Source organism: Triturus cristatus, chromosome 6, assembly GCF_964204655.1.
Source record: "Triturus cristatus chromosome 6, aTriCri1.1, whole genome shotgun sequence".
NCBI lineage: Eukaryota > Metazoa > Chordata > Amphibia > Caudata > Salamandridae > Triturus > Triturus cristatus.
The window spans coordinates 9,711,763-9,783,851 of NC_140589.1; positions in this window are offsets into that span (position 1 = coordinate 9,711,763).

Here is a 72,089-nt window from a genome sequence, read left to right on the forward strand (position 1 = left end):
CATCGTTGATATACAGGGAGAATAAAGTTGGTGCAAGTACACATCCCTGTCTGACCCCCTTCTGGATAGGAAACTGTTTAGTCACTTGACCGACACCACCCCATCGGATCTGTGCAAAATTGTCTACATGAAGTCTGGCAATTAGGGAGATTAAAACAGCAGGCATCCCCATCTTGTCTAGTGTGGTCCATAGGGATGCCCGGGGGACAAGATCAAAGGCTGCCCTGAGATCTATAAAGGCAGCATATAGGCTCCCTCCCCCTAAGTGGACTACTTTCCAATAGAGCATAGCAAAGTGTAGCACCTGATCAATGGTGCTTATTCTAGCTCTAAAACCAGCCTGTAGATGTGAAAGGATTGTATTCTCTAAAGCCCAGTCCAACACTTTATTTAGGATCAACCTGCCTAAGATCTTTTGTGTAGTGTCAATCAAACTGATTGGACGGTAATTGGCAGGGAGGGACTTATCTCCTTTCTTGAACACCGGGATGATTTCAGCACCTTTCCAAGAAGTGGGAATCGGGGCACCTCTAGCTATCAAGTTGGCTAAAATTAAAATATAATTTCCCCAAGATTTACAATTATCCAGAAAGATATCAGCAGGGACTCCATCCATCCCAGGGGCTTTTCCAGGAATCAGTGTCTTAAGGGCAATGTCAACATCACCTAAAGAAAATGCATCTTCCTTATAAAAAATAATTTGATAAGAAAAGGAGCGCAAATCATCTTCAGTAGCATATAAAGCCTCAAAATGTTTAACCCAAGCATCTTGCGAGACCCAATTTTGGGGTTTTTCAGGGTTACCCCCAGCACCCCATTTGAGAACAGACCAGAAACGTCTCATATCCTTCTGGGCACCTGCTTCCCTAAGTTCCTCCCATCTTAGAAAGTCCCACGCTTTCTTTGCTTTAAAGATAGCTTGTTTATAGTCGTATCTGGCGTTACGGACTTTCAAACTATCGCCAGATTTCAATGCAATTCCCAGATTATCACGGGCATCTCTGCACTCAGTAGAGTACCAACGTGTTGGGAGATCATGTTTGGGCTTAGGTTGTTTGGAGGGCTTTACAAAGATATTTTTAAGTTCAAGGAAGAAAAAATCGTGGATCGACATTTCAGGTATGGAATGTGGATCCAAAAGACACTGGTTGTAAACAACACCTAGATCTTGGGTAGCAAGCTCTAAACTATTTAAAATACGTGTTAAGCATTCTTGACTTTGGACAATCTTGGTCCACTTAACATGGCGCAAATCGGTAGTGACAACTACATCTTGTTGATACTGAGGAGGAGAATCACTATGGGCGGTGGTAGTCACCCAATACGAGATAGACAGGGAGAGAGGATTGTGGTCACTCTCCACTCTGTCTATAACCGTCATGTCCCTCAGGGTCTCCCACAGCTCTAGGGATAATAAAATATAGTCGATCCTGCTAGTACGGCCTCCACTCTTAAAGGTAACAGTCCCTAGCTTATCATGTGCAGCCCTGCCATTTGTTGCACGAAGCCCCATGTTCAAACAAAGGGCATTAATCTGGATTGCTATTTCAGTCCATCGGATAGCAGGTTCAAGGTCTAGACTAGGGACACCCCATAAGTCATCCTCTACCACTGATATACACCGATCAGCACCAAGAAGCGGTTCAAAGGTTGTGTTAAAATCACCAGCTAAAATAACATAAGAATGTTGAGAATATAAAAGCATAAGTTCATTCAATCGGCCTATGGTATCAGATTTCTTTCCGCCTGTGCTTCTAATGTAAACATTATAGATATCCAGACGCTTACCATCTTTAAACTTTAAATTAAGCAACTGGATATCTGGATGTGAGGTAGGAAGTTCCTTTACAATGGGACCAAGATCCTGCTTGATCCAAACAGTGAGACCACCAGAAGGGCGACCCTTTTTGCCCCTGATCGCTAAAACATTATAATTCAGGAAACCCATCAAAAACTGGGCCTCGAGTGACCAGGTCTCCTGGAATAAGCAGATATCATAAAGATTGATAAATGTTACCCAATTTGGATCATCCAATTTAGTTTTTAACCCTGCAATATTCCAGGACAAGAGCATCCCGAACTCTACATGTGATGCACTGACCGTCTTTTGGGACACCGGGGTAGTGCTCAATTGGTTTGCCCCAGCCGGATCTATGGAAAGGCCTTCTATTTCCACACAAGCCGAAGTGCCGGACTCAGTAATTGGGATTTTATCAGTCGGCAATGAGCAATCAGGATGGACTATTGAGCTGCAAACTTTATGCAGTCAATCATTTTGTTCAAGGCACGACTGGCCCATGGGCAAGGTAAAGGCTCGGTCTAGACATAAGGAGCCAATGGGAGTAGACCTCATTTGGATAGCAGAGTTGTCCGGGGAACAGCTTCTAAACTCAAGGTTAATTAGATTGTCTGCTATAGTGGGATCAGTAAAAGTGACCTCAATAGAATCCCTCCCACTGCCATCCTGGGGAATCCTACTTACTCTTGCTATATCTGCTCTAATTACAGAGCAGCAGCCCCTTACGTGTCTAATCCAATGGATAACCTTATTGGTCAGGGATTCATTGGTTTCGTAATCAGAGCCAGATGCCGGTCTCGGGACATTCACCATATAGATTTTCCGAGGGTGCGGAACGCGTGTTTGTAACCCAGAATTTTGTGGCAGAAAATGGGGGATACTCCTAGGGATGGTGCCTGAACTTACAACGTCACGTGGGGGACCTCTAGCATACGTAGAATTCTGACAGAAACCAGGGGGACCAGGGAGGATTCTAGTAGGAGCTGGAATATCAACTAGGTGAGTATCAGCCCTAGGTTGAGCTATTGAACGGGACTGGTTACTCGAGGGGCGAGAGACATGAGGCAAAGTCCTACTACATAAGTTAGATGACTTATGTAAACCATCTACGACTTCAGGAGGGGCTGTAAGCCGAACCCCTTCAACAGAGATGGAGTCGTGGTAGGTGCCTGAGCCCAAGTTAGATTTTTCCAGATTTTTAACAACTACCGTTAACAACTCGATCTTGTTTTGCATGGTTTCAATCAAGGAGCAAAGTTTTTTCACTGTCACCACTAGAGATTTCACATCCTGGTTGCTACCCTCAGGCCCCAAAAGAACCTCTGTTAAATTCATAGTAAGACTATCACCAGATGCAGAAGCACCCGGATTAGGGACCAAGGGTTCAATGGGAGGCGAAGCAAGGGTACTAGCAACAGTGTCAATTTCACTTAGTACAGAAAACCTATTGCTGCAAACAATAACAGATGGGTCAATAGAGGCATGAGGAGGCTTAGCGGAATGGTCTTGACCTTCAGACAGTACTGTTGTAGAGGTAGTAGAAGCCACTTCTTTAACCACTTCCACATTTGGTATATCTTCCCCTCCCTTTTTTGGGAGAAACATGTCCGGAACCGTGACAACACCACTGGTAATCTCCCTCCTCCCACCAGCTGTATTTTGAGGGGTAGGATTAAGAAGGACCTCACATTCATCAATAATGCCATCTATACGATCCATCACACAGTTACTCCCCGCATGGTGATAACCTTTCCTCGTTTTAGTCCTCCTCAGCTTAGATTTAGAGGCCAAAGATCTTGGTGGCTCAGACCCGCCTTCCGGGGTTTTTCTCTTACCCATGACTTGGACTTAGAACAAGGGCACATAGACCAGATAACAGTACCTTGAGATGCCGGATACGTGATGTCAAAGACTTGGCCGACCCGACCCTCGTCGACCCCGGACGGCCACAGACGGCCCGCCCTCTGCCCGGGCTCAGCCCGGCGACGCCCGCGCGCGTCCCGCGACGCGGAGGCAACGGCGCTCTTTTGAACGCCGAGTGGCGCGAACACAGCGTCAGCGGGTCCGGTGGTACACAGGATGCCGGGAAGTGTAGTCCACCCCTGACCCCTCACTGCGGCCGCTGATGGAGATGGCGGCGGCGGGGGATTTCAGCACACAAGGTAGGCGGCGCTGGCGTGGGCGCTGGCGTGGGCAGCAGGATAGCGCTTCAGGAGGTGGCCAGCCGGACACAGGAACCCGCTCCGTCGAGGCAACGCGCTCTTTTGAACGCCGAGTGGCGCGAACACAGCGTCAGCGGGTCCGGTGGTACACAGGATGCCGGGAAGTGTAGTCCACCCCTGACCCCTCACTGCGGCCGCTGATGGAGATGGCGGCGGCGGGGGATTTCAGCACACAAGGTAGGCGGCGCTGGCGTGGGCGCTGGCGTGGGCAGCAGGATAGCGCTTCAGGAGGTGGCCAGCCGGACACAGGAACCCCAATATAATAAGTATTTTCATGCAAGAATAGAGGAGGTATACAACATTTTGCACTACCTGCTCCATCAATCCCCCCTTTGGTGATTATATCACCACAATCCCTAAAATTTTGTAAATTTATTATAAAAGAAATTGAATTCATTTATTATTAGTGCACATTTCTGTTTCACCAATTTCTACTCCTCTTGCTTTTCTATACATACTATCTTTCATTTCTTCTAATTCTACTTCTTCGAATACTCTTTCTCGTCTTTTACTTTCTCTCTTTTTCAAAGTTTCTCTTTTTAAATTTTTCTGTATTTTCTTTCTTTTACAACATAAACATCCTAGTCTTAAAATTAATACTAGAAAAATCACAAAGGTTAATGGAAATAGGATCTTACCTATAAATGTAATACCTAATTTTAATAGGAAATCTTTAATAAAGGATAATTTCTTTCCAATCTATTCCCAAACACCTTCAACCTCCAGTGGTGCAATTTCTTCATGCAAATCAGTTATATTTTTAATGTATGTTTTTAGATCTTGACTTTTGTCAGGAATATAAGTACAACAATGTTGAACTTTCAGCATTCCACAGACTCCACCCTCTTTTGCCAAAATTATTTCAAGGGCAAGTAGATTTTGCATTACCATGGCAACCATCTCAGTATTCACCAATAAAAATCCTCCAGCGGTGCTTGTTGACAAGCGATCCACTACTGTTGATAATTTTCTAATTTTGTGTGCATTCAGAGATATTCCCACTGCTGGTATCAATGCTCCAAAAATGTCTCCCACAATTTCTGACCAAGATTCTCTTTTTCTACGTGTTAGTTGACTACCCATCTCATGTACACCATCTTTTCCTCTTCCCACATGGAATATCTTTGGGAAAACCAGGCCTACATAACATGTGCCATACCAATGATCTGGCAAACGATAATATGCTTTGTTCCCGCAGATAAAATATAACCCAGGAAAAACTGGATAATTTCCTCCTTTAAATCCCCATCCACCCATGATTCGATATGTATCATGGCACTCACTGTTACCTACAAAGTAATTATCATACGCAGTTTGATTCCTTCTAATGCACAACTTTCCTTTCTGGGGCCAATCTAAAGCCATTGTTGGACTAGCTTCTCCTTTCAATTGTTTTTCTTTTTCAACATCCCAGACTGTCTTTTCCACTTTATCCTCAGGTACTTTCTTTTGCATTTTCAATCTCCTTTCTTCAACCATATCCAAGAACACTTTCTCCTCCTTCTTTAAGCTGCAGGTTGAATTATTTCTAAATATGGACTCTAATGTTAGTTCTTTGGTTTCTAAGAAAAATTCACCTAACACCTTCGCAGGTTTTACTTTATTTAATTTGTTAATTACAGGTACTTGTGAAAATATGTTACCTATATCTGAAAAGTAATATTATAATTTCCCTATTTTGTAAAACAAACTTGCTATTATACTACATGTTATTCCAATACGTTACTGGGAGGAGATGATAGGTCACTCCCTCAGACACAGATGCAGGTAACTGCATGCAGACGTAGCAGTCCCTTACGTCCATCGTCTTTACATATTCATACAATAATTTTGAAAATACATTGTTAGAAAAATCATTTATAGACCTGTCTTTATGTAAATAATTTCTATCTATTTTAGTCTGGTATGCTTTCTGAATCTTTTCTACATTAGTTTTATTTTCACTACGTCCTTCTATTGTTTCTAATGTAACTTTAAATGAAATCAATAAAGCCAAAGCACTCCATAGAAGCATTAGTAATCCTGTACAACAACAACACATTTTAAACCATCTCCTAAGAAATACACATTTAGGTTTTCTACTTTCGGTGTTTGCCATTTCGATAGATGATCAGTGTCTTTTGACTTAGCCTCTCCTACTTCACAACTAGTTTTGTCTAACCCAAGGCTCTAAGCACCTACTTGGTTGTCTATCAGTTATGTCTTTTCCTGTAAATTATTGTCTTTCCATTGGAATCACTTTTGGTTTTTCAGTTTGGCATTTGATTTTCTTTTACTTTACTTTCATAATCTTTATACAGAATTTCCTGCATATCCGTTTCTTCTCCAATGTCGGACAAGATAACTCTCAGGATTTCCGATTCTTCGTCTTCCTCAACCACTTCTGGTACAGTCACCTCTGGATTTTCTTGGCTATCCGCCCCGTCTTTTATTTCAGGCAGCGCCACATATGACCATTCTGGCGACTTATACTTCTGGTAAGGCTTTCTCGTTCTCTTATTTTCCTCTGCTGTCGTTTTTCCCTCGTCTTTCAATTTTTCTTGACTAGATACTTCATTCACTTGTTCAGCTCTAGATGAATTCACTCGTGTCAATCGGTATCTCAATCTCTTTATTTTGTTTGGCCAAATTTCATCTCTTGCTGATCTTTTCAATTTATTTCCTTTATCATTTTTCTCAGCTCTCCATGCTCTCTTTCTCAGGACTCGACCTTCTGGTACTTCTTCATCACTGCTCTCCGATTCTGTTTCAACTTGACTTTTACTTTCGACTGTTTTTCTTTCCACCTCTTTTTGTATTTTCCCTATTTCTGTCCCTCCTCGTGTTTCTTCCACACAATCTTCCTGCTGACTAACCGTCCCTTCCTCTAACTGGATGTTTGAATTCCCTACAACTCCTGGGGGTCTTCCGCAAAAACCTTTCCCTCACTTTCTGTATCTGTCACCTGACCATCTGCTTTTGTTACTTCAGGTGGAATTTCTCTCAACTTTCCATCAGGAACTTCTTTATCGAAAACTTCTTTAATTGTCTCTTCACTGCTTTTCTCTTTTCCTGTATGCACCTGTGCTTGTTCAGTCTGAGTCTGAGCTGGTGTCATAAATCTGTAACTTCCTCCTCAAGGGAATGTTCTCCGGGGCAACGGTCAAATTTGGTTCTGACTCCCCCCCCCTTTCAGGATTTTGTCCTGTTCTGGTGTCCTCAGTATCAGATTCAGAGCTAGTTTCTGATTCTTCAAAATACTCTCCTTCCTTGTTATCCACTGGGTTTGGAATTCGCAAGGTATGACTAGCATGGATCCAGTTCTTTACTCCTGCACACTTCACAGCTGTTGTCGTAGTTAAAATCACTTGTCGTGGTTTTCCCCAACATGGGACCAAACAGTTCCTTCTTCTGTGTTCTTTAATTCTCACCCAGTCACCTGGGCTTAGATCATGGGCTGGCTTCTTTTCAAGGGTGGTGGCATCCGATCCAACCTGATGAAACACAGAATGTACGGAGTCAGCCAACCCCCTACAGTAATCTAACACCAAGTCATCAGAGATAGGCAATAACTTGTTGACTGGTATGAATACATGCCTCATTGCTCTTCCCATCACTATCTCGTGGGGACTCAAACCTGTGCTCCTATCTGGAATTTATCTAATAGTCATGAGTACCAGAGGCAAGACATCAGGCCATTTCAAACCTGTGGCTAAACACATTTTTCCTAATCTGTTTTTAATGGTGCCATTCATTTCCAGAAGCCTCTGGGCGACAGGCACAATGTAGTTTCTGTTGTACATTCAATGCCTCACAAATTAATTTCATGATTTCATTATGGAAAGGTTTTTCTCTATCTGACTCGATCGTGACTGGAAACCCAAATCTAGGGATGAACTCCCTCAAAAGCAGTTTTGCTACTGTAATTCAATCACTTCTTCTTGTGGGGTATGCTTCTACCCATCTAGAAAACAGGCAGACCATCACTAAAACATACCTCAACCTGTTACAGGGGGGCTTCTCAATGAAGTCGATTTGCATTCTGGTGAAAGGCCCTCCTTCTCGACCTATCGTTCCTAGACTTACCACTGTTTTCCTTCTAGGATTGAACTGTTGACATATAAGGCATCTTTGACAAAGGCTCCCAGCTACAAGTCTGAATTTTGTATTGTACCATGTCTGCTTAAACAATCTAAGCATTGCATCTCTCCCTACGTGTGCTTGTCCATGATACATCCGTGCCATGGCGGACACCATGCTATCAGGCATAACTGGTCTTCCATCCCGATAAACCCACACATGATCTGTTTCCCTTGGTGCACATCCTGCCTTTACCCACTGTCTCATTTCCTCATCTCCTGCTTCATCCTGTAACTGCCTCACTTATTCCCATGTATTCACAATATTAGTAAACAACAAGGGACATGAATTAATTTCCTTTTCTTTTGCCCGATTCACTGAATTCTGATTTCACGCACAATATTGAGCCATATAGTTTGCATACTGATTCCCTGCTGCAATGTAATCTCCAGTCTTCTAATGTGCGGCACACTTCACAACAGACAATTGCTTAGGCAGCTGTATTGCCTCAAGCAATTTCCCAACCACTTCAGCATTCCTTATAGGGGTTCCAAAAACCCTCTCTGTGACCATATTTGGCCAAAATCATGCACTACACCGAAGCCATATTGACTATCGGTTATCACAGTCACTCTTACATTCTTTCCCAACTTACATGCTCTGGTTAATGCAAAAAGTTCAGCAACCTGGGCTGATTTTACTCCCTTTAGGTAAGATGCTTCCATTACCGCTGCTACTGTTCATACTGCATATGCTGCACTCAGAATTCCTTCGTCTGTTCTCAAGCATGACCCGTCCACAAACATCACATAGTCACTTTCTGTCAAAGGTACATCTTTTATATCAGGCCGTGGTTTGGTAAAGAAATCAAGCACATCCAAGCAGTCATGATCCACATCATCTCTCACTTCCACATTCTCAGCATCTGGCAATAACGTTGGAGGATTCACATTCATACATCTTACAAGGCTCACATTTGTTGCACCTAATATGACTTTCTCATAGTTAGTCAGCAGACTATGCGTCATGAATTGAGTGTGGCTCCTTGTTAAAAGGATTGCCACATCATGAGGTACAAACACTCGCACAGGATATCCCATCACAATTCCTTCGCTCTGTTCCAGACTCTTAAAAGTGGCTGCTGCAGCTTTCAAACAACCAGGCAATGCTACAGCTACAGGATCGAGTATAGCTAAAAAATATGCAATTGGTCTTCTCGATTTTCCATGTTTCTGTATTAATACAGAGTGCACATCCATTACTTTCGCTGTAGTATAGTTCGAATTCCTTCTCATAATCAGGCATGCCAAGTGCTGGTGCCTCACACAAACTGTCTCTCAATTGTTTAAAGGCTGTTAATTGTTCCCTATTCAATTCGATGGGATCTTTTACATCACTTCTCGTCAGGGGTACCAAAGGTTTTGCAATCAGGGAAAAGTTACTTATCCACTGACGACAATATCCAACCATTCCAAGAAACATTCTCACTTCTCTTTGGGTCATTGGGGCTCTCATTCATTTTATTATCTTGATTCTCTCTGCAGTTTTTTTTCTCAGTCCTTTTTCAATTTTGTGGCCTAAATATTGTACTTCTTTCTCACAGAATTGCAATTTCGATGGGGAAACTTTAAGTCCTCCATCTGCCAGATGATTTAGCAATGCGATGGTATCCACTACACAAGCTTCTCGTGTTTTTGACGCCACAAGCAGATCGTCAATGTACTGTACCAGTACTGAGCTCTCGGACATCTCTAGATCTTCTAAGGACTTTTTCAATATCTGGTTAAATATTGAGGGGCTCTCAGTACACCCCTGTGGGATTCGGCACCATGCCAAAATACGTTCGCCAAACCGGAACGCAAAAATCAGCTGACTGTCTTGATGCAATGGGATGGAAAAGAAAGCATGACACAGGTCAATAAGTGTGTACCATTCTGCATCATGTGGAATCTGATACAAAATCACAGATGGATTTGGTACAATAGGACAACACGACACAACAATTTTGTTTATTTTTCTCAAGTCTTGCACTATTCTAAATGTTCCATTAGGCTTTTTCAGGCCCATAATTGATGAATTACATGGACTACTCATTATTTCTCTGAAAATACCTTGTTTTATCATTTTCTCTATTATAGGAGTAACTCCTTCAATTATTTCGGGTGTCAATTTATACTGATGAATATTTGGGTAACTTATTCCTTCCTTTACAGTCACTTTTACAGGATCTACATTTTTCATTAATCCCACATCTTCCCCCGTGAAATCCCAGACTTCTCCCTTCACTGTCTTTTTCAGTTCTTTTGGTAGTTCTTCAGGGTTAAATACAGCAAATGCCTCAGTAATCTCAGGTTCCATATTAACCATAGTCATTTTATACAGTACATCTTCATCAGGGGTCTCAAATGCTATACCATCGGGAGTGCAAAATATGGTGCAATTCATTTTGCACAGTAAATCTCTTCCTAACAAATTTACAGGGCTTGAATCACACACGACAAAGCGGTGCATTTCAGAAAATTTCCCTATTTTGACTTTAACTGGTTCAGTGAGATACGTTTTAATCTGTCTGTTGGATACTCCAACTACTTGGATTGTTTAATCCGAGAGAGGAAGGTTTTTAACATCAGCTGACCTAACAGTTGAACGAGTAGCACCAGTATCTTCAAGGAAAGTAATATTTTCATCATTTACCTTTCCGTCCACAAAAGGGCCTGTCTGGTCTACTTCTAGAATTGCGCCAAGTACGCACTCTTCTTCCTTCCCTCGACACCGTCAATAGCTTTCTTCTGACTCACTCTCATCGCGTTGTAGCCAATACTGCGAAACAGCACTAGCGCGCGGCAGCTTAGTTACCTGTTCTTCGTTGCACAATCCTGTCTCATTACTGTATTTCTGAGGATTTACGCTCTGTGGAAAAGGCGGTTTTGGCGCCTGATTCTGTTGGGCAACAACCTGCTGCTGTCGCTGTGGTTGACAACTCACCTCACTCTGCACCTGTGGATTCAATGATGCATTATTACTATTAGTACTCAGGGGAAATTTACACTCGGATTTCCAATGCCCTATTCTTCCGCAATTATGACATGGCCACTTCTTTTTGGCTTCTTCTATATTAAATTGTCCCTTTCCTTTTCCAACATTAAATTTAGGTTTCATACCTGCACCATTTGCCTGTTCAATCAATTGAGCTTCCTGTCTTTCTGCCACTTTTACCTGTGCCCACATAGCCTTTTCTTTTAATTTACGCTGTTTGGCTTCAATTTCATCACTAAAATATTTCGCATGTCTCAGTACTTCATCTATTTTCTTATTTTGCCAGTCCGCTGTATGCTGTTTAATCATTTCACTTATTTCTGGACGCAGCCCATATACAAATCGGTATACAAAGTGACTTAAATCTTTTTCACTCAAATTTTCATCACCACTAAACTGCTTAAAGGCGAGAATTAACCTCTCATAATAAGCGTGTACCGATTCCTTAGCTTCCTGATGAGTTCTGTCATTTTTTACCCAATCAGTCTCCTTGGGAGGTACTTTGTTTTTCAGAAAAGTAATTACTTGTTCATATTTTGTCATAACTTCAGGATCAGGGGCACCCGTTTTTGGGTCTCTGGGGTACTCTTGTGTAGGCCAGTTTATCATAATCTTGCATTCTGTCCATAAATCTGCTGGTACTATTATGTTAAATAGACTATTTAAATCAATCCATAAACTTTGGATAATTTTACGAACCTATCTACCTGCCTATACCACTCAACTGGCTTTTCGCGTAGTCGAGGGAAATCATTGATAAATGACAAAATATCTTGTCTAGTCCAAGGGACATGTACATATCCTCCTCCTGGAATTTCTCTCATGGGACATTTTGTTACTACCTTTTCCTTTTCTCTTACGGGGAAGGCTGCATACGTTTTGTCTGAGACATCATTTCGTTTTCGAAACCACCTACTGTTCCATTTATCTACATCTCCCCATTTTCTAAACAAAATGATTATGTCTTTAATCTGAGTTGTTCTTCCTGTGGTGTTCAGATTTTCAATATCCTTTTCAGAAAAATCTACTCGGTATGGTTTTTGTAAAGCTTTTACTCTTTCGAAGTCTATAACCATTTCATTTGCCACTTCTTCTAGTCTTTCGTGTAGATTCCTTGCTCTCCAGGTTATACTTCTACATAAAAATAGTCCTTCTTCATCCTCATAGGTTTTTAACTTCTCCGTGGGGATAGTTCCTACTATTAATTCTTCCAAAACAATCTTCAGCTTGGCTACATCTATAGACTGGGATTCTGTATTTTTCTGCTGTAAACTCCTCAGCCATTCACTTAATTCTTCTGAAGTAGGCCCTACACTATTTTTCTCAGTATTTTGTTGTGCTAAATTCTGCGGTGATCCTGGGACTGATTCTGTCGTCATTATTATTCTATCCACTTAACTTTGATTTACTGTCAAATTTTTAGGCGTACTTTGGGCCCCATTCACAGAATTAACTTAAGACAAAATCCTAAACTTACTACTTTTGGTATTCACAGAATGCACTTACTACTTTTGGTATTCACAGAATGGATTTACGATTACTAACTTTACGTCCGCACTCGGGCCGGAAATTCCGGCCCGGAGGTGGAGCTTCCGGGCCGGAGGCGGAGCTTCCAGCCCGGAGGCGGAGCTTCCGGCTCGGAGGTGGGGATTCCGGCCAGTGGCGGAGATTTAGCCATGGCCAAAATCTCAACCTCCGGGCCGGAAGCTCCGCCTCCGGGCCGGAAGCTCCGCCTCCAGGCTGGAATTTCCGGCGCACGTGCGGACGTAAAGTTAGTAGTCGTAAATCCATTCTGTGAATACCAAAAGTAGTAAGTGCATTCTGTGAATACCAAAAGCAGTAAGTGCATTCTGTGAATACCAAAATGGTAGTAAGTTTAGGATTTTGTCTTAAGTTAGTTCTGTGAATCGGGCCCTTTGTTCTGAAATACCTGCTGTTTGTCTCCATGGGTTCCCATCTGCAATTTTTTCTGGCCTCTCCGTCTGTTTATTACTGTTATAAGGAATCGTCAGACAATGCTCACTATCCTTCTGTTTATCAAAAATAGGCATTACAGGTCCTATACTTACAGGAACGGTTACGGCTTCCAAATTTATGGTTAATTCCCTAATCTTTTCAGTTAATTCTAAAGTGGTTTTCGCTAGTTTAGCTGAATTTTCATTACCCGTTTTACCATATTGTGTGTTCTCTATTTCTCTAAAAGGATTGTTTCTTCCTACTTCTTGTGGTACTGATTCAAATTCTAAATTTCGTGGAATCTCTCTTATTGGGGCACTTGGTGTCAATAATGTGGAATCTGATTGATATGGGGGTGGATTTTTATAAAACATGTCGTCAAGAACATAATCCTCCAATTCATGCACACCATACCCTCTTGAGTCGATATTATTTCTCTTTTCCATACATTTTCTATTGCTAATTTCTTCAGCATCTCTCACAGGAAACAAACCCTCAGTCATATTTGCGCTTCGCCATCTCCTCATTCTATCATCATGATTCTCCTGTCCATATGATCTACCAAATATATATTTGTACCTTCCGCCACTCCTCGTTCTCTGTCATGCATCTCATCTTCCCATTCTGTCAATGCTTCAAACTGTGTTGGTCTATGTCTCGGTTCTAGATTCATCATTCTCTCTCTCAAATTTCTCAAAACCGCTAAATTAAATGAACCATGTTCCGGAAATGCTTAGACTCCATCATTTTTTGTATATTTTGCCCAATTGTCCAACCAAATACAAGTATGATATCCGTTTTTCGCAACCATAAAGGATGCGGGCGATTTTGGTGGGGGAAGTAACTGCCCCTCTCTAGTCACAATCGGTGTGTCCTTTTTAAATAAGCTCTTTATTTTTCCAAACCAAGACTTTTTCTCTTTTTCTGGTGGATCGTAATACATCATTTTGTCTTCCGTATTTCGCTAGATTTTCCCTACGACTATTCTGTTGTTTTAACCAATCGTAGCGCGACTCACACTAACGCACCTATCCAGAGCGTTTATGTTCGTTCTGTTATTCTATTCTCCAATCCCAGCGCGACTTACACTAACGCAGCAATCCGGAGCGTCTACGTCACCCTGCAATTCTCCACTCTCAGCGCGGCATACACTAATGCTCCAAACAGGAGCGTCTACGTCTCTTACTGACTGGCCAATCCCAGCACGGTCTTTCTGACGTCAGCTTTTCTCACTACTCTGCTTCTGCTGACCCCTCCTTTACAAAATTTATCGGCAAACTTTCTTACATCCTTTCTGACTTACAAATCTGTTAGTAATGACATAAAAACGCCACCATTATCTGTTTCGCTAACAAAAGAAAAGTTAATGACCTTACTTACAAGAATTCCGTCTTTCCCGAGAGCAGCGTCTGTCTCCATTGATTCTCATTTGAGCTCTGTCTTGAATTTTCAATTTGTTTATTACTGTTATAAGGGACCATTAAACAATGTTCACTATCCTTCTGTTTGTCAAAAATAGGCATTACAGGGCCTATAGTCACTGGAACAGTTACAGCTTCTAAATTTTTAGTCAATTCTTATCTTTTCAGTTAATTCTAAAGTTGTTTTCGCTAACTCTGCTGAATTTTCACTACTCATTTTATCATTTGATTTCCTCCCACTGTTTTACTTTCCCTTATTTCTTGAGGTACTTGTTCTGTTTTAATGACTCGCAAAGTTTCTCTCATTGGGGCACTTGGTGTCAATATTTCAGATTCTGGTTGATACGGAGGTGGATTTTTATAAAACATATCATCTTCTAGTTCTCTCACTCCGTACCCTTTTGGTTCCAAATTATGTCTTTTTTCGGTACATTTTTTCCCTCCAACTCCTTCAATCATTCTTACAGGAAACAACCCTTCGGCCATACTCGCACTCCGCCACCTTCTCATTTTCTCATCATGAGTATCATGCCCATATCTGCCAAACATGTATTTATACCTTCCGCCACTCCTCTGTCTTTCTCTGTCATGCATCTCATTTTCCCATTCTGTCAATGCTTCAAACTGTGTTGGTCTAGGTCTTGGTTCTAGATTCATCATTCTTTCTCTCAATTTTCTCAAAATCGCCAAATTAAATGAACCATGCTCTGGAAATGCCAAAATTCCATCACTCTAAGTATACTTTGCCCAATTGTCTAACCAAATACAAGTGTGATATCCATATTTTGCAACCATAAAGGACGCAGGGGTTTTCGGTGGGGGAAGCAACCAATGTTCCCTCTAATTTCTTTGCTCTGTGTGCGGCAGTGGAGGGTCTCTGTGCGCTGCAACCATGGCTATGTGCGCCAGGAACCAGACCGCGCGTGTGCGCGGCGCCAAATGTCACTCAGAACGTTTACTTCAATAAGTGAAAAGATGGTGCATTTTCACACATACAGTGCCACAATAAGGGCTCCCTCCTATACATCCGCTCACTGTTTATTAACAATAGCAATTAACTGCATGTGAGCTCCGCAGCCAATTGTATTTGGGCTGTTTATTGTTTCTGAAAACGTGAATAATGATTTCTCATTTGAAATGCCAACTGCGATGCTATCTGGATAAAGCTCCTGGAACTAAAAAAAAAAAAGTAACATGCAATGCTAAATATCGAGCAACAAAATTTTGCTTTGGCACTAAGTATAGAGTGCCTATTTAAAAGGGATCTGGAAACATCACAATCATAATTTAATTGTAATTATGAAGCACGTTAATTGTTTGACATTCCATGGGAAATACAAGCTCTCCGTGTTTTTTAATGAACTGAAAAGAACAAATTGCTTGCATTATGCCCTCTTCAATGCTTACCTTTGTCAGACATATCTGAAGGTTAATTCATAAATACATGTTCCAGGCACTTCCGTAGGGCGGCAAATGAAAACAATAATTTTCAGGAAAAGTATAATTTGATTACTAGAACAATGACAGCCATTTAACGTTATATTACTCAGTTTCCTGCTGTAATGTGCACATTAAATAACTCCCACAATTATGAACCCTGAAATGTGCGATAGAATAGTCTGTCAATGTTATTACTTTAGTGCCCATAACGAAGCCAATTGAGCATATACACAGATAATTACCGAACCAGTGAAGCTATCTAATTCAAAATGAAAATAAATATTCAATGTTGACATAATTTTGTCTGAACGTGATTTCGGGAGTGTATAGAAAGATTACTTCTCCATTTTGACGACAGTAGCTGTGATGACACGGAAAGTTATTCTCGTGTAGCTTGCGTGCAGCTTGGTATGGATGTTTACATATATGGTATGTTAATTTATGGGAGTGGAAGAGAAGTAGCTGTGTTGAGTATGCAATGGCGGCTCCTCCGCTAAGGCATGGGAGCGTCAACCCTCTGCTTTTAAACAGTGTAACTAAGAAAAAAATAAAATGTTGAGCCTATCCTTGCAACAATGGAGATTCGACAGAAAGGGCTATAGAAAGACGTATGTGCGATATTTATTCACTGTGGTAAACATAAACTATGACGCTGGTGCTTTGCAAAATGAAGAAATAAATAAATAGTAACTAGACAAACTTCTTTCAATAGATTCAGCAAACTCTAGGTGTGTGAGATGTCCATGTTGATATATTCGCCAACAAGAGTGAGGGATCCCTAATGCACACTCAACAAGATGGGGGGAACTGAAGCTCTGGAATCACAAAACTGCATCCCTGATTCTAACTTCCCAGTGTGGCCTTCCTTGTTCCTTCCTCTCATTAGAGGGGAATAACTTCGAGTAATATAGTTACCTTAAGTTTTACTTCACTTGTGCAGAGTTACCCCCGGTTTGTAACCCCTCACTTTTTCCGTGCTGTAATCATTTAATATCTCATTTAAGTTGTGTTGCCAAGCGACTAGTAGTAGAGAAAATCAAGCATTGGCCATGTCCTGCAATTGCAGTGGTGATGATGTTGTACATGGGAGCACACCAGCGCTGCTGCCTCCTTTCAGCGTTAATACATCCTGTGTGAGCGAGTTCTTATTTATCCCCCTTTTCCTAGTTTGTGCGGTATCTTGAAGCATGTGTAATATGATGAACAATTGCCCCATGGCCATTACATCTTAGTGGAAACACGCGTGTGTCTCAGACAAGAGCATTGATATTAGTTGGAGCGTTGGTGTATATAGATTAATAGTACACACATCTTGGTTTTATGACAACCTGTATACATTTTCGTGGACAATCTTTACTCACATTTTTATTATACTAAAAAATCAATTTGATACATTTGCATATGGCGATGTAGAAATATGGAGGACTAACCCGTAGAAGAATTTGAATATTCACTTTTCGATGGGATAAAAGGCATTTACTACAGTTTGTACACACCATTTAGCATTAAAGTCAGTGATCTGTTTCTGCCAATGCTATTCCGTTTTGACCTTATATTTCTAAAGATGAGTGCCAAATGCACTGTGTCTCATTGAAGTGCTCACTTAGTGATTGATTCGACAACGAGCCCCGCGCTCTGCCGCCACACACCCCCGAGCACCCCCCCAAGCCGCCACAAGCCGCCACAAGCCCCCAAGCCCCCTTACCTGCACTCTCCTACGACACCTCACCTCGCCGGCAGCACTGGAACAAGTGCCTGGTTTTCGCGCCGCTCGCTTCTTAAAGCGGCGGCGCGGCCGGCTCCTCTCCGCCGAACGTCCTGAGATCGTTTGTGCGCGCTCCACATCCGGGAGTGCGCGGTGATGTCGGCGAAGGTGCGCGTGCGCGCGCGCGCCTTAAAGGGAACGTAGGAAGCAACTGTCCTTCCCTAGTCACAATCTGTTTGTCCTTTTTAAACCACTTCTTGATTTTTCCAAACCAGGACTTTTTCTCCTTTTCAGGTGGATCGTAATACATCATTTTGTCTTTTCGTGTATCACTAGTCTCTCCTTTACGACTATTCTGTTATTTTAGCCAATCGTAGCGTGACTCACACGAACGCACCAATCCGGGGCGTCTACGTCACTCTGCAATTCTCCACTCCTAGCGCGACTCACACTAACGCACCAATCCGGAGCGTTTACATTTCTAGCTGACTGGCCAATCTCAGCGCGGTCTTTCTGACGTCAACAGCGTCTGCTCTTCCTCTGGCTTCTCCTGACCCCTCCTCTACAAAATTTTCTTGGTAAGCTGTTAGTAACAACATAAAACCCCACCATTGTCCGCTTCGCTAACCAAGGATAGTTAACAACCTTTTTCACAAGAATTCCGATTTCCCGAGAGCAGCGCTTACCTATGCCCTACTACGGAATCGTTACTTCCGTTGATAAAGTAGCACATCCCTCTACCTTATGCTTCTAACAAGCATTAGCTAACCGTTTCTCCAGAATTAAGACACCTAGTTGGAGACGCTCTGCTTCTGAGAAATAAAACCAGAGTTTCACAATTAACCTGAATGCTATTTCATTCATGCACTTTTATACGGGAAATGTAGTTCATTCACACAGAATTCTGTCTTTCCCGAGAGCAGCGCTTACCTCTGCCCTACTCCAGAATTATTTCACTCGTTAATAATATAGTGCTTCCCTCTACTTCATCCTTCCAACAAGCTTAGGGAACACCTATTACCTTTCCAGTGATAAGCGTAATCAGAGTGCCTTTTTGACTCCTGGTACTTAAGACCAAAATTTCACAGTTGGCCGTTGCTACTCATACACTTCTTTCATACAGAAAATATCCCTAATGGCAACACACGACGATATTAACAAATCGAACCCAGACAATGCGTCGTGCAACTCCAATCGTCACGTTTTCCCCGTGTACCTATAGGGCAACAACAATTCCGTCTTTCCCGAGAACAGCGCTTACCTCTGCTCTACTACGGAATCGTTACAAACTTCCGACTTCCTACATCCCAGAAGCCATCAAACAACATAGAACTCGACACGACTCATAGAGTGTTAATACATATACCAAAACTTATCCACAACCAGTAATCAATAATCAATTTACAATAATCACCAAACTAAAACAATAAAACCATAACTCTGCTACCAGAAAAACTGATCCAGCGCAAGTCTGAGAAAATGGGGAACAACATATACCGATATCCTCCCTGCGTCGCAGACCCGTCTTCACGCACACTCATTCATACACATACGTCACCATTCACGAGTCTACACACACAGGAGGGATGAGTAATTCAAGTACTGGACATGTGGGGGGAACACCTTATAACCTATAGGGAGGGAAAAAAAATATTTTACAAAATATACATTAACATCCGTCGCCTACAGATCCCTAATCCTAAACATCAAGGCACTCATCCCACTTGGTCGACGGACCAATTAGTTGGATTGGTTGATGGTGATTTAGAACCTGCTAAAACACATTTTAAGACTCAGAATCCTTATTTCCCTTAATGAAAAATCACAAACTCATATTTCTTGTTAATTAATATTCGTTTATCTAAAATTTCATAATGATTTATATTTGCATTTGTCTCGTCAAAGTTTAGAGTTTCTAGATCAATTCAAGTAAATCGCAGAACATCATATTTACCTAATCAGGCTATTTGGGATCCTCTAATTCATTGGCTCTGCATAACCGAGTCTGTCGCAAATTGTCCGAATAAAGCAGGCCAAAGCTCAAAGTCCTCTGCTCAGCACGTTACAGTCCCCAATTTTATCAAAGGACCAGAAATCGTGCAAGCATCTATCATAGCCCGTGGATTTGGAAAAAGTTTGCAGTCATCAAACGGTCGGGCAGCATCTGGACCAACAGGAAAGGCGTCATGAACATAGCTTTTATCTCTATTCTACCATCCTTTTTTATAATGATTTCATGTTAAAGAAGATACATTTTTAGGCTTAGGACAGTCGTGATTGGCTGGTTCGGATCGTCCGATTCTTATTCCCAGATTCTCAGTACAGTTCGAGGGGTGAGGTCACTTGTTAGCCAAAGTGTCGGCTTGTTCCGGTTTACTGTAAGGTTGATTGTTCCCCTATCCTGGCGACCCTCCAAATTCATATCCTTGACCGGGAACATGATGAGCAAAGGTCGCTAAGAGGCTCAGGATACTGTTCGCACTTGCGCAGTTCACTCCGCGCCTCACGATACAGTGGCCACTTCTGCATGCGATGTCAGCGGCCATATTGGATTTAGGCCCAGATGTCAACTTAAGCGAAACAAACACAAAAGAATAATTAATACATAAAAATTGTGACTCTAATGTAAACCCCTTACTAATCCCTCAATGTGCTTGTATTTATGTAGCATATAGCGACATTCAAAGCCATTATATTCACCTTTTTCGGTCCGCTTCGATGATGCAATGTCACAAAGCAACATATATCATGCAATATTCTATTACCACATATACTACTCATTAATATGCGTACAGATTTTAGTTATAAAAGTTATTTAGCCGTGCAAATAGCGAATCCCATGTGTAGTTTTAAGTTTTAATAATGTTGATTAGTATACATGCAATACTCGTTTAATAATATTATAGTTAATAGATTATATAATTAGTATTTTCATGCAAGAATAGAGGGGGTATACAAAATTTTGCACTACCTGCTCCATCAGAGGCATCTCAGGCAGCTCCGGACAGAAGATACTTCACGTCAGAAGCGAGGCGCTGGTGTCACACAGAGCTGGCAAAAAGCACTAAGAACAACACTCGTGGCAAAGATCACACGATGAGCAGGATACTGATGCATTTCTGGGGTCATTTGAACGCTTGAGAGTGCCAGATGGTGCTGATGTCGTCCAGGAAAGCAGCGTTCGTGAAGAGGAAAACTCGAAAAACAAACAGCACGTTGAGGGTTCTTCCATGTAACCACATCGTTGCCAACAATTTGTAGGGACAACTCAGGAGCCAAGGTAAGTTGTCTTAGTTTATTTGTTGGTTACACGGTTGTGGAGCATGAGACAGCAGCTCCATTAGTTACAAGTATCTAAACTGTGATGAACATTTCAACACTAAACATTCTAAGAATGAACAGACAGAGAAGAGTTATCACCAGGCAACATGGAACCCTGAAGAAAAAATCCAGGGAGGCGTTCACTTACATGTAGGATACTACAAAGATATGCTGTTTATGTTTTTTGTAAGGTATGGAAGACTGCACTGATTTGCGTTTGGGGCAGGCAATGTTTGCTTTAATATCATAAAAATCAATAGTAAAAACCGGCTCACCTGACCATAAAGCAGGTCAACACCTAGCCAAAACAAGCATTGGCATAGCCAATAGGTCTCGCTTTTGGGACCTTATAAGTATTTCGTTCTGCAGCACAATATCCTTGGTGCAACAACATCAACTGTTGCATGGCTAAACACTTATAAGGTCCCAAAAGCGAGACCTATTGACTATGCCAAACCTTGTTTACATAGTAACTGTTGAGTATCAGCTACATCCTACTCCCAAATAGACAGCTAGCATGTCAACTGACCAGAGAGCGAGAGAGATTTAGAGAGAGAGAGAGATTTAGAGAGAGAGAGATTTAGAGAGAGAGAGAGAGATTTAGAGAGGGAGAGATTTAGAGAGAAAGAGAGAGATAGAGAGAGAGAGAGAGAGAGAGAGAGAGATTTAGAGAGAAAGAGAGAGAGAGAGATTTAGAGAGAGAGGGAGGGAGAGAGAGATTTAGAGAGTGAGATACATGTAAATTATATAAAAAAATATAATAATTTATTAAGAAGAAAAATAATCAGTGGGAAGGGAAGAGACTGAGAAGCAACAGTGAAGAGCAATTGAGAGGAGGGGTGGCAGAGCAACGGAGAACTGGTGGGAGGACAAAAAGCAGCAGAAGAGAAGGAAGCTGGGGGAAGGGGAAATGAAAAACAACAGAAAAATGAGTGGTGGTGAGGGCAAAAACACAAAAAGCCAGCAGGAACAACAACTCTCCCTCCTGATACTTTGCTGCAGAACTAAAGGGAAACATTTAAAAAACAAAATATAAAGTTACATTTCCAGAAGGATGTAAAACGGGAGGAAGTGCATTGTACTCATTATTTGAATTTACTTATTTTAGGAAGAACACAAATTAAATTGCAGTTTTAAAAGACATATATTTTAATCGTTGCAGCTCTGAGACATGTTCATGAGCACGCTTGCAGTTTATTGGATATCTTCTGCGAGGGAGGGCTATATTTTAATTGAAGCATTAGCTTTCGTGATGACCTATCTGTAGTGAGGAGGGAGACGTTTGCTCAGGATTCCACTTGGGAAACAGTACCTCTTGTTTGCTTTCTGTTTAAACAGCAATACGAAGCAGGCGCGAATAAAAATATTTGCATTTATTGCCCAGTCCGCACCTAACCGAAACAAACTACTGGGATTACAATCAAAACAATTCCTGTCTCGTGAGTCATCGCTGTTACATCAAAGCTCGGCGAGCAGCAGTGACTATAAAAAATAGCCAGTAAGGTGTGCGCGAATGCAATTTAGTGGATTCAGAAATGAAACTGAGGACGCAGGAGACTCAAAACTCCTACCAAACCTTTGCCCTTTGATTGGGGCAGATTACTTTATTGTGAATTAAAGGGTTGTCTACAAGCATCACCATCGAGGCATCAACCGACATGTAAAAAGCAAGACCAGATCTGAGAGCATGTTACGGCTGTTTTCGTCTGCTTGAGAGTTGGCAATGAGGGAATAATATTTGCAGCGTGAATTTTCCGAAATACGTAGGGCAATGCCGACCAAAGAGCGGCTCATGTTCGATGTTCCGTTTCTGTTTTGGGCGTTCTGTGGGGAGGAGGAGGGGATGGGGTGGGACGGGGTGAGGGTTAGTATCAGCTTCAATCCGCCTCCGAGGCTCTTCAAGAGGGCCGAGGAGTAGAGAGTGAGGTTCGGCTGTCAGCGAGGGGAATGTTTTCCATGGGCGCAGTAACCCAATCCTGCTGGGAAGCCCTGGCGAACGAGCTCTCGGACTGGGGGCGTGCAATGCGTCAGTCGCAGACTTACGAGACATGCCTGGGAACAAAGTTGAATGAAGCACGCGAGTGGTGCGTGCGCAGCAGCGGCAAAATTGAAAGTGATCGCGCTCCAGATGGCGCCTCGGGCGCTGAAAGCTGGCGGCTTACTGTAATATAATGTTCACGACTACGGTGTCTGGTGTATTCCTGTGCATTTCAAGATGGGTATGCACATAACAACAGTGACGTGGTTAAAGCACTGCACGAGTTCACATTATTACTTCACAAACCGATCTTGCTCTGTTATTTCACATGGCACGATAAAGAGGGCGGAGGAAGCATGGGATTTTTTTTTAAAAAGCACGCGAGTGGTGCGCGTGCAGCAGCGGCAAAAGTGAAAGTGATCGCGCTCCAGATGGCGCCTCGGGCGCGCACCTAACCACAAGCGCTAAGCCAGCAAAAGCGTGTGGTAGCATTTTTAAAAGCCCACTTACTAAATGTCTTGCAGAGCATCGCATGCGCTGGCTCAGGCGAAACCTAAAAACGGCCTACAGACTGACCTAACAGCAGGGCTTTAAGTGCGATGAAAAAACTGGGGGAGTCTTTCAAAGGGGCATGGCTAATGAAATTAAGGGTGTGGCTTAAAAACATGTAAGCTATATAAATCTGTGCTTAGCATAGTGCGCCGCCCGACTGGTATTTTGCTGCATCTGTCATTGCCTCCAGATAAATATTATGACAAGTAAAATTACACCTATAACAAGCCAGTACTATTGGGTTTGTCAGTGGTTATTAGTTGCATAAGATGAAAAAGCAACATCTACGGCTTCCTTGTATATAATATTGAAAATGCTCCAGTTCTGACATGATGAGACTGTGAAAGAACTATAACGAGTCTCTTTGAAGTTTCATTGAGGGTAGCGAAGGGAGGCACTGCTGCAGAGTTAAGATTTTTTATTTCACTGTGAGGGTAAAAGTGGAGAGTGGGCCAGTCTTATCACCTGCTTTTTAGCACATTCATTGTGCAGACACTGGATCAATGTTTTTGCAGGCGATCATGAATATAGGGCCCCTTTTCAATGTCCATTTTATTTTACTACCGGGTTTAAGACTTGAGTGACCCAGCAAACTTTAAACCCTGCTGCATCCACTTTTAGACGCGGATTCTGCTCCTCTGCGTGCACCTATTGTTATACTGCTGAACTCACACCTATCTGCTCCCCCCTCACTTTATTCCGTTTGTCTTACCCCTTTTATTGGCCTCTCTGCTCCCTTTCCACTTGTCCTTGGTAAGAAGTTTCCATTGTGAGGCGCCGCTATCGCCACTCTATCCTTTGCTGTGACCCTGGAGGATATCCTGCTTTTCATTGAGACACCGGCAGGGCACCCTTCACACGCAAGGGCACTTCAATATACTGTCTAATTGCTGTCATCAACATGCAGATGCAGCCATTAGGCCAGCAGGGAACATTCATGAAATAATGAAAAAACGTAAACTCTTAGGGGGCCCCCTGGGCCTCGAAACTCTGAAGTCTTTAGAGGTGCAAAGCCCCATGGCTGCGAGCAGGCGCAAGGCCCTGGGCAGCTGCCCACACTGCCCATGCCTAGCGCCGGCCCTGGGTGCGCCCCTCTAAGGTCTGCGCCTTGGGAATGGGCCCAGGACGCCCATGCCTAAGGCTGGCCCTGGACTGCGACAAGGAAGAGGGAGGGCTCTGCATGCACACCCTCCTTGCAGACAGGTCAGAGTGCCCCTCTAAGGTTGGCGCTCCGGGCCGGGGCTCTGTTACCCCATGCATAAATCTGGCCCTCGACTGGCATGAGGGTGATGGAGGCAGCTACACGCATACCCACCTTGCAGACAGGTCTGTGGGCCCCTCTAAGGTCGCACCCAGTGCCTGGGCCCTGCTCCCTCATGCTTAAGGCTAGCACTGCACTGGGCCCTGCTCCCCCATGTCTGAGGCCGGGCCCTAGACTGGGGCGAGGATGAGGGAGGCCGCTGCATGCACACCCTCTGTTAGACGGACCGGGAGGGTCGGCCGAGGACAAGGGGAGAGGTCTCCGGGGAGAGCCGTCTCCAGCGATCGTACAGACGAGTAACTTCCCCCCCACAGATGTACACCACACAAAGATAAGGTTTAACGTTCTTTATAAGCAATCTTTAGGTACGATAGATTGGTACAAGGAGGTCAGGACTTAGGGGTCCCCTCGATTCTAGTCTCTTGGTTGGGAAAGGGGGTTGCGGGACAGTCTTGTTACCAATCTGGTAGATGCGATGATACGATGGATAGCTCACAATCCTCGAGCTCGGTGTTCTAGCTGGACGGGCCGCGGCAGCGCCAGCAGGTCCCGGTGAAGGTGGTCCTTACACGGTCCGCGGCAGCGCCAGCAGGTCCCGATGAAGGTGGTCGTTACACGGTCCGCGGCAGCGCCAGCAGGTCCCGATGAAGGTGGTGGTTACAACGGTCCGCGGCAGCGCCAGCAGGTCCCGACGAGGATGGAGGATGCAGAAGGCCGCGGCAGCGCCAGCAGGCAGGATGATAGTTCACAAGGCAGGGCTACGGCAGCGCCGGTAGTCCGTCAAGGATGAGTTCTTCTCGGTGTCTCTCGACTCCAGGATACAACTAACTTCCTGCTCTGGAGCTGCCCCAGTTATAGGTCTGGCGCCCTTTGATGTCCGGACCCTCGCACTTGGGGGTCGGGGGGTCCGGGATGAGGGAGTCCAGACACCCAGCAGGGGGGTGGAGCCAGCGCCCGGGGAAGCTGGGGGCGATCGGCACCTGGCGGGGTAGAGCCATCGACACTTCTTTTCTCCCATCGACCTGCCAAGTGGTCCGTTCACCTCCTGGGTGGATGGTGGTGCCGGGATGTCGGGGCCTGGCCAGGCCCAGGGTTAGGGTCGAGCTGAGGCCACGCGGCCTCGTGGTGCAGTGTCCAAGATGGCGGCCGAGACGGGCGGGGGAGCCGGTAGTGGTTCGGCCCCATGATACAGAGATGTCCGAGGGCAGGAGTCCCGTCGGGAGACGGGGTGCGGGTTGTTTCTGTGGGTAACACCTGGAGGCCCGGGGCTTGGGCCCTGTCCTGCGGAGAGGGAGCAAGCCCTCCATGTGGCCTGTCCAACATGCGTCCCCCCCAGCTGAAGGCGGGGAGAGTCACCCATCCTCTTGGGGACTCTCCTCGTCGAGGCGGAAAAAGCGTGACAGGCCATCTGCGTTGGCGTGGTCTTGGCCCGGTCGATGTTCCACAGTGAAGTCCATCCCCTGCAGGGAGATGGACCAACGCAATAGTTTGGGGTTTTCCCCCCGCATCTGCATTAGCCACTGCAGGGGTCGATGATCTGTTTGCACCCGGAAGTGGGTACCGAAGAGATAGGGCCGGAGCTTTTTGAGGGCCCACACCACTGCGAAGGCCTCCCTCTCGATGGTGCTCCAGCGCTGTTCCCGGGCCAGGAGGCGTCTGCTGATGAAGGCCACCGGTTGGTCAAGTCCCTCGGAGTTCAGCTGGGAGAGGACCGCCCCGATGCCATGGTCGGAGGCATCTGTTTGTACGATGAATTCCCGACTGTAGTCGGGGGCCTGGAGCACAGGGGCAGTGCACATGGCGGCTTTCAGCTTCTCGAAGGCCGCTTGACAGTCTGGGGTCCAGTTGACCTTCTTCGGGTGGTTTTTGGATGTGAGTCCCGTGAGGGGCCCCACAATGCTGCCATAGTCCCTCACGAACCGCCGGTAGTAGCCGGTGAGCCCCAAGAAGGCTCGGACCTCGGTCTGCGTGACTGGAGGCTGCCAGGACTGGATGGCAGCGATTTTGAGTTGCAGAGGGGCCACCAGACCGCTTCCCACCTGGTGTCCGAGATAGGTCACGGACCCCTGACCAATTTGGTACTTGCTGGCCTTGATTGTGAGGCCGGCCTGTTGGAGGGCCTGCAGGACCTCTCGGAGGTGGTGGAGGTGATCGGACCAGTGGCGGCTGTACACAGCGATATCGTCCAGGTAGGCGGCGCTGAACTCCTCGAGCCCCGCCAAGACCTGGTTCACCAGTCGCTGAAAGGTAGCTGGGGCATTCTTCATGCCGAAGGGCATGACTTTGAAGTGGTAGTGGCCATCGGGGGTAGAAAAGGTGGATCGTTCTTGGGCCCGGGGTGTGAGACCGATCTGCCAGTAGCCCGCTGTCAGGTCGAAGATGCTGAGGTAGCGGGCAGCCCCCATGCGGTCGATCAGCTCATCTGCTCGGGGGATGGGATGAGCGTCGGTTCTGGTGACAGCATTCAAGCCCCGATAGTCGACGCAGAATCGGAGCTCAGGAGTGGTGCCGGGGGCAGCAGCTTTGGGGACCAGCACGACCGGGCTGGCCCAGGGGCTGTCCGAGGGCTCGATGACCCCGAGCGTGAGCATCTTTGATACCTCCTCTTGGATGCAGGCCCGTACCCGATCTGGTACGCGGTACGCCCGGTGTCTGATAGGGGGACTGTCCCCAGTGTCCACGTCGTGCAAGCACCAGGGGGTTACCCCTGGGGTGAGGGAAAACAAGGTAGCAAACTGCAGCAGGAGGTCCCGGCAGCCTTGGCGCTGTTCCGGGGTGAGGGTATCGGAGAGCCGGACCCCGTCTACGGAACCATCTTTCTCACGAGTCTTCAGGAGATCAGGGAGAGGCTCGGAGTCTTCTTCCGCTCCACTGTCTGTAGCCATCAGGAGGCTGAGCTCCGAGCGCACAAAGTGGGGTTTGAGTCTGTTGGTGTGGAGGACCCGGAGGGGGTTCCGTGGAGATTCCATATCGATGAGATAGGTGACGGGGCTCTTGCGTTCGACCACTTTGAAGGGCCCCGTCCACTTGTCCTGCAAGGCACATGGTTCGGTGGGGGACATCACCCACACTTGTTGGCCAGGTTCGAATTCGATGGAGGAGGCATTTTGATCGTACCATTTTTTCATGTCCTCCTGACTGGCCTCAAGGTTCGCTTTCGCCATTTCTCTGACTCGCCTGGTCTGATTGCGTAGGGTCAGGAGGTACTTGAAGACGTCTGGAGGGGTCTTTAGGGGGGCCATCTCCCAACCTTCTTTGACTAGGCTGAGGGGCCCTCGCACAGGGTGCCCGTACAAGAGTTCGAAAGGGCTAAAGCCGAGGGACTTCTGGGGAACTTCTCGATAGGCGAAGAGGAGGCACGGAAGTAGTACATCCCACTGGCGACGGAGGGGCTCTTCCAATCCCCCAATCATTCCCTTGAGCGTGCGGTTGAACCGCTCGACTAGTCCGTTTCCTTGAGGGTGATAGGGGGTCGTGAACCGGTAGGTGACCCCGCACTGTTGCCAGAGGGACTTCATATACTTCGAAATAAAGTTTGTGCCTCTGTCGCTGACGACTTCTCGGGGGAAGCCCACCCGGGAGAAGATCCCCATTAAGGCCCGGCCGACCACCGGGGCTGTTACAGTTCGCAGGGGCACAGCCTCGGGGTAGCGGGTGGCGTGGTCCACCAGTACCAGGATGAACCGATGTCCTTGTGCTGTACGGGGGTCCAGGGGCGCCACAATGTCTATTCCCACCCTCTCGAACGGGGTGGTGACAACTGGGAAGGGCTGCAGAGGTGCTTTTAGTTTGCGGCCGCTCTTCCCGCTGGCCTGGCACGTGGGGCAGGACCGGCAGTGGTTGAGGACGTCGTTCCTCATCTTTGGCCAGAAAAAGTGGGTCACCAGGCGACTGTACGTTTTGTCCTGGCCTAGGTGTCCAGCCAGAGGGACATCGTGGGCCAAATTTAACAGGAAGTCTCTAAAACGGAGGGGCACCACCAGCACTCGACTGGCCCCTAACTCCGCGATTCTCTGTTCACTGTACAATAGGTCGTTGTCCCAATAGATCCAATGGGCTCCGGTGGTGTCCCCTGCGCTCTGGGCGAGGGCTTGCTGGCGGAGTCCCTCGAGGGAGGGACAGGTCTTCTGTTCTTGACGGAACTGTTCCTGGGTGGGCCCCCCCTTCTTGACGCCACTGAGCCAGGTTGGGAAGGTCCTGGGGCTGAGCGAGCCCTTCGGGGGTTTGCTCTGGGGGGTCGGTATTGTCGGTGTCTTCTACTGGAGCGATCGGGGGAGGAGGTGCTGGCCATTCTGGTTCTTCTGGTCGGGGGATGACACGGGCGGCCATGGACCGGGTGGTTACGCACGCCCAGTCCGGGAGGCCCAACATCCCCAGGTGCTCTCTTCTCTCTACGGTGGCCCACGGGGAACTCTCAAGATCATTCCCCAGGAGACAGTCCACGGGGGCATCATCTCGGACCGTCACCTTCAACATGCCGGAGACTCCTCCCCATTCGAAGGGGACGCAGGCCATCCGACATAGACTCTCCGAATTGTCGGCTGACCGGACGGGGCAGAGAATGTTCGGCAGGATCTGCTCTGGTTTTACCAGGTGACAGCGGACGGCCGTCACACTGGCCCCCGTGTCACGTAGTGCTTCGGCCCGGCGTCCATTAATGTTCACCCACTGACTATATTTTCTGGTGTTGGCGGGTAGGGGAGCCCGCGGGACCATGTCTCTTCCCCCTAGGCACGCTAGAACCATGGCGGCCGGTTCACACTCTTGTTGTTCCTGCTCGTATTCTTCCTGTTCTTCGGAGATTGGTTCTCCCCCCAGGGCGGCGGCAGCTACCTGGCGGGGTCTCGGAGTTTGGTTCTGTGGACAGTTCGGGTCATTGGCGTAGTGGCCGACTCGCTGGCATCGGTGACACGTGACATTGGCTCGGAACCCTGGGCGCATCGGGGGGTTGCCCCGGCTGGCCGGGGGCGGGGTGCTGGCAGCGGGAGCGGCCGGGACGGTGTCTCTTCCTCGTCCCTGGCCTCCTCCTCCTCCTCGGGGACGGTGCTGACCTTGGTGGTTCCGGTTCTGTTCGTGCGGCCCTCTCCGGCCCACTCGGGTGCTTTCCCACCGGTCAGCTTCGGCGGCGAGTTGCCGTGGGTCAGTCAATTTACTGTCGAGGAGGTGCTGCCTGAGCTCGACGAAGCAGTTGTTAGAGAGGTGCTCCCACACCATGAGATTAAAAAGTTGCTCGTAGGTCGTTACGTGGCTTCCCTTGATCCAACCCTCGAAGGCTCGGCTGAAATAGTTGACATATTCCACCCAAGTTGTACCCGGGATCCGGGTGCAGTCTCGGAACCTCTGGCGGTACATTTCGGGTGTGAGCCCATATCGGGTGAGGAGGGCCGCCTTCATGTGGTCATAGGATGACATCAGATGGTCTGGAAGCTGTAACAGGGCATCGCGGCCTTCATTGACGAACCTCCCCCATAGACCGGCTCCCCAGTCACTTCGATCGATCCGGTGGGAGGTCATGGCGATCTCATAGGCCTTGAACCACTGTTGTATGTCGTCCTCTCGGACATACTCTCGAACGACATCCTTGGGGATGTGGACTTTCTTTTCTGTCGCTCCCGGGGTGCGCGGTCGCTCGGGCACCTCCAGTTCGTTGTTTTGCTTCCGTAGATCTATTTCTGCCAGTTTGCGCTCGTGTTCGTACGCTAATCTTTTTTCTTCGAGCTCTCTCTGCCTCTGTTTTTCTTCCCGTTCTTCTCGGAGCCGCAGATGTTCTAGGTTCAGTTTTTGTTCGGCTAATTTTAGTTCACCGTCCATTTTGAGCCGTGCCATTTCTAGCTCATGTAGTCTGCTTTTTTCTCTCTCTTGGATCTCTTCCTGCGAGAGACCCGCTCTTCGCTCCTCGGGAGCCGTGGTGTTCCTCTCTGATGCTGCATTGTTTTGGTCCGGGGATCTCGCGGCCCCGGTTTCTGCCCGCGACTCAATGGCGTGCTTGAAATCGTCTTTGGTACTCAGGCCGGTGGTAGCAATGCCTAGTTCAATGCAGAATTGTTTCAACTCACGATGGCTGTACTCTTCCAATTTCTCCATCTGGAATTTCTCGGTGGATCCGCTCTCTTTGGTTGACATCGTGGTTTCGTCGTGGGGTGAGCTACTCTCTGTACGATTACGCGTTGATTCGGATCGCGCCGCTGGCCACCAATGTTAGACGGACCGGGAGGGTCGGCCGAGGACAAGGGGAGAGGTCTCCGGGGAGAGCCGTCTCCAGCGATCGTACAGACGAGTAACTTCCCCCCCACAGATGTACACCACACAAAGATAAGGTTTAACGTTCTTTATAAGCAATCTTTAGGTACGATAGATTGGTACAAGGAGGTCAGGACTTAGGGGTCCCCTCGATTCTAGTCTCTTGGTTGGGAAAGGGGGTAGCGGGACAGTCTTGTTACCAATCTGGTAGATGCGATGATATGATGGATAGCTCACAATCCTCGAGCTCGGTGTTCTAGCTGGACGGGCCGCGGCAGCGCCAGCAGGTCCCGGTGAAGGTGGTCGTTACACGGTCCGCGGCAGCGCCAGCAGGTCCCGATGAAGGTGGTCGTTACACGATCCACGGCAGCGCCAGCAGGTCCCGATGAAGGTGGTGGTTACAACGGTCCGCGGCAGCGCCAGCAGGTCCCGACGAGGATGGAGGATGCAGAAGGCCGCGGCAGCGCCAGCAGGCAGGATGATAGTTCACAAGGCAGGGCTACGGCAGCGCCGGTAGTCCGTCAAGGATGAGTTCTTCTCGGTGTCTCTCGACTCCAGGATACAACAAACTTCCTGCTCTGGAGCTGCCCCAGTTATAGGTCTGGCGCCCTTTGATGTCCGGACCCTCGCACTTGGGGGTCGGGGGGTCCGGGATGAGGGAGTCCAGACACCCAGCAGGGGGGTGGAGCCAGTGCCCGGGGAAGCTGGGGGCGATCGGCACCTGGCGGGGGGGAGCCATCGACACTTCTTTTCTCCCATCGACCTGCCAAGTGGTCCGTTCACCTCCTGGGTGGATGGTGGTGCCGGGATGTCGGGGCCTGGCCAGGCCCAGGGTTAGGGTCGAGCTGAGGCCACGCGGCCTCGTGGTGCAGTGTCCAAGATGGCGGCCGAGCCGGGCGGGGGAGCCGGTAGTGGTTCGGCCCCATGATACAGAGATGTCCGAGGGCAGGAGTCCCGTCGGGAGACGGGGTGCGGGTTGTTTCTGTGGGTAACACCTGGAGGCCCGGGGCTTGGGCCCTGTCCTGCGGGGAGGGAGCAAGCCCTTCATGTGGCCTGTCCAACACCCTCCATGTAGACAAGTCTGTGGGCCCCTCTAAAGTCGGCGCCCTGGGCCTGGTCCCATGGAGCCCATGCCTAAGGCTGACCATGGACTAGGGCGAGGATGAGGGAGGAGGCTGCATGCACATCCTCCATGCAGACAGGTAGGTGCACCTCTCTAAGGGAGGCGCCCTGGGCCCTGCTCCTCCATGCCTAAGGCCGGCCCTGGACTGAGTGAGGGAGGCCACTGCAAGCACACTGTTCATCTTGACAGGTCAGTGCGCCCCTCTAAGGTCGACGCCCAGGGCCTGGGCCCAGGGCGCTCATGCCTAAGGCCTGCCCTATTTTATTTCTATTTCTAGATTTGGTGAAGCGCAACAGCTACCCCGGCAAAGGGGTGTCCCGGCGCTAAGAACAGATGCACAGATTGAGGGGAGAGGGGGAAAAGGGAAGACTAGGGAGCGGGGAAGAGATGAGTCTTAATTGCTTTGCGGAATGCTGGGAGAGAGTCGATGGACCGAATACTGAGGGGGAGATCGTTCCACAATTTGGGGCCAAGAACGCTGAAGGAACGGCCTCCAGTTCGGCAGAGCCGGGTCCTAGGGATAGTCAGGAGGAGTTGGTTGGAAGAACGCAGATCACGGCCAGGAACGTAAGGTTGGACAAGGTTACGAAGCAGCGGGGGATTTCTTAGTTTAACGATCTTAAAGATCGTAACTAAGGCCTTGAATTGAATTCGACGGTCCACGGGCAGCCAGTGGAGTTTGCCAATAGTAGCTCTGGCTGAACATCTGCGTGGAAGGCCGATCAGCATTCTGGCTGCCGCATTTTGGATACGTTGGAACCTAGCAGTTTCCGCTTTGTTAGCTCCCAAAAGGAGGACGTTAGCGTAGTCCAGGCGCGATAGAATGGTGGCCTGGACGATAAGCTGGCGGGCCTTAGAATCGAAGAGCCCGAGTATGGGCCTGAGGTTCCTTAGAAGGCCTATGCAGGTGGCTGCCACCTTTTTAGTATGGGTCTGGTAGCCAAGGTTGGCATCCACCCAGACTCCCAGATTTTTGACGCATTTTTTGGGGAGTGGGGTGGCGCCTAGGGATGACGGCCACCAGTGCTCGTTCCATAGGCTGGTGTTACGGCCTAGGAGGAGCACCTCGGTTTTACCGGCGTTGAGTTGGAGGTAATTGTCCGTCATCCAACGGGCCACAGCAGTCATACCCTCTTTAAACTTGGATGCCACGGGGGACGGGCTTTCCGAAAGGGTGACAACCAACTGGGTGTCGTCGGCGTATGAGACCAGCGTGAGCCCCCACTCTCTAGCCACGTCTGTAAGTGGTTGGACGTATAGATTAAAGAGGGAGGGGCTCAACGCTGAACCCTGGGGGACACCTTGAGCGATAGGGTGGGATTTAGAAAGAAATGGGGGAGCCGACACCTTAAAGGATCTATCCTTGAGAAAGGATTGAAACCATGCGAGGGCAAGACCAGTCACCCCGGTCATCTCCAGCCGTGGGGAAGGCCGCTGCACACACACCCTCCATGCAGGCAGGTCCGTGGCCCCTCGAAGGTCGGGCCCTGGGCTGGGCCCTGCTCCCCCATGTCTGAGGCAGGGCCATGGACTGAGCGAGGGTGAGGGAGGCCGATGCATGAACACCCTTCATGCAGACAGGTCAAAGCACCACTCTAAGGTCGGCGTCTAAGGCCTGGGCCCTGCTCCCTCAAGCGTAAGGCTGGGCCTGGACTGGGGCAAGGATGAGAGAGCCGCTGCATGCACACCCTTCATGCAGACAGGTCAGAAAGAACCTCAAGACCTGGCTCTTCGACTGATCCAGAACTGCCCCCCCCCACCCACCTAGCGCCTTGAGACCCTCACGGGTGAGTAGTGCTCTTTATAATCCCCTGATTGATTGATTGAGGTCAGTGCACCTGTTAGAAATGGGGTCTCTAGTTGGGATTGGCTGGCCACTGTCCAAGTAGGGACCCTTCTTCCTAAGTCAGAGTAAGCAGCCTACACCCTTTGACAACCCCTGCTCAACCCTGTGGTAACGTAGCACGAGCAGCTGGGCTTATCTCAGAGGCAGTGTGTGAAGCATTTATGAACATACACAGTAACACAGTGAAGAACACTACAAAGGGACACCACACAAGTAGTTATAAAAAATAGGTATATTTATATAGACTTAATCACAAGACCAATAACAGTAAAAATCCACAATACTAGAAAAATATGGTTACTTTAAAAATGCTGCAAAAATAGTTCAAGGTGCACAAAATGATCTTCAGTTCAAGGCAGGGGTCTCTGCGACCCTTTTACTCACAAGGTATCTGGATTCTGTAGCAAAGCAACAAAAATGTCGCTAAGGAGTTGTAGCGATAAATTTCCTCACGCTAACCAGCGATGCGTTGAATCCTTACCACAAGGGAGGATGATGCGCTGGGTTGCGGGCAGGACAAAGCGACAAACTTCTTCACGCTAAGCCGGTAATGCGATAAAATCCTTGCCGCTAAGGGAGGATGATGCACCGAGCCTTTTGCGTGTGCGATCTTGCTGCGATGAAAGAAAATGGTGCTCCGTGAGGGAGCGACGATCCTGATTCGATGCGGGGAAAATGGCGAACGCACGGCATCCGCGCTGCGATGAGCTTGATGCGATGATTTGGGGTTAGCGAGCACTTTGGGGCACGCTAACAGGCAATGCGACAAACCTTGGGTTAGGGAGCGTTTTCAGACCCGCTGACAGGCGATTCAATAACTTGGGTTAGTGCGTGTTTTCAGACCCGCTGACAGGCTCTGCGACGATCTTCGGGATAGCGGGCGTTTTCGGGCCCGCTGACGGGTGATGCAATAATCTTCGGGGTTAGCGAGCGCTCTGCGGGAGCAGAGCGACGATTTTTCTCACGCTCACCAGCTGCAGCGGCCCGCTAACGGGGGTTAGCGACGATTTTCAGCTCTCTTTTCTCAGCAGTAGAACTAGAGGCCCTGGAACTCACAGGAGCCTCACCTGCAGATAGAAATCCTCGCTGGGAGGAAACAGGAGGCTGGTGGTGGACTCTGATGTGCCTGAGACACCTGCAGGAGGCTAGCTCTCTTCTAGCCCTTGGGTGATTGCTGTAGCCACAAAATAAAAGTGTCTTCAAAGACCTTTTCCTCTTCTTTCAAGTCCAGTAGTAACCACTGCAGGCCAGTCCAGGAAACAGCACACAAGCACAAGGACAGTCCTTCTCCTGCAGATTCCTGTAGTTACACGGACAGAGGTTCTTCTTGTTGTCCAGGAGCAATACAAATTGTAGGGGTTTGGGCACAAATATTTATACCCCCAAAGTCTTTGTTCTTAGGAGTCACAAGTCTCTGAACCCAGCCAGAACCAGTTCTGCCCAGCCTTGGAGCACTTTGTTTACCAGGCTGCATCCTTCCTTTCAGAAAGAGGGGGTCTGCCTTCAGACGCACAGTGGGAGGTGGAGCCAGCATTCACCTTGCCAGGCACAGCCCTATTCAAGTGCAGGAGCTACCCCTCCCCTCACTCCAAGGCAGATCTCTCTATTCAACCCAGGTCTGACTCAGCCTGCCCTGTCCCTCCAAAACCAGACAGCCAATACACATAACAGCAGAGCACACTGGAAGGCTTAGGCAAGAAAGTACCTATACTCTAAAAGTGGTAGTTTCAAACACAGAATATAAAAATAACCTTCACTAAAAGATGTATTTTAATATTCTGAGCTCAGGCATACTAAATTCGTTTTTCTACCATGTTCTGTGGGTCAGTTAGGGCTATAGGATGTAATAGCCCAGACCTCCCATTCTGGCCTATGGAGAACAGGTAGCCTTACAGTAGTGAAAAGCGAAATTGGGTGTAATTCACTACTAGGACATTCTACACACATCAGAGCATGTCCTACCTTACACATACAATGCACCCTATCATAAGGGCGGCTTACAGGATGCCACGGGAAGGTTCAGGGGCTGGGAAGTGGGTGCACTTCACAGCCAAGATGGCAGTTCTGGACTGCACACAGACGCTGCAGTGGCAGGTCTGAGACACACTTTCCAAGCTGCTTCTGTGGGTGGCACAAACCAGTGCTGCAGGCCCACCAGCAGCATTCGGTTTACCAGCCCTGGGCACACACAGGCCACACTACTAGAGACTAACAGGTAAACCAAATAAGCCAATCATGGATGTACCAATTCACATGTCATCTTTACAAAGGGAGCATTCGTGCTGTGGCACTGAATGGCAGTGGCACAGCGCCCAGAGCATCTATAACCAGCAAAAACAGAGCAGACACAGCGAAAAATGGAAGGGAGACTCACGCCAATGGTGCCAGGTCTAACAGGCGTCCCCTCCAGCTGAAATGTGGGGAGAACTACCCATCCCCTTGGGAGTTCTCATCACTAAGGCGGAAAAATTTGGACAGACCATCAGCATTGGCGTGTTCTGTACCAAGGCGATGTTCCACCGTGAAGTCCATACCCTGTAGGGAAATGGACCACCTTAACAACTTTGGATTCTCACCCCTCATCTGCATCAACCATCTGAGGGGCCTGTGGTCTGTCTGAACCCGGAAGTGAGTCCCAAACAGGTAGGGTCTCAGCTTCTTCAGTGCCCAGACCACAGCAAATGCCTCACGCTCAATTGCACTCCACCTCTGTTCCCGTGGAAGTAACCTCCTACTGATGAAGGCTATAGGTTGGTCTAGTCCCTCCTCATTCATCTGTGACAGAACAGCCCCCACCCTATGCTCTGAAGCGTCTGTCTGGACAATAAATTCCTTAGCAAGGTTGGGCGCCTGGAGTACGGGTGCTGTACACATGGCAGTCTTGAGGGCATCAAAAGCTTTCTGACAGGTGTCAGTCGAGTTCACAATCTTTGGCCGCTTATTGGAAGTCACTTCAGTCAAGGGGGCAACAATGCTGCCATACCCCTTGACAAACCTCCTGTAATAACCTGTGAGTCCTAAGAAGGCCCTCACCTGGGTCTGGGTCCTTGCGGGCTCCCAAGGCAGGATGGTTTCAATCTTGGGCTGTAGGGGTGCCACCTGGCCACTCCCTACCTGGTGTCCTAAGCACAGCACAGAACCCTGCCCGATCTGACACTTACTGGCCTTGATTGTGAGGCCTGCTCTGCGCAGCGCCATCAACACTTCCCAGAGGTGGTGCAAGTGGTCCTCCCATGAGGAACTAAACACTGCAATGTCAAGGTGGCAGGGGCATTCTTCATCCCAAAGGGCATCACACGGAACTGGTAGTGTCCATCTGGGGTGGAAAATGCTGACCTCTCCTTTGCCCCATCAGTTAAGGCGATCTGCCAGTACCCAGACATTAGATCAAACGTGCTGAGGTACCGTGCAGCCCCTAGCCGATCTATGAGCTCATCAGCTCTGGGGATGGGGTGCGCGTCGGTCCTCGTGACCGAATTGCGACCTCGGTAGTCCACACAGAACCTATGTTCTGGAGTGTCACCAGGCGCTGCAGCCTTTGGTACCAAGACCACGGGGCTGGACCAAGGGCTGCTAGAGGACTCAATCACCCCTAGGGCAAACATTTTGGAGACCTCCTCCTTAATGTAGGCCCTGACCCTGTCAGTCACTCTGTAACCCTTGTGCTTGACAGGAGGACTGTCCCCGGTGTCTACCTCATGGATGCACCAGTCGGTGACACCAGGTACCAGGGAAAATAAATCTGGAAATTGCCCCAACAGCCGGTGGCAATCTCTCTGCTGCTCAGGGGTCAGTGTGGTGGAGAGGACCACACCCTCCACTGACCCATCCTTCTCTCCTGCACACAGGAGGTCAGGAAGAGGCTCACTCTCCTCCTCCATCCCTGCATCTGTGGCAAGAAGCATGCCCACTTCAGACCTCTCAAAGTGGGGCTTCAGGCGATTCACATGCAGGATCCGCAGGGGATTCCTGGGAGATTTAAAGTCCACCAAATAGTTAACTTGACTTTTGCGCTCCACCACCTCAAATGGACCGGTCCACTTATCTTGGAGCGCACAAGGCTCCACTGAGGCCAGTACCCAAACCTTCTGACCAGGTTGAAATTCGACCAGAGTGGTTTTCTGGTCGTGCCAACGTTTCATCTCCTCCTGGCTGGCTTCCAGATTTGCCTCAGCAATTTTTCTGAAACGCCGAGTCTGGTTCCTGAAGGCCAGGATGTAGCTAAATACATCTTGGGGAGGTTTCCTGGGAGATTGCTCCCAGCCTTCCTTGACCAGACTCAGAGGCCCTCTTACCGGATGGCCATAGAGCAGTTCAAAGGGACTGAACCTAAGGACTTCTGTGGTACCACATGGTATGCAAACAACAAGCATGGCAAGAGGACGTCCCTCTTACGCCTCAGGGGCTCTTCCAGGCCCATGATCATGCCCTTCAAGGTCCGGTTGAACCTTTCAACCAGACCGTTACCTTGGGGGTGGTAAGGAGTGGTGAACTTGTAAGTTACCCCACACTCTTTCCACAGAGACTTCATATACTGGGAGATGAAGTTGGTCCCCCTGTCGCTCACCACCTCTCTGGGGAACCCCACATGGGAGAATATCCCCATCAGTGCACGTCCCACCATGGGGGCCGTCACTGTCCTGAGCGGGATGGCTTCAGGGTACCGGGTGGCATGGTCCACCAAGACCAAGATGTACATGGCTGTCTTGGGGTCCAGAGGCCCCACAATGTCAATTACCACTCGCTCGAATGGGGTACTAACAACTGGAAAGGGCTGGAGTGGGGCTTTGATCTTCCCCCCACTCTTCCCACTTGCCTGGCAAGTCTCACAGGTCCTACAGTATGTATCAGAGCTTTTGCGCATCTGGGGCCAATAAAAGTGGGTGACCAGCCTCTCAAAGGTCTTGGTCTGCCCCAGATGTCCTGCCAATGGAATGTCATGAGCCAACCCCAGTAGGAAGGCTCTGAAGCACTCGGGTACCACCAGCACACGGGCTGACCCCGGCTCAGCAGCCTTAGGCTCGCTATACAGGAGACTGTTCTCCCAATAAATCAGATGTGAACCAGACATATCACCTGCTGCCTGGGCTGCAGCCTGTTGCCGCATACCCTCAAGAGAAGGGCAAATTGTCTGCTGTTCACAAAACTCCTCCCTGGTGGGCCCTCCTTCCTGCTGCCACTGGGTCGGCTCAGGCAGGTTCCCTAGGTCGGTACTCGGCTCCCCGATAGGCTCCAGGGCATCCCCCTCAGGGTCTGCTCCCTCCTGGGCCGTGGGAACCAAGGGGGCCGACTTCCCGCACCCCCTGCCCCTTCTCTCTAAGGCAGGGACCTGGGCCATACTCTCAGGCTCCAGGCCTTTCTCAACACCCTTCATGGCCGCCATGGACCGAGTGGTAGCACACGCTCACTCAGGCAGACCCAACATTTGTAAGTGAGCTCTCCTCTCCACCGATGCCCAAGGTGAGTTCTCTAAATCATTGCCCAACAGACAGTCCACAGGCATGGCGGGCCTCACAGCCACCTGAAGAGTTCCTGAGACCCCACCCACTCAAAGGGAACCTGAGCCACCTCACATTCGCTCTCTGTGTTGTCTGCAGACACTACTGGGTTGAATGCATGGGGCACAACCTGCTCTTTGGACACCAACTGGGAGCTGACAGCAGTTACACTGGCTCCTGTGTCCCTCAGAGCCTCCACTCTATGGCCATTGATGGTTACCCACTGCCTGTATTTTTTAGTGTTGTCAGGCAGTGCAGGCTTAGGAACCATCTCAAAGTCTCCTAGTGAGACAAGGGTCAATTCTACGGGGTCCCACCCACCTTGGGCACCCATCTCCTCCTCCCCCAGGGCTACACTAGCAAGCCGGCGGGGCAGTGCATGGGGTGGTGCAGGAGTATCCCTTTGGGGACACTGGGGATCAAAGTACCTGTGGCCCACCTGGCCACACTTAAAACAAGTAGGGGGCCCCCTTTGAACAGGCCTACCTGTTGGGGGCATTGTCTTCTTATCCTGGGGAGGCTGGGACACCACTGCCTGGTTCCCTGGGGAATTATTTTGGGGCCCTCGGTGGAACTCCCTTGGTTTACCCCTGTCCCCCCCACCTCTCTGCTGGGGCCCCTGCCCACCTTTGGCGAAGTCTCCCACTGGACCCTTGCGAACCCGGGTGCTCCCCAGCGGTCCGCCTCCTCAGCAAGCTTCCTAGGGTTAGTTAGCTTGCAATCTATCAGATGCTGGCGTAGCTCAGGAAAACAATTACTAGATGTTAGAAAAGGTAGACGGACCGGGAGGGTCGGCCGGGGTCAGTAGGAGAGGCCTCCGGGGAGAGCCGTCTCTAGCGATCGTACAGACAAGTAACTTCCCCCCCACAGACAGATACCACACACGGATAAGGTTCAGTGTTCTTTATAAGCACTTATTAAGGTACGGTTGAATGGTACAAGGAGGTCTGGACTCAGGGGTCCCCTCGATTAGAGTCTCGCAAGGTAGGGAAGGGGGTAGCGGGACAGTCTGTTTACCAGTCAGGTAGTTCGGATGTGCTCACAATCCTCGAGCTTGGTGGTTAGGTGGTACGGGCCGCGGCAGCGCCAGCGGGTCCCAGAAAGGTGGACGATGTACGGTCCGCGGCAGCGCCAGCAGGTCCCGGTGAGGATGGTCGATACAACGGGCGGCGGCAGCGCCAGCAGGTCCCAGGAAGATGTACGGTCCGCGGCAGCGCCAGCAGGTCCCGGTGAAGATAGTCGTTACAACGGGCCGCGGCAGCGCCAGCAGGTCCCAGGAAGATGGTCGAAGTACGGTCCGCGGCAGCGCCAGCAGGTCCCGGTGAGGAAGGAGGTTGCAGAAGGCCGCGGCAGCGCCAGCAGGCAGGACGATGGTTCACAAGAGCGGGCTACGGCAGCGCCAGTAGACCGTCAAGGCTGAGTTCACTCGGTGTCTCTCGACTCCAGGATACAACTCCCTTCCTGCTCCGGACTGCCCCAGTTATAGGGCTGGTGCCCTTTGATGTCCGGACCCTCGCACTTGGAGGTCGGAGGGTCCGGGATGGAGGTGTCCAGACACCCAGCAGGGGGTGGAGCCAGTGCCCGGGGGAGCTGGGGGCGATCGGCACCTGGCGGGGGAGAGCCCTTGACACTTCGTTCTCCCATTGACCTGCCAAGTGGTCCGCTCACCTCCTGGGTGGATGATGGTGCCGGGATGTCGGGGCCGGCCAGGCCCGGGGTTAGGGTTGGGGCGAGGCCACGCGGCCGCGTGGTGCAGGGCCCAAGATGGCGGTTTGACCCGGCCGGGGAAGCCGGTGGGGCTGGAACCCGTGATGAGTAGAGGTCTGAGGGCAGAAGGTCCGTCGGGAGACGGGGTACAGGTGCTTGTCGCGGGGATATTCCTGGTGGGCCGGAGCTCGGGCCCTGTCGTGCGGGGAGGGAGCCAGCCATCTGTGTGGCCTGTCCAACATGCGTCCCCCCCAGCTGAAGGCGGGGAGAGTCACCCATCTCCTTGGGGACTCTCTTCGTCGAGGCGGAAAAAGCGGGACAGGCCATCCGCGTTGGCGTGGTCTTGGCCCGGTCGGTGCTCCACGGTGAAGTCCATTCCCTGCAGGGAAATGGACCAGCGCAAGAGTTTTGGGTTCTCCCCCCGCATCTGCATCAGCCATTGCAGGGGTCGATGGTCGGTTTGCACCCGGAAGTGGGTACCGAAGAGATAGGGTCGGAGCTTTTTGAGGGCCCACACTACTGCAAATGCCTCCCTCTCGATGGTGCTCCAACGCTGTTCTCGGGCCAGGAGCCGTCGACTGATGAAGGCCACCGGCTGGTCATGACCTTCGGAGTTCAACTGAGAGAGGACGGCTCCGATGCCGTGGTCGGAGGCGTCGGTCTGCACCACAAATTCCCGGCTGTAATCGGGGGCCTGGAGCACAGGGGCGGTGCACAGGGCGGCCTTCAGCTTCTCGAAGGCCGCTTGACACTCAGGGGTCCAGTTGATCCGCTTCGGTTGGTTCTTGGACGTGAGACCCGTGAGGGGCCCCACGATGCTGCCGTAGTCCTTCACGAACCGCCGGTAGTAGCCGGTGAGCCCCAAGAAGGCTCGGACCTCGGTCTGGGTGACGGGGGGCTGCCAGGACTGGATGGCAGCAATCTTAAGTTGTAGTGGGGCCACCAGCCCGCTTCCCACTTGGTGCCCAAGGTAGGTCACAGACCCTTGGCCAATTTGGCACTTGCCGGCCTTAATGGTGAGGCCGGCCCGCTGGAGGGCTCGTAGGACCTCTCGGAGGTGACGGAGGTGGTCGGACCAGTGGCGGCTGTATACAGCGATATCGTCCAGGTAGGCCGCGCTGAACTCTTCGAGCCCCGCCAAGACCTGGTTCACAAGGCGTTGAAACGTGGCGGGGGCATTCTTCATGCCAAAGGGCATGACCTTGAATTGATAGTGGCCATCGGGGGTAGAGAAGGCTGACCGTTCCTGAGCCCTGGGTGTGAGGCCGATCTGCCAGTAGCCCGCTGTTAGGTCGAAGATACTAAGGTAGCGGGCGGCCCCCAGCCGGTCGATCAGCTCGTCTGCTCGGGGGATGGGATGAGCGTCGGTCCGGGTGACAGCGTTCAAGCCCCGGTAGTCGACGCAGAATCTCAGTTCAGGTGCGGTGCCGGGGGCAGCGGCTTTGGGGACCAATACAACCGGACTGGCCCAGGGACTGTCCGAGGGCTCGATGACCCCGATTGTGAGCATCTTGGCCACCTCCTCCTGTATGCAGGCCCGTACCCGATCTGGTACGCGGTAGGCCCGGTGTCGGACAGGGGGACTGTCCCCGGTGTCTACGTCGTGCAAACACCAAGGGGTGACCCCGGGGGTGAGGGAGAACAGGGCAGCGAACTGCAGCAGGAGGTTCCGGCAGTCCTGGCGTTGCTCTGAAGTGAGGGCGTCAGAGAGCCGGACCCCGTCCACGGAGCCGTCATTCTCCTGAGTCTTCAGGAGATCCAGGAGGGGCTCGGATTCTTCTTCTGCACCACTGTCCGTAGCCATCAGGAGGCTAAGCTCTGAGCGCACAAAGTGTGGTTTCAGTCGGTTGGTGTGGAGGACCCGGAGGGGGTTCCGGGAGGACCCCATGTCGATGAGGTAAGTGACGGGGCTTTTGCGCTCGACCACTTTGAAGGGCCCCGTCCACTTATCCTGCAGGGCACATGGTTCGGTGGGGGACATCACCCATACTTGCTGCCCAGGCTCGAATTCAACGGAGGAGGCATTGTGATCATACCACCTCTTCATGTCCTCCTGGCTGGCCTCGAGGTTCGCCTTGGCCATCTCCCTGAAGCGCCGGGTCTGGTTTCGTAGGGCCAGGATGTATTTGAAGACGTCTGGAGGGGTCGTTAGGGGGGCCATCTCCCAACCTTCTTTGACTAGGCTGAGGGGCCCTCGCACAGGGTGCCCGTACAGGAGTTCGAAAGGGCTAAAACCGAGGGACTTCTGGGGAACTTCCCGGTAGGCGAATAGGAGGCACGGGAGTAGTACATCCCACTGGCGACGGAGGGGCTCTTCTAATCCCCCAATCATCCCCTTGAGAGTGCGGTTAAACCGCTCCACTAGTCCGTTCCCTTGGGGGTGATAGGGGGTCGTGAATCTGTAGGTGACCCCGCATTGTTGCCAGAGGGACTTCATATACTTGGATATGAAATTCGTGCCTCGGTCGCTGACGACTTCTCGGGGGAAGCCTACCCGGGAGAAGATCCCCATTAGGGCCCGGCCAACCACCGGAGCTGTCACTGTCCGTAGGGGCACCGCCTCGGGGTAGCGGGTGGCATGGTCCACTAGTACCAAGATGAACCTGTGTCCTTGTGCCGTGCGGGGGTCCAGAGGCCCCACAATGTCTATCCCCACCCTCTCGAACGGGGTGGTGACCACAGGGAAGGGTTGCAGAGGGGCTTTCAGCTTCCGACCACTCTTCCCGCTGGCTTGGCATGTGGGGCAAGATCGGCAGTGGTTCAGGACATCATTCCTCATTTTTGGCCAGAAAAAGTGGGTCACTAGGCGGCTGTACGTTTTGTCCTGGCCCAGGTGTCCAGCCAGGGGGACATCGTGGGCTAAGTTGAGCAGAAAGTCTCTGAAGCGGAGGGGTACCACCAGAACTCGACCGGCCCCCAGCTCGGCGATTCTTTGCTCGCTGTAGAGCAGGTCGTTATCCCAGTAGACCCAGTGAGTTCCGGTGGCGTCCCCTGCGTTTTGGGCGCTGGCTTGTTGGCGGAGTCCCTCGAGGGAGGGACAGGTCTTTTGTTCCTGGCGGAACTGTTCTTGGGTGGGCCCCCCTTCTTGACGCCACTGAGCCAGATCCGGAAGGTCCTGGGGTTGCGCTTCCTCTTCGGTAGTCGGGTCCGGACGGCCGGCCTCGCCGTTGTCCTCTACGGGGGCGACCGGGGGCGGAGGTGCTGGCCATTCGGGTTCTTCTAATCGGGGGGCGGCCCGTGCGGCCATGGATCGGGTGGTTATGCAGGCCCAGTCCGGGAGGCCCAGCATCCCCAGGTGCTCTCTTCTCTCAACGGTGGCCCACGGGGAACTCTCGAGGTCATTCCCCAGGAGGCAGTCCACGGGGGCATCGTCCCGGACCGTCACCTTCAGCAGGCCGGAGACCCCTCCCCACTCAAATGGGACGCAGGCCATCTTACACATACTTTCAGAGTTGTCTGCCGAGCGGACGGGGCAGAGAATGTTCGGCAGGATCTGCTCGGGCTTCACCAGGTGACAGCGGATGGCCGTCACGCTGGCGCCGGTGTCACGCAAGGCCTCGGCTCTCTGTCCATTAATGGTCACCCACTGACCGTACTTCCTGGTGTTGGCGGGTAGGGGAGCCCGCGGGACCAGGTCTCTTCCCCCTAAGCACGCCAGGACCATGGCGGCCGGTTCCCACCCTTGCTGGGTCGGCTCATACTCTTCGGGTTCCTCCGATAATCGTTCTTCCCCTAGGGCAGCGGCCGCTACCTGGCGGGGCTTGGGTGTTTGGTTTAGCGGGCAGCTTGGGTCATTGGCGTAGTGGCCTAGTCGCTGGCACCGGTGGCACGTGACGTTGGCTCGGAACCCAGGCCGCAACGGGGGGTTGCCCCGGCCGGCCGGAGGCGGGGTGCTGGCCACGGGTGTTGCTGGCAAGGCGTCTCTCCCTCGACCCTGGCCCCCTCCTCCTCCCCGAGGACGGTGCTGGCCTTGGCTGCCTCTGTTCTGGTCGTGTGGCCCTTTCCGGCCCACTCGGGTGCTCTCCCATCGGTCAGCTTCGGCGGCGAGCTGCCGGGGGTCAGTCAGCTTACTGTCGAGGAGGTGCTGCCTGAGCTCGACGAAACAGTTGTTTGACAGGTGCTCCCATACCATAAGGTTGAAGAGTTGTTCGTAGGTGGTGACCTGACTCCCCTTGATCCAACCCTCGAAGGCACGGCTGAAATAGTTCACATATTCTACCCAAGTTGTACCTGGGATCCGGGTGCAATCTCTGAACCTCTGGCGGTACATCTCGGGTGTGAGGCCGTAGCGGGTGAGGAGGGCAGCTTTCATGTGGTCGTAGGACGACATTTGGTGATCTGGGAGCTGTAGTAGGGCATCGCGACCCTCGTTGATAAATCTCCCCCAAAGTCCGGCTCCCCAATCACTCCGGCCGATCCGGTGGGAGGTCATGGCGATCTAATAGGCTTTAAACCACTGTTGTATGTCGTCTTCTCGGACATACTCGCGGACAACATCCTTGGGGATATGGACTTTTTTCTCAATCGGCCCCGGGGTGTGTGGTCGCTCAGACACCCCCAGTTCCTTATTCTGTTTTCGCAGTTCTATTTCCGCTAGTTGGCGCTCGTGCTCGAGCGTTATTTTTTTCTCTTCCAGCTCTCTCTGTCTCTGTTTTTCTTCTCGCTCCTCTCGAAGCCGCATATGCTCGAGGTTGAGTTTCTGTTCAGCTAACTTGAGTTCCCCATCCATTTTGAGTCGTGCCATCTCCAACTCGTGTAATCGGATTCTGTCTCTTTCTCGAATCTCCTCCTGCGAGAGGCCCGTTCCCCGCTCTTCGGGAGCCGTGGCGTTCCCCTCTGGTGTGACGCTGCTTTGGTCGGAGGGTCCTGCGACCCCAGTTTCTGTCCATGACTCAAGAGCGCGTTTTAGATCATCCTTGGTACTCAGGCCGGTGGTAGCAATGCCAAGTTCTATGCAAAATTGTCTCAGTTCGCGGTGGTTGTATTCTTCTAATTTCTCCATTTGGAATGTCTCGGCGGGGCTGCTATCTTTGGTCGACATCGTGTTTTTGTCGTGGGGTGAGCTACTCTCTGTACAATTATGCGTTGATTCGGATCGCGCCGCTGGCCACCAATGTTAGAAAAGGTAGATGGACCGGGAGGGTCGGCCGGGGTCAGTAGGAGAGGCCTCCGGGGAGAGCCGTCTCTAGCGATCGTACAGACAAGTAACTTCCCCCCCACAGACAGATACCACACACGGATAAGGTTCAGTGTTCTTTATAAGCACTTATTAAGGTACGGTTGAATGGTACAAGGAGGTCTGGACTCAGGGGTCCCCTCGATTAGAGTCTCGCAAGGTAGGGAAGGGGGTAGCGGGACAGTCTGTTTACCAGTCAGGTAGTTCGGATGTGCTCACAATCCTCGAGCTTGGTGGTTAGGTGGTACGGGCCGCGGCAGCGCCAGCGGGTCCCAGAAAGGTGGACGATGTACGGTCCGCGGCAGCGCCAGCAGGTCCCGGTGAGGATGGTCGATACAACGGGCCGCGGCAGCGCCAGCAGGTCCCAGGAAGATGTACTGTCCGCGGCAGCGCCAGCAGGTCCCGGTGAAGATAGTCGTTACAACGGGCCGCGGCAGCGCCAGCAGGTCCCAGGAAGATGGTCGAAGTACGGTCCGCGGCAGCGCCAGCAGGTCCCGGTGAGGAAGGAGGTTGCAGAAGGCCGCGGCAGCGCCAGCAGGCAGGACGATGGTTCACAAGAGCGGGCTACGGCAGCGCCAGTAGACCGTCAAGGCTGAGTTCACTCGGTGTCTCTCGACTCCAGGATACAACTCCCTTCCTGCTCCGGACTGCCCCAGTTATAGGGCTGGTGCCCTTTGATGTCCGGACCCTCGCACTTGGAGGTCGGAGGGTCCGGGATGGAGGTGTCCAGACACCCAGCAGGGGGTGGAGCCAGTGCCCGGGGGAGCTGGGGGCGATCGGCACCTGGCGGGGGAGAGCCCTTGACACTTCGTTCTCCCATTGACCTGCCAAGTGGTCCGCTCACCTCCTGGGTGGATGATGGTGCCGGGATGTCGGGGCCGGCCAGGCCCGGGGTTAGGGTTGGGGCGAGGCCACGCGGCCGCGTGGTGCAGGGCCCAAGATGGCGGTTTGACCCGGCCGGGGAAGCCGGTGGGGCTGGAACCCGTGATGAGTAGAGGTCTGAGGGCAGAAGGTCCGTCGGGAGACGGGGTACAGGTACTTGTCGCGGGGATATTCCTGGTGGGCCGGAGCTCGGGCCCTGTCGTGCGGGGAGGGAGCCAGCCATCTGTGTGGCCTGTCCAACACTAGAGAAATGCAATCAAGTCATACAGTTGCTCAAAAGTTTCTACTTTTCTGCCTTTTACCCAGCGCTCAATTGCTCTGCCAAAAAAAGACACATATTCAACCCACGTGGTACCCTCTAACTTCTTGCAGATTCTAAATCTCTGCCTGTACATTTCAGGGGTCAAACCATAGCGGGTAATCAAAGCTTCCTTCATGTGGGCATAAACCATCCTACTTTCTGGGGACAGGTCCAACAAGGTATCCCTCCCCTCACTCACAAAGCGTCCCCACAACCCGCTCCCCAATCCTTCTCAGGGACCCGATGGGACACCATAGCTAATTCATAAGCGGCAAACCATTGCCCAATATCTTCACTTTTATGGAAATCCTTAATAACCTCTTTAGGTATATACACTCTACTCTCAGTATGCACTACTGGTATGCTGCCACCAGAGGGGGAGAGCTCTATACTCTTTGCTTTAATCTCCAACTCCCTCAAAATTCTCTCATGTTCAAATTTCACCTTCATCATCTCAAATTCTAACTTCTTATTCTCTAGGTCTCTCTGACCATCCAATTTAAGCCTAGCCATCTCTATATTATGCCGCCTATCTCGCTCTCTGTCCTCCATCTCTTCTGGAGTCAGGCCCCTTGAGGACACACTAGTGCCCGGGCTGGAAACTGCTTTATCCCCTACCAAATCTACCACTTCATCCTGCTACTCTCCTGCATTCTCTCCCCCTCCACAGGCTCTTCCATATTCCTAGGGGCATCCCTGGCTTCTAGCCAGGCCTTCAGCGCCTTGTAATACTCTTCCCTTCTAGTGAGACCTGTGATAGGGACTGTGAAGCTTTTGCAAAAACATTTGAGCTGATTGGCATTGTAGGTGTCTAATTTCTCTTCTTCCCAGGAGAGATCCTCAGAGGCATTGGATCTGGGCTTGCCCATTGTAGCAATAACTGGCAATAACAATCAAAAATAGAATCAAATATCTCAAAAACGTACGTGGTTATGTTATGGTCTGCACTCACTAGTAGTGTACACTATAATTACTGTATGCAATCATAAATGCAAGTCCAGATCCTCACCGCTGACCACCAATGTTAGAAATGGGGGTCTCTAGTTGACAATGGCTGGCCACTGTCCAAGTAGGGACCCTTCTTCCTAAGTCAGAGTAAGCAGCCTACACCCTTTGACAACCCCTGCTCAACCCTGTGGTAACGTAGCACGAGCAGCTAGGCTTATCTCAGAGGCAGTGTGTGAAGCATTTATGACCATACACAGTAATATAATGAGGAACACTACAAAGGGACACCACACAAGTAGTTATAAAAAATAGGTATATTTATATAGACTTAATCACAAGACCAATAACAGTAAAAATCCACAATACTAGAAAAATATGGTTACTTTAAAAATGCTGCAAAAATAGTTCAAGGTGCACAAAATGATCTTCAGTTCAATGCAGTGGTCTCTGCGACCCTTTTACTCACAAGGTATCTGGATTCTGTAGCAAAGCAACAAAAATGTCGCGAAGGAGTTGTAGCGATAAATTTCCTCACGCTAACCAGCGATGCGTTGAATCCTTACCGCAAGGGAGGATGATGCGCCGGGTTGCGGGCAGGACAAAGCGACAAACTTCTTCACGCTAAGCCGGTGATTCGATAAAATCCTTGCCGCTAAGGGAGGATGATGCACCGAGCCTGTTGCGTGTGCGATCTTGCTGCGATGAAAGAAAATGGCGCTCCGTGAGGGAGCGACGATCCTGATACGATGCGGGGAAAATGGCGAACGCTCGGCGTCCGTGCTGCGATGAGCTTGATGCGATGATTTGGGGTTAGCGAGCACTTTGGGGCACGCTAACAAGCAATGCGACAATCCTTGGGTTAGCGAGCGTTTTCAGACCCGCTGATGGGCGATTCAATAACTTGGGTTAGCAAGCGTTTTGAGACCCGCTGACAGGCTCTGCGACGATCTTCGGGATAGCGGACGTTTTCAGGCCCGCTGACGGGTGATGCGATAATCTTCGGGGTTAGCGAGCGCTCGGCGGTAGCAGAGCGACAATTTTTCTCACGCTCACCAGCTGCAGCGGCTTGCTAACGGGGGATAGCGACGATTTTCAGCTCTATTTTCTCAGCAGTAGAACCAGAGGCCCTGGAACTCACAGGAGCCCCACCTGCAGATAGGAATCCTCGCTGGGAGGACACAGGAGGCTGGTGGTGGAGTCTGGTGTGCCTGAGACTCCTGCAGGAGGCTAGCTCTCTTCTAGCCCTTGGGTGATTGCTGTAGCCACAAAATAAAAGTTCCTTCAAAATCCTTTTCCTCTTCTTCCAAGTCCAGTAGTAACCACTGCAGGCCAGTCCCAGAAAGAGCACCCAAGCACAAGGACAGTCCTTCTCCTGCAGATTCCTGTAGTCACACGGACAGAGGTTCTTCTTGTTGTCCAGGAGCAATACAAATTGTAGGGGTTTGGGCACAAATATTTATACCCCCAAAGTCTTTGTTCTTAGGAGTCACAAGTCTCTGAACCCAGCCAGAACCAGTTCTGCCCAGCCTTGGAGCTCTTTGTTTACCAGGCTGCATCCTTCCTTTCAGAAAGAGGGGGTCTGCCTTCAGACGCACAGTGGGAGGTGGAGCCAGCATTCACCTTGCCAGGCACAGCCCTATTCAAGTGCAGGAGCTACCCCTCCCCTCACTCCAAGGCAGATCTCTCTATTCAACCCAGGTCCGACTCAGCCTGCCCTGTCCCTCCAAAACCAGACAGCCAATACACATAACAGCAGAGCACACTGGAAGGCTTAGGCAAGAAAGTACCTCTACTCTAAAAGTGGTAGTTTCAAACACAGAATATAAAAATAACCTTCACTAAAAGATGTATTTTAATATTCTGAGCTCAGGCATACTAAATTCGTTTTTCTACCATGTTCTGTGGGTCAGTTAGGACTATAGGATGTAATAGCCCAGACCTCCCATTCTGGCCTATGGAGGGCAGGTAGCCTTACAGTAGTGAAAAACGAAATTGGGTGTAATTCACTACTAGGACATGCTACACACATCAGAGCATGTCCTACCTTACACATACAATGTACCCTATCATAAGGGTGGCTTACAGGATGCCACGGGAAGGTTCAGGGGCTGGGAAGTGGGTGCACTTCACAGCCAAGATGGCAGTTCTGGACTGCACGCAGACACTGCAGTGGTAGGTCTGAGATACACTTTACACGCTGCTTCTGTGGGTGGCACAAACCAGTGCTGCAGGCCCACCAGCAGCATTCGGTTTACCAGCCCTGGGCACACACAGGCCACGCTACTAGGGACTAACAGGTAAACCAAAAAAGCCAATCCTGGATTTACCAATTCACATGTCATCTTTACAAAGGGAGCATTCGCGCTGTGGCACTGAATGGCAGTGGCAGAGCGCCCAGAGCATCTATAACCAGCAAAAACAGAGGAGACACAGCGAAAAATGGAAGGGAGACTCACGCCAATGGTGCCAGGTCTAACACGCGTCCCTCTAAGGTCGGCGCCCCGGGCCTCGGCTGAGGGCGCCCATGCCTAAGGCCGGCCCTGGACTGGGGGAGGGTGGGGGAGGTGATGATGGTTTCTCCGAGAGCACGTGACGATGACGAATCACAGAAAGTAATGGATGGACCCGTAACTTTGGAATCCATGATAGGATGGTGCTCGCCGTAAAGCGCACCGATGCCTCGTCAGGGACTCTAAGCGCTACAGAAATAGGATATCAATCAGGAGCGGCTGCGCCCCACTAATTTTCCCTGCTTTATGTGCCATCCACATTGCTAAAATAATAATCACACTATGTATTGTGATTATTTAACTATTAGTGTGGATGCCATATAAAACAGGAAAACTTACCCTGCAGATGCCCGATGCGCCGATGTCATATTGCCAGTGACTGCAGAGTGCTGACAATGCTGGCTGCCATCATAACGGTAGGATCAGGCAGGCAGGCACTTTCACTGACATGCTACTGCGCATGTGCCAAGGGCTTAAGCCAGGACCGCCCGGGCCTGCCATTATCTAGGACCCACTTTTTGCAGCAGCCCCGGGCGTCATGAGCATCAGCTCGGGCGTGGCTGCATGTCAATCATAATTGCCTCCCCACCTCACCCTTCCCAAAGTCATCATAGGGGAGGGGTGGGCTCCGTGCGCATCACGGACTCCACCCCATGGCGCTGTGGGAAACGGTTTTGGTTAACTTGCCCTCTCAACCTCCACAAGTTGTTCCAAAATCTGGAACTTCCCGAAAGCCCAGTTTCCTGCCACCGTCATCGATCAAAGCCGCTGGCCTGATTGTATTATTCCGTCCGGTGTCATACTCGCCCCTGCAGACCTGTCATCCTGAGGCATCCGCTCCTGCTCGGCAAGGAGAGACAACAGCTGGGTTAAATCATAACTCTTCTTTTCTCTCGACAATGTCCGATCAGTTTATTTTCAAGTTATAGAATTCTGGCATTGTCCCGCCAGCCCTTATAATCTCTATTTTCAGCACGGGAGCCGAGGGTGGGCTTTACATGTGCAGGTGGTCACTGCCTCCTATGGATGGCGCTATCCCGCTGTTCGCGCTGGGTATCCACTATCCTCCTGGGAGAGGTAGATGTAGCGCTTTACAGGAAGCATGCTGGTGGTAATGCGCAGCACCGATGAATAATGCATCCCTCGAGGCGCTAGAGAGGTGTCCCTCAAGTAGTTTTCAGGAAGGTGGGCAGGTGTTGGACAGGCCACACGAAGGGCTTGCTCCCTCCCCGCACGACAGGGCCCGAGCTCCGGCCCGCCAGGCATAACCCACGAAAAGCACCTGCACCCCGTCTCCCGACGGATCTTCTGCCCTCGGACCTCTACTCATCACGGGCCCCAGCCCCACCGGCTTCCCCGGCCGGGTCAAGCCGCCATCTTGGGCCCTGCACCACGAGGCCGCGTGGCCTCGCCCCGACCCTAACCCCGGGCCTGGCCGGCCCCGACATCCCGGCACCACCATCCACCCAGGAGGTGAGCGGACCACTTGGCAGGTCAATGGGAGAATGGAGCGTCAAGAGCTCTTCCCCCGCCAGGTGCCGATCGCCTCCAGCTCCCCCAGGCGCTGGCTCCACCCCCTGCTGGGTGTCTGGACACCTTCATCCCGGGCCCTCCGACCTCCAAGTGCGAGGGTCCGGACATCAAAGGGCGCCTGCCCTATAACTGGGGCAACTCCGGAGCAGGAAGGCAGTTGTATCCTGGAGTCGAGAGACACCGAGAGAACTCAGCCTTGACGGACTACTGGCGCTGCCGTAGCCCTGTCCTGCGAACCCTCGTCCTGCCTGCTGGCGCTGCCGCGGCCTTCTGCAACATCTATCCTCGTCGGGACCTGCTGGCGCTGCCGCGGCCCGTTGTAACGACCATCCTCACCGGGACCTGCTGGCGCTGCCGCGGACCGTATATCGACCATCTTTTCCGGGACCTGCTGGCGCTGCCGCGGCCCGTTGTAACGACCATCCTCACCGGGACCTGCTGGCGCTGCCGCGGACCGTGTACCGACCATCTCGACCGGGACCTGCTGGCGCTGCCGCGGCCCGTACCAGCTAAACCACCAAGCTCGAGGATTGTGAGCTAATCATCATCTCATCCGAACTACCTGATTGGTAAACAGACTGTCCCGCTACCCCATTCCCTACTTTGAGAGACTTGAATCGAGGGGACCCCTGAGTCCAGACCTCCTTGTACCATTCAACCGTACCTTAAGACGTGCTTATAAGGAACGCTGAATCTTATCCTTGTGTGGTATCTGTCTGTGGGGGGGAAGTTACTTGTCTGTACGATCGCTGGAGACGGCTCTCCCCGGAGACCTCTCCCCCTGACCTCGGCCGACCCTCCCGGTCCGTCTAACCTTTCTAACATTGGTGGCCAGCGGCGCGATCCGAATCAACGCGTAATCGTACAGAGAGTAGCTCACCCCACGACAAATCCACGATGTCAGCCAAAGATAGCGGTTCCGCTGAGAAATTCCAAATGGATAAGTTAGAAGAGTACAGCCACCGCGAACTGAAACAATTCTGCATAGAACTTGGCATTGCTACCACCGGCCTGAGTACCAAAGAGGATCTAAAGCACGCCCTTGAGTCGTGGACGGAAACTGGGATCGCCGGACCCTCCGACCAAAACAGTGTCGCACCAGAGGGGAACGCCACGGCTCCCGAGGAGCGGGGAACGGGCCTCTCGCAGGAGGAGATCCGAGAGAGAGAAAGAACCAGATTGCACGAGTTGGAAATGGCACGACTCAAGATGGATGGGGAACTCAAGTTAGCCGAACAGAAACTCAACCTAGAGCACATGCGGCTCCGAGAAGAACGAGAAGAAAAGCAGAGACAGAGAGAGCTGGAGGAAAAGAGAATAACACTCGACCACGAGCGCCAACTGGCGGAAATAGAACTTCGGAAACAGAATAAAGAACTGGGGGTGCCTGAGCGACCGCACACCCCGGGGCCAACCGAGAAAAAAGTCCACATCCCCAAGGATGTTGTCCGCGAGTATGTCCAAGAAGACGACATACAACAATGGTTTAAAGCCTACGAGATCGCCATGACCTCCCACCGGATCGACCGGAGCGATTGGGGAGCCGGACTATGGGGGAGGTTCGTCAACGAGGGTCGCGATGCCCTGCTGCAGCTCCCAGATCACCAAATGTCGTCCTACGACCACATGAAGGCTGCCCTCCTCACCCGCTACGGCCTCACACCCGAGATGTACCGCCAGAGGTTCAGAGATTGCACCCGGATCCCAGGTACAACTTGGGTAGAATACGTGAACTATTTCAGCCGTGCCTTCGAGGGTTGGATCAAGGGGAGTCATGTCACCACCTACGACCAACTCTTTAACCTTATGGTATGGGAGCACCTGTCGAACAACTGTTTCGTCGAGCTCAGGCAGCACCTCCTCGACAGTAAGCTGACTGACCCCCGGCAGCTCGCCGCCGAAGCTGACCGATGGGAAAGCACCCGAGTGGGCCGGAGAGGGCCACACGAGCAGAACCGAAGCAACCAAGGCCAGCACCGTCCTCGGGGAGGAGGAGGAGGCCAGGGGCGAGGGAGAGATGCCTTGCCGGCAACACCCGTGGCCAGCACCCCGCCTCCGGTCGGCCGGGGCAACCCCCCGTTGCGTCCTGGGTTCCGAGCCAACGTCACGTGCCACCGATGCCAGCGAGTCGGCCACTACGCCAATGACCCGAGCTGCCCGCAGAACCAAACACCCAAGCCCCGCAAGGTAGCTGCCGCCGCCCTGGGGGAAGAGCGATTATCGGAGGAACCAGAAGAGTATGAGCCGGCCCAGCAGGAGTGGGAACCGGCCGCCATGGTCCTGGCGTGCTTAGGGGGAAGAGACATGGTCCCGCGGGCTCCCCTACCCGCTAACACCAGGAAATACGGTCAGTGGGTGACCATTAATGGACAGCGAGCCGAGGCCTTGCGTGACACAGGCACCAGTGTGACGGCCGTCCGCTGTCACCTGGTGAAGCCCGAACAGATCCTGCCGAACATTCTCTGCCCCGTCCGCTCGGCAGACAACTCTGAGAGTATGTGTCAAATGGCCTGCGTCCCATTCGAATGGGGAGGGGTCTCCGGCCTGTTGAAGGTGACGGTCCGGGACGATGCCCCCGTGGACTGCCTCCTGGGGAATGACCTCGAGAGTTCCCCGTGGGCCACCGTTGAGAGAAGAGAGCACCTAGGGATGCTGGGCCTCCCGGACTGGGCCTGCATAACCACCCGGTCCATGGCCGCCCGTGCCGTCCCCCGATCAGAAGAACCGGGATGGCCAGCACCTCCGCCCCCGGTCGCCCCAGTAGAAGACAACGATGAGGCCAGCCTCCCAGACCCGACGACCGAAGGGGACACGCAACCCCAGGACCTTCCTGACCTGGCTCAGTGGTGTCAGGAAGGGGGGCCGACCCAAGAACAGTTCCGCCAGGAACAAAAGACCTGTCCCTCCCTCGAGGGACTCCGCCAACAAGCCAGCGCCCAGAACGCAGGGGACTCCACCGGAACTCACTGGGTCTACTGGGATAACGACCTGCTCTACAGCGAGCAAAGAATCGCCGAGCTGGGGGCCGGTCGAGTACTGGTGGTACCTCTCCGCTTCAGAGACTTTCTGCTCAACCTGGCCCACGATGTCCCCCTGGCTGGACACCTGGGCCAGGAAAAAACGTACAGCCGCCTAGTGACCCACTTTTTCTGGCCGAAAATGAGGAACGACGTCCTGAACCACTGCCGATCTTGCCCCACATGCCAAGCCAGCGGGAAGAGTGGTCGGAAGCTGAAAGCCCCTTTGCAACCCTTCCCTGTGGTCACCACCCCGTTCGAGAGGGTGGGGATAGACATTGTGGGGCCTCTGGACCCCCGCACGGCACAAGGACACAGGTTCATCTTAGTACTGGTGGACCATGCCACCCGCTACCCCGAGGCGGTGCCCCTACGGACCGTGACCGCTCCGGTGGTTGGCCGGGCCCTAATGGGGATCTTCTCCCGGGTAGGCTTCCCCCGAGAAGTCGTCAGCGACCGAGGCACGAACTTTATCTCCAAATACATGAAGTCCCTCTGGCAACAATGCGGGGTCACCTACAGATTCAGGACCCCTTATCACCCCCAAGGGAACGGACTAGTGGAGCGTTTTAACCGCACTCTCAAGGGGATGATTGGGGGATTGGAAGAGCCCCTCCGTCGCCAGTGGGATGTACTACTCCCGTGCCTCCTCTTCGCCTACCGAGAAGTCCCCCAGAAGTCCCTCGGCTTTAGCCCTTTCGAACTCCTGTACGGGCACCCTGTGCGAGGGCCCCTCAGCCTAGTCAAGGAAGGTTGGGAGATGGCCCCCCTAAAGACCCCTCCAGACGTCTTCAAATACATCCTGGCCCTCCGCAATCAGACCCGGCGCTTCAGGGAGATGGCCAAGGCGAACCTCGAGGCCAGCCAGGAGGACATGAAGAGGTGGTATGATCACAATGCCTCCTCCGTTGAGTTCGGCAAGTGCAGTGCACGCTCTACTTCAAGGCACTAGTATATTTTCCAGAACTTAGTTCAACCACTGCTAATAACACAGGCATGGCAACAGCCCCCACACCCCATATTAGAAGTAGCGAGCAGGTTCAATGTACACCAGCCCTGCTGTTAGAAAGGTTAGACGGACCGGGAGGGTCGGCCGAGGTCAGGGGGAGAGGTCTCCGGGGAGAGCCGTCTCCAGCGATCGTACAGACAAGTAACTTCCCCCCCACAGACAGATACCACACAAGGATAAGATTCAGCGTTCTTTATAAGCACGTCTTAAGGTACGGTTGAATGGTACAAGGAGGTCTGGACTCAGGGGTCCCCTCGATTCAAGTCTCTCAAAGTAGGGAAGGGGGTAGCGGCACCCCCGGCACCGCACCTGAACTGAGATTCTGCGTCGACTACCGGGGCTTGAACGCTGTCACCCGGACCGACGCTCATCCGATTCCCCGAGCAGACGAGCTGATCGACCGGCTGGGGGCCGCCCGCTACCTTAGTATCTTCGACCTAACAGCGGGCTACTGGCAGATCGGTCTCACACCCCGGGCTCAGGAACGGCCAGCCTTCTCTACCCCCGATGGCCACTACCAATTCAAGGTCATGCCCTTCGGCATGAAGAATGCCCCCGCCACGTTTCAACGCCTCGTGAACCAGGTCTTGGCAGGGCTCGAAGAGTTCAGCGCTGCCTACCTGGACGATATCGCTGTATACAGCCGCCACTGGTCCGACCACCTCCGTCACCTCCAAGAGGTCCTACAGGCCCTCCAGCGGGCCGGCCTCACAATTAAGGCCGGCAAGTGCCAAATTGGCCAAGGGTCCGTGACCTACCTTGGGCACCAAGTGGGAAGCGGGCTGGTGGCCCCGCTGCAACTTAAGATTGCTGCCATCCAGTCCTGGCAGCCCCCCGTCACCCAGACCGAGGTCCGAGCCTTCTTGGGGCTCACCGGCTACTACCGGCGGTTCGTGAAGGACTACGGCAGCATCGTGGGGCCCCTCACGGGTCTCACGTCCAAGAACCAACCAAAGCGGATTAACTGGACCCCCGATTGTCAAGCGGCCTTTGAGAAGCTGAAGGCCGCCCTGTGCACCGCCCCTGTGCTCCAGGCCCCCGATTACAGTCGGGAATTCGTGGTACAGACCGACGCCTCCGACCACGGCATCGGAGCCGTCCTTTCTCAGTTAAACCCCGAAGGTCATGACCAGCCGGTGGCCTTCATCAGTCGACGTCTCCTAGCCCGAGAACAGCGCTGGAGCACCATCGAGAGGGAGGCCTTCGCAGTGGTGTGGGCCCTCAAAAAGCTCCGGCCCTATCTCTTCGGTACCCACTTCCGGGTACAAACCGACCATCGACCCCTGCAGTGGCTGATGCAGATGCGGGGGGAGAACCCAAAACTCTTGCGCTGGTCCATTTCCCTGCAGGGAATGGACTTCACCGTGGAGCACCGACCAGGCCAATACCACGCCAACGCGGATGGCCTGTCCCGCTTTTTCCGCCTCGACGAAGAGAGTCCCCAAGGAGATGGGTGACTCTCCCCGCCTTCAGCTGGGGGGGACGCATGTTGGACAGGCCACACGAAGGGCTTGCTCCCTCCCCGCACGACAGGGCCCGAGCTCCGGCCCGCCAGGCATAACCCACGAAAAGCACCTGCACCCCGTCTCCCGACGGATCTTCTGCCCTCGGACCTCTACTCATCACGGGCCCCAGCCCCACCGGCTTCCCCGGCCGGGTCAAGCCGCCATCTTGGGCCCTGCACCACGAGGCCGCGTGGCCTCGCCCCGACCCTAACCCCGGGCCTGGCCGGCCCCGACATCCCGGCACCACCATCCACCCAGGAGGTGAGCGGACCACTTGGCAGGTCAATGGGAGAACGGAGCGTCAAGAGCTCTTTCCCCGCCAGGTGCCGATCGCCTCCAGCTCCCCCAGGCGCTGGCTCCACCCCCTGCTGGGTGTCTGGACACCTTCATCCCGGGCCCTCCGACCTCCAAGTGCGAGGGTCCGGACATCAAAGGGCGCCTGCCCTATAACTGGGGCAACTCCGGAGCAGGAAGGCAGTTGTATCCTGGAGTCGAGAGACACCGAGAGAACTCAGCCTTGACGGACTACTGGCGCTGCCGTAGCCCTGTCCTGCGAACCCTCGTCCTGCCTGCTGGCGCTGCCGCGGCCTTCTGCAACATCTATCCTCGTCGGGACCTGCTGGCGCTGCCGCGGCCCGTTGTAACGACCATCCTCACCGGGACCTGCTGGCGCTGCCGCGGACCGTATATCGACCATCTTTTCCGGGACCTGCTGGCGCTGCCGCGGCCCGTTGTAACGACCATCCTCACCGGGACCTGCTGGCGCTGCCGCGGACCGTGTACCGACCATCTCGACCGGGACCTGCTGGCGCTGCCGCGGCCCGTACCAGCTAAACCACCAAGCTCGAGGATTGTGAGCTAATCATCATCTCATCCGAACTACCTGATTGGTAAACAGACTGTCCCGCTACCCCCTTCCCTACTTTGAGAGACTTGAATCGAGGGGACCCCTGAGTCCAGACCTCCTTGTACCATTCAACCGTACCTTAAGACGTGCTTATAAAGAACGCTGAATCTTATCCTTGTGTGGTATCTGTCTGTGGGGGGGAAGTTACTTGTCTGTACGATCGCTGGAGACGGCTCTCCCCGGAGACCTCTCCCCCTGACCTCGGCCGACCCTCCCGGTCCGTCTAACCTTTCTAACAGCAGGGCTGGTGTACATTGAACCTGCTCGCTACTTCCAATATGGGGTGTGGGGGCTGTTGCCATGCCTGTGTTATTAGCAGTGGTTGAACTAAGTTCTGGAAAATATACTAGTGCCTTGAAGTAGAGCGTGCACTGCACTTGCCGATGTTAGGACGCATGCCAGAGTTGCTGTGCAGTAAAACCCTGCACTTCTTGGTTGTAATACTGCATTTATGTGTAAAGTGGTCTTGTGTCTTATTTTTTTGTTGTTGAAATTTGCATCTCAAAAAGCCAGCTATACATTTCTGTATAACTGTAAGGAAGCAGGCAGGATAGATCACAGAAAACAGGCGACCCGATGATGTGGTCTTATGGGTACCAACAGGGTGAAAGCGAGGGAGAAGTTGAACGCAGAGAGACATGGAGATGGAGAATCAAAGGGAACAGTTGGGAGGCTGTGACTCTAGCTCCGGCCGCAGCGTTCATTGCTAGTACTTCACTCATTGATTTGAAAAGACCTTCCTGCTCGGTTGTTCCCACACAGACGTTTCATAATTACTGAGTTTGGTCACTGTGGAAAACACAAGTTAGTATTTATTACTGTCCGTTAGGGCCTTTCACAGTCAGTCCCGCCTGCCATTCAAGAGTAGTGAATGTGGTTTGAACACTGGAATGTGCATACTAAAAACAAAATGTATTGTTGTTGCTGCATGTATTATTGCATGTATTTCCTGATTTTGGCGGAATGTTGTCTCTACATCCAATCAATAGAAGCACACCTTCCCTGCCTGAAGACAAGAGGTTGATAGCAGTGGCAGGAAGCGAACCTTTTAACAACGGCAGGATCCTTCCTGAGACAGTAAGTTACGAGACGCAGAGTGGAGGAGGAGGCCCTTGAAGTGTTGGGGCAGAGAGGCAGGCACCACAAGGCCTTCATGGGTCTGCGTTACACTCCAGAGAGGGGCAGGCACCACAAGGCCTGCAAGGGTCTGCCTTACACTCCAGAGAGGGGCAGGCACCACAAGGCCTGCAAGGGTCTGCGATACACTCCAGAGAGGGGCAGGCACCACAAGGCCTTCATGGGTCTGCGTTACACTCCAGAGAGGGGCAGGCACCACAAGGCCTGCAAGGGTCTGCCTTACACTCCAGAGAGGGGCAGGCACCACAAGGCCTGCAAGGGTCTGCGTTACACTCCAGAGAGGGGCAGGCACCACAAGGCCTTCATGGGTCTGCGTTACACTCCAGAGGGGGGCAGGCACCACAAGGCCTGCAAGGGTCTGCGTTACACTCCAGAGAGGGGCAGGCACCACAAGGCCTGCAAGGGTCTGCGATACACTCCAGAGAGGGGCAGGCACCACAAGGCCTGCAAGGGTCTGTGATACACTCCAGAGAGGGGCAGGCACCACAAGGCCTGCAAGGGTCTGCCTTACACTCCAGAGAGGAGCAGGCACCACAAGGCCTGCAAGGGTCTGCCTTACACTCCAGAGAGGGGCAGGCACCACAAGGCCTGCAAGGGTCTGCGTTACACTCCAGAGAGGGGCAGGCACCACCAGGCCTGCAAGGGTCTGCGATACACTCCAGAGAGGGGCAGGCACCACAAGGCCTGCAAGGGTCTGCGTTACACTCCAGAGAGGGGCAGGCACCACAAGGCCTGCAAGGGTCTGCGATACACTCCAGAGAGGGGCAGGCACCACAAGGCCTGCAAGGGTCTGCGTTACACTCCAGAGAGGGGCAGGCACCACAAGACATGCAAGGGTCTGCGTTACACTCCAGAGAGGGGCAGGCACCACCAGGCCTGCAAGGGTCTGCGATACACTCCAGAGAGGGGCAGGCACCACAAGGCCTGCAAGGGTCTGCGTTACACTCCAGAGAGGGGCAGGCACCACAAGGCCTGCAAGGGTCTGCGATACACTCCAGAGAGGGGCAGGCACCACAAGGCCTGCAAGGGTCTGCGTTACACTCCAGAGAGGGGCAGGCACCACAAGACATGCAAGGGTCTGCGTTACACTCCAGAGAGGGGCAGGCACCACAAGGCCTGCAAGGGTCTGCCTTACACTCCAGAGAGGGGAGGGCACCACCAGTCCTGCAAGGGTCTGCGATACACTCCAGAGAGGGGCAGGCACCACAAGGCCTACAAGGGTCTGCGATACACTCCAGAGAGGGGCAGGCACCACCAGTCCTGCAAGGGTCTGCGTTACACTCCAGAGAGGGGCAGGCACCACAAGGCCTGCAAGGGTCTGCGATACACTCCAGAGAGGGGCAGGCACCACAAGGCCTGCAAGGGTCTGCGATACACTCCAGAGAGGGGCAGGCACCACAAGACATGCAAGGGTCTGCGTTACACTCCAGAGAGGGGCAGGCACCACAAGGCCTGCAAGGGTCTGCGTTACACTCCAGAGAGGGGCAGGCACCACAAGGCCTGCAAGGGTCTGCGTTACACTCCAGAGAGGGGCAGGCACCACAAGACATGCAAGGGTCTGTGATACACTCCAGAGAGGGGCAGGCACCACAAGGCCTGCAAGGGTCTGCGTTACACTCCAGAGAGGGGCAGGCACCACAAGACATGCAAGGGTCTGCGATACACTCCAGAGAGGGGCAGGCACCACAAGGCCTGCAAGGGTCTGCGTTACACTCCAGAGAGGGGCAGGCACCACAAGACATGCAAGGGTCTGCGATACACTCCAGAGAGGGGCAGGCACCACAAGGCCTGCAAGGGTCTGCGTTACACTCCAGAGAGGGGCAGGCACCACAAGGCCTGCAAGGGTCTGCGTTACACTCCAGAGAGGGGCAGGCACCACAAGGCCTGCAAGGGTCTGCGTTACACTCCAGAGAGGGGCAGGCACCACAAGGCCTGCAAGGGTCTGCGTTACACTCCAGAGAGGGGCAGGCACCACAAGGCCTGCAAGGGTCTGCGATACACTCCAGAGAGGGGCAGGCACCACAAGGCCTGCAAGGGTCTGCGATACACTCCAGAGAGGGGCAGGCACCACAAGGCCTGCAAGGGTCTGCGTTACACTCCAGAGAGGGGCAGGCACCACAAGGCCTGCAAGAGTCTGCCTTACACTCCAGAGAGGGGCAGGCACCACAAGACATGCAAGGGTCTGCGTTACACTCCAGAGAGGGGCAGGCACCACAAGGCATGCAAGGGTCTGCGATACACTCCAGAGAGGGGCAGGCACCACAAGGCCTGCAAGGGTCTGACTTACACTCCAGAGAGGGGCAGGCACCACCAGGCCTGCAAGGGTCTGCCTTACACTCCAGAGAGGGGCAGGCACCACAAGGCCTGCAAGGGTCTGCGTTACACTCCAGAGAGGGGCAGGCACCACAAGGCCTGCAAGGGTCTGCGATACACTCCAGAGAGGGGCAGGCACCACAAGACATGCAAGGGTCTGCGATACACTCCAGAGAGGGGCAGGCACCACAAGACATGCAAGGGTCTGCGTTACACTCCAGAGAGGGGCAGGCACCACAAGGCCTGCAAGGGTCTGCGTTACACTCCAGAGAGGGGCAGGCACCACAAGGCCTGCAAGGGTCTGCGTTACACTCCAGAGAGGGGCAGGCACCACAAGGCCTGCAAGGGTCTGCGTTACACTCCAGAGAGGGGCAGGCACCACAAGGCCTGCAAGGGTCTGCGTTACACTCCAGAGAGGGGCAGGCACCACAAGGCCTGCAAGGGTCTGCGTTACACTCCAGAGAGGGGCAGGCACCACAAGGCCTGCAAGGGTCTGCGTTACACTCCAGAGAGGGGCAGGCACCACAAGGCCTGCAAGGGTCTGCGTTACACTCCAGAGAGGGGCAGGCACCACAAGGCCTGCAAGGGTCTGCGTTACACTCCAGAGAGGGGCAGGCACCACAAGGCCTGCAAGGGTCTGCGTTACACTCCAGAGAGGGGCAGGCACCACAAGGCCTGTAAGGGTCTGCGTTACACTCCAGAGAGGGGCAGGCACCACAAGGCCTGCAAGGGTCTGCGTTACACTCCAGAGAGGGGCAGGCACCACAAGGCCTGCAAGGGTCTGCGTTACACTCCAGAGAGGGGCAGGCACCACAAGGCCTGCAAGGGTCTGCGTTACACTCCAGAGAGGGGCAGGCATCACAAGGCCTGCAAGGGTCTGCGTTACACTCCAGAGAGGGGCAGGCACCACAAGGCCTGCAAGGGTCTGCGTTACACTCCAGAGAGGGGCAGGCACCACAAGGCCTGCAAGGGTCTGCGTTACACTCCAGAGAGGGGCAGGCACCACAAGGCCTGCAAGGGTCTGCGATACACTCCAGAGAGGGGCAGGCACCACAAGGCCTGCAAGGGTCTGCGTTACACTCCAGAGAGGGGCAGGCACCACAAGGCCTGCAAGGGTCTGCCTTACACTCCAGAGAGGGGCAGGCACCACAAGGCCTGCAAGGGTCTGCGTTACACTCCAGAGAGGGGCAGGCACCACAAGGCCTGCAAGGGTCTGCGATACACTCCAGAGAGGGGCAGGCACCACAAGACATGCAAGGGTCTGCGATACACTCCAGAGAGGGGCAGGCCCCACAAGACATGCAAGGGTCTGCGTTACACTCCAGAGAGGGGCAGGCACCACAAGGCCTGCAAGGGTCTGCGTTACACTCCAGAGAGGGGCAGGCACCACAAGGCCTGCAAGGGTCTGCTTTACACTCCAGAGAGGGGCAGGCACCACAAGGCCTGCAAGGGTCTGCGTTACACTCCAGAGAGGGGCAGGCACCACAAGGCCTGCAAGGGTCTGCGTTACACTCCAGAGAGGGGCAGGCACCACAAGGCCTGCAAGGGTCTGCGTTACACTCCAGAGAGGGGCAGGCACCACAAGGCCTGCAAGGGTCTGCGATACACTCCAGAGAGGGGCAGGCACCACAAGGCCTGCAAGGGTCGGCGATACACTCCAGAGAGGGGCAGGCACCACAAGGCCTGCAAGGGTCTGCGTTACATTCCAGAGAGGGGCAGGCACCACAAGGCCTGCAAGGGTCTGCGTTACACTCCAGAGAGGGGCAGGCACCACAAGGCCTGCAAGGGTCTGCGTTACACTCCAGAGAGGGGCAGGCACCACAAGGCCTGCAAGGGTCTGCGTTACACTCCAGAGAGGGGCAGGCACCACAAGGCCTGCAAGGGTCTGCGTTACACTCCAGAGAGGGGCAGGCACCACAAGGCCTGCAAGGGTCTGCGTTACACTCCAGAGAGGAGCAGGCACCACAAGGCCTGCAAGGGTCTGCGATACACTCCAGAGAGGGGCAGGCACCACAAGGCCTGCAAGGGTCTGCGTTACACTCCAGAGAGGGGCAGGCACCACAAGGCCTGCAAGGGTCTGCGTTACACTCCAGAGAGGGGCAGGCACCACAAGGCGTGTAAGGGTCTGCGTTACACTCCAGAGAGGGGCAGGCACCACAAGGCCTGCAAGGGTCTGCGTTACACTCCAGAGAGGGGCAGGCACCACAAGGCCTGCAAGGGTCTGCGTTACACTCCAGAGAGGGGCAGGCACCACAAGGCCTGCAAGGGTCTGCGTTACACTCCAGAGAGGGGCAGGCATCACAAGGCCTGCAAGGGTCTGCGTTACACTCCAGAGAGGGGCAGGCACCACAAGGCCTGCAAGGGTCTGCGTTACACTCCAGAGAGGGGCAGGCACCACAAGGCCTGCAAGGGTCTGCGTTACACTCCAGAGAGGGGCAGGCACCACAAGGCCTGCAAGGGTCTGCGATACACTCCAGAGAGGGGCAGGCACCACAAGGCCTGCAAGGGTCTGCGTTACACTCCAGAGAGGGGCAGGCACCACAAGGCCTGCAAGGGTCTGCGTTGCACTCCAGAGAGAGGCAGGCACCACAAGGCCTGCAAGGGTCTGCGTTACACTCCAGAGAGGGGCAGGCATCACAAGGCCTGCAAGGGTCTGCGTTACACTCCAGAGAGGGGCAGGCACCACAAGGCCTGCAAGGGTCTGCGTTACACTCCAGAGAGGGGCAGGCACCACAAGGCCTGCAAGGGTCTGCGTTACACTCCAGAGAGGGGCAGGCACCACAAGGCCTGCAAGGGTCTGCGATACACTCCAGAGAGGGGCAGGCACCACAAGGCCTGCAAGGGTCTGCGTTACACTCCAGAGAGGGGCAGGCACCACAAGGCCTGCAAGGGTCTGCGTTGCACTCCAGAGAGAAGCAGGCACCACAAGGCCTGCAAGGGTCTGCGTTACACTCCAGAGAGGGGCAGGCACCACAAGACATGCAAGGGTCTGTGATACACTCCAGAGAGGGGCAGGCACCACCAGGCCTGCAAGGGTCTGCGTTACACTCCAGAGAGGGGCAGGCACCACAAGGCCTGCAAGGGTCTGCGTTACACTCCAGAGAGGGGCAGGCACCACAAGGCCTGCAAGGGTCTGCGTTACACTCCAGAGAGGGGCAGGCACCACAAGGCCTGCAAGGGTCTGCGATACACTCCAGAGAGGGGCAGGCACCACAAGGCCTGCAAGGGTCTGCGATACACTCCAGAGAGGGGTAGGCACCACCAGGCCTGCAAGGGTCTGCGATACACTCCAGAGAGGGGCAGGCACCACAAGGCCTGCAAGGGTCTGCGTTACACTCCAGAGAGGGGCAGGCACCACCAGGCCTGCAAGGGTCTGCGTTACACTCCAGAGAGGGGCAGGCACCACAAGGCCTGCAAGGGTCTGCGTTACACTCCAGAGAGGGGCAGGCACCACCAGGCCTGCAAGGGTCTGCGTTACACTCCAGAGAGGGGCAGGCACCACCAGGCCTGCAAGGGTCTGCCTTACACTCCAGAGAGGGGCAGGCACCACAAGGCCTGCAAGGGTCTGCGTTACACTCCAGAGAGGGGCAGGCACCACAAGGCCTGCAAGGGTCTGCGTTACACTCCAGAGAGGGGCAGGCACCACAAGACATGCAAGGGTCTGCGTTACACTCCAGAGAGGGGCAGGCACCACAAGGCCTGCAAGGGTCTGCGTTACACTCCAGAGAGGGGCAGGCACCACAAGGCCTGCAAGGGTCTGCGATAAACTCCAGAGAGGGGCAGGCACCACAAGGCCTGCAAGGGTCTGCCTTACACTCCAGAGAGGGGCAGGCACCACCAGGCCTGCAAGGGTCTGCCTCACACTCCAGAGAGGGGCAGGCACCACCAGGCCTGCAAGGGTTTGCCTTACACTCCAGAGAGGGGTAGGCACCACCAGGCCTGCAAGGGTCTGCCTTACACTCCAGAGAGGGGCAGGCACCACCAGGCCTGCAAGGGTCTGCCTTACACTCCAGAGAGGGGCAGGCACCACCAGGCCTGCAAGGGTCTGCCTTACACTCCAGAGAGGGGCAGGCACCACAAGGCCTGCAAGGGTCTGCGATACACTCCAGAGAGGGGCAGGCACCACAAGGCCTGCAAGGGTCTGCGATACACTCCAGAGAGGGGCAGGCACCACAAGGCCTGCAAGGGTCTGCGATACACTCCAGAGAGGGGCAGGCACCACAAGGCCTGCAAGGGTCTGCGATACACTCCAGAGAGGGGCAGGCACCACAAGGCCTGCAAGGGTCTGCGATACACTCCAGAGAGGGGCAGGCACCACCAGGCCTGCAAGGGTCTGCGTTACACTCCAGAGAGGGGCAGGCACCACAAGGCCTGCAAGGGTCTGCGTTACACTCCAGAGAGGGGCAGGCACCACAAGGCCTGCAAGAGTCTGCCTTACACTCCAGAGAGGGGCAGGCACCACAAGGCCTGCAAGAGTCTGCCTTACACTCCAGAGAGGGGCAGGCACCACCAGGCCTGCAAGGGTCTGCGTTACACTCCAGAGAGGGGCAGGCACCACAAGGCCTGCAAGGGTCTGCGTTACACTCCAGAGAGGGGCAGGCACCACCAGGCCTGCAAGGGTTTGCCTTACACTCCAGAGAGGGGTAGGCACCACCAGGCCTGCAAGGGTCTGCCTTACACTCCAGAGAGGGGCAGGCACCACAAGGCCTGCAAGGGTCTGCGTTACACTCCAGAAAGGGGCAGGCACCACAAGGCCTGCAAGGGTCTGCGTTACACTCCAGAGAGGGACAGGCACCACAAGGCCTGTGTTAGAAAAGGTAGACGGACCGGGAGGGCCGGCCGGGGTCAGGAGGAGAGGTCTCCGGGGAGAGCCGTCTCCAGCGATCGTACAGACAAGTAACTTCCCCCCCACAGACAGATACCACACACGGAGAAGGTTCAGTGTTCTTTATAAGCACTTCTTAAGGTACGGGTGAATGGTACAAGGAGGTCTGGACTCAGGGGTCCCCTCTATTCGAGTCTCGCAAGGTAGGGAAGGGGGTAGCGGGACAGTCTGTTTACCAGTCAGGTATTTCGGATGAGATGATGAGCTCACAATCCTCGAGCTTGGTGGTTAGGTGGTACGGGCCGCGGCAGCGCCAGCAGGTCCCAGAAAGATGGACGATGTACGGTCCGCGGCAGCGCCAGCAGGTCCCGGTGAGGATGGTTGTTACAATGGGCCGCGGCAGCGCCAGCAGGTCCCAGGGAGATGGACGATGTACGGTCCGCGGCAGCGCCAGCAGGTCCCGGTGAGGATGGTGGTTGCAGAAGGCCGCGGCAGCGCCAGCAGGCAGATCGATGGTTCACAAGAGCGGCTACGGCAGCGCCAGTAGACCGTCAAGGCTGAGTTCACTCGGTGTCTCTCGACTCCAGGATACAACTACCCTCCTGCTCCGGAGCTGCCCCAGTTATAGGGCTGGTGCCCTTTGATGTCCGGACCCTCGCACTTGGAGGTCGGAGGGTCCGGGATGAAGGTGTCCAGACACCCAGCAGGGGGTGGAGCCAGTGCCTGGGGGAGCTGGGGGCGATCGGCACCTGGCGGGGGAGAGACTTTGACACCTTGTTCTCTCATTGACCTGCCAAGTGGTCCGCTCACCTCCTGGGTGGATGGTGGTGCCGGGATGTCGGGGCCGGCCAGGCCCGGGGTTAGGGTCGGGGTGAGGCCACGCGGCCGCGTGGTGCAGGGCCCAAGATGGCGGCTTGACCCGGCCGGGGAAGCCGGTGGGGCTGGACCCCGTGATGAGTAGTGGTCCGAGGGCAGAAGATCCGTCGGGAGACGGGGTACAGGTGCTTGTCGCGGGGGTATGCCTGGTGGGCCGGAGCTCGGGCCCTGTCGTGCGGGGAGGGAGCGAGCCATCTGTGTGGCCTGTCCAACATGCGTCCCCCCCAGCTGAAGGCGGGGAGAGTCACCCATCTCCTTGGGGACTCTCTTCGTCGAGGCGGAAAAAGCGGGACAGGCCATCCGCGTTGGCGTGGTCTTGGCCTGGTCGGTGCTCCACGGTGAAGTCCATTCCCTGCAGGGAAATGGACCAGCGCAAGAGTTTTGGGTTCTCCCCCCGCATCTGCATCAGCCATTGCAGGGGTCGATGGTCGGTTTGTACCCGGAAGTGGGTACCGAAGAGATAGGGCCGGAGCTTTTTGAGGGCCCACACTACTGCAAATGCCTCCCTCTCGATGGTGCTCCAGCGCTGTTCTCGGGCCAGGAGACGTCGACTGATGAAGGCCACCGGCTGGTCATGACCTTCGGGGTTCAACTGAGAGAGGACGGCTCCGATGCCGTGGTCGGAGGCGTCGGTCTGCACCACAAATTCCCGACTGTAATCGGGGGCCTGGAGCACAGGGGGGGTGCACAGGGCGGCCTTCAGCTTCTCGAAGGCCGCTTGACAATCAGGAGTCCAGTTAATCCGCTTCGGTTGGTTCTTGGACGTGAGACCCGTGCGGGGCCCCACGATGCTGCCGTAGTCCTTCACGAACCGCCGGTAGTAGCCGGTGAGCCCCAAGAAGGCTCGGACCTCGGTCTGGGTGACGGGGGGCTGCCAGGACTGGATGGCCGCAATCTTAAGTTGTAGTGGGGCCACCAGCCCGCTCCCCACTTGGTGCCCAAGGTAGGTCACAGACCCTTGGCCAATTTGGCACTTGCCGGCCTTAATGGTGAGGCCGGCCCGCTGGAGGGCTTGTAGGACCTCGTGGAGGTGACGGAGGTGGTCGGACCAGTGGCGGCTGTATACAGCGATATCGTCCAGGTAGGCAGCGCTGAACTCTTCGAGCCCCGCCAAGACCTGGTTCACAAGGCGTTGAAACGTGGCGGGGGCATTCTTCATGCCGAAGGGCATGACCTTGAATTCATAGTGGCCATCGGGGGTAGAGAAGGCTGACCGTTCCTGAGCCCTGGGTGTGAGGCCGATCTGCCAGTAGCCCGCTGTTAGGTCGAAGATACTAAGGTAGCGGGCGGCCCCCAGTCGGTCGATCAGCTCGTCTGCTCGGGGGATGGGATGAGCGTCGGTCCGGGTGACAGCGTTCAAGCCCCGGTAGTCGACGCAGAATCTCAGTTCAGGTGCGGTGCCGGGGGCAGCGGCTTTGGGAACCAATACAACCGGACTGGCCCAGGGACTGTCCGATGGCTCGATGACCCCGATCGTGAGCATCTTGGCCACTTCCTCCTGTATGCAGGCCCGTACCCGATCTGGTACGCGGTAGGCCCGGTGTCGGACAGGGGGACTGTCCCCGGTGTCTACGTCGTGCAAACACCAAGGGGTGACCCCGGGGGTGAGGGAGAACAGGGCAGCGAACTGCAGCAGGAGGTTCCGGCAGTCCTGGCGTTGCTCCGAAGTGAGGGCGTCAGAGAGCCGGACCCCGTCCACGGAGCCGTCATTCTCCTGAGTCTTCAGGAGATCCGGGAGGGGTTCGGATTCTTCTTCTGCACCACTGTCCGTAGCCATCAGGAGGCTAAGCTCTGAGCGCACAAAGTGTGGTTTGAGTCGGTTGGTGTGGAGGACCCGAAGGGGGTTCCGGGAGGACCCCATGTCGATGAGGTAAGTGACGGGGCTTTTGCGCTCGACAACTTTGAAGGGCCCCGTCCACTTATCTTGCAAGGCACATGGTTCGGTGGGGGACATCATCCATACTTGCTGACCAGGCTCGAATTCAACAGAGGAGGCATTGTGATCATACCACCTCTTCATGTCCTCCTGGCTGGCCTCGAGGTTCGCCTTGGCCATCTCCCTGAAGCGCCGGGTCTGGTTTCGTAGGGCCAGGATGTATTTGAAGACGTCTGGAGGGGTCGTTAGGGGGGCCATCTCCCAACCTTCCTTGACTAGGCTGAGGGGCCCTCGCACAGGGTGCCCGTACAGGAGTTCGAAAGGGCTAAAACCGAGGGACTTCTGGGGAACTTCCCGGTAGGCGAAGAGGAGGCACGGGAGTAGTACATCCCACTGGCGACGGAGGGGCTCTTCCAATCCCCCAATCATCCCCTTGAGAGTGCGGTTAAAACGCTCCACTAGTCCGTTCCCTTGGGGGTGATAGGGTGTCGTGAATCTGTAGGTGACCCCGCATTGTTGCCAGAGGAACTTCATGTATTTGGATATGAAATTCGTGCCTCGGTCGCTGACGACTTCTCGGGGGAAGCCTACCCGGGAGAAGATCCCCATTAGGGCCCGGCCAACCACCGGAGCTGTCACAGTCCGTAGGGGCACCGCCTCGGGGTAGCGGGTGGCATGGTCCACTAGCACTAAGATGAACCTGTGTCCTTGTGCCGTGCGGGGGTCCAGAGGTCCCACAATGTCTATCCCCACCCTCTCGAACGGGGTGGTGACCACAGGGAAGGGTTGCAGAGGGGCTTTCAGCTTCCGACCACTCTTCCCGCTGGCTTGGCATGTGGGGCAAGATCGGCAGTGGTTCAGGACGTCATTCCTCATCTTTGGCCAGAAAAAGTGGGTCACTAGGCGACTGTACGTTTTGTCCTGTCCCAGGTGTCCAGCCAGGGGGACATCGTGGGCTAAGTTGAGCAGAAAGTCTCTGAAGCGGAGAGGTACCACCAGAACTCGACCGGCCCCCAGCTCGGCGATTCTTTGCTCGCTGTAGAGCAGGTCGTTATCCCAGTAGACCCAGTGAGTTCCGGTGGCGTCCCCTGCGTTTTGGGCGCTGGCTTGTTGGCGGAGTCCCTCGAGGGAGGGACAGGTCTTTTGTTCCTGGCGGAACTGTTCTTGGGTGGGCCCCCCTTCTTGACGCCACTGGGCCAGATCCGGAAGGTCCTGGGGTTGCGCGTCCTCTTCGGTCGTCGGGTCCGGGAGGCCGGCCTCGCCGTTGTCCTCTACTGGGGCGACCGGGGGCGGAGGTGCTGGCCATTCGGGTTCTTCTGATCGGGGGGCGGGACGGGCGGCCATGGACCGGGTGGTGATGCAGGCCCAGTCCGGGAGGCCCAGCATCCCCAGATGCTCTCTTCTCTCGACGGTGGCCCACGGGGAACTCTCGAGGTCATTCCCCAGGAGGCAGTCCACGGGGGCATCGTCCCGGACCGTCACCTTCAGCAGGCCGGAGACCCCTCCCCATTCAAATGGGACGCAGGCCATTTTACACATACTCTCAGAGTTATCTGCCGAGCGGACGGGGCAGAGAATGTTCGGCAGGATCTGCTCGGGCTTCACCAGGTGACAGCGGACGGCCGTCACACTGGCGCCGGTGTCACGCAAGGCCTCGGCTCTCTGTCCATTAATGGTCACCCACTGACCGTATTTCCTGGTGTTGGCGGGTAGGGGAGCCCGCGGGACCATGTCTCTTCCCCCTAAGCACGCCAGGACCATGGCGGCCGGTTCCCACCCTTGCTGGGCCGGCTCATACTCTTCGGGTTCCTCCGATAATCGCTCTTCCCCCAGGGCGGCGGCAGCTACCTGGCGGGGCTTGGGTGTTTGGTTTAGCGGGCAGCTCGGGTCATTGGCGTAGTGGCCTAGTCGCTGGCACCGGTGGCACGTGACGTTGGCTCGGAACCCAGGCCGCAACGGGGGGTTGCCCCGGCCGGCCGGAGGCGGGGTGCTGGCCACGGGTGTTGCTGGCAAGGCGTCTCTCCCTCGACCCTGGCCCCCTCCTCCTCCCCGAGGACGGTGCTGGCCTTGGCTGCTTCTGTTCTGGTCGTGTGGCCCTCTCCGGCCCACTC